The sequence below is a fragment of the Mastigoproctus giganteus genome, chromosome 3 (genome assembly GCF_048544385.1).
Source record: "Mastigoproctus giganteus isolate SK-2022 chromosome 3, ASM4854438v1, whole genome shotgun sequence".
Classification (NCBI taxonomy): Eukaryota; Metazoa; Arthropoda; class Arachnida; order Uropygi; family Thelyphonidae; genus Mastigoproctus; species Mastigoproctus giganteus.
Genome location: NC_143577.1, coordinates 11922164 through 11994252, shown reverse-complemented (window position 1 = coordinate 11994252; position 72089 = coordinate 11922164). Strand labels below are relative to the sequence as shown.

General features: G+C 36.8%; 1 protein-coding gene across 2 annotated transcripts; it reads right to left on the bottom strand.

Annotated features, from left to right (window-relative positions):
• Positions 1-24496: 24496 nt before the first annotated feature.
• RpL7A (ribosomal protein L7A) lies at positions 24497-66564 on the bottom strand. Of its 2 annotated transcripts, none has more exons than XM_090369915.1 (7): positions 66417-66564; positions 51100-51220; positions 43811-43960; positions 35297-35517; positions 31850-31980; positions 24861-24930; positions 24497-24643 (listed from the first exon to the last, which is right to left on the bottom strand). In XM_090369915.1, the coding sequence occupies exons 1-7, from the start codon at positions 66429-66431 to the stop codon at positions 24539-24541; spliced, it is 813 nt and encodes a 270-aa protein (XP_090226041.1). In that variant the 5' UTR covers positions 66432-66564; the 3' UTR covers positions 24497-24538. The 2 variants fall into 2 exon arrangements, with proteins under 2 accessions (XP_090226041.1, XP_090226042.1); XM_090369916.1 differs by lacking the exon at positions 66417-66564 and adding an exon at positions 52187-52201.
• Positions 66565-72089: the final 5525 nt, after the last annotated feature.

Here is a 72089-nt window from a genome sequence, read left to right as displayed (position 1 = left end):
CCGCAAATGCCAGAGCATAACATCCGGCAATCTGGTTTACCCCTATGAACAAGTATTTCAAGCTGGCAGTACAGTCAGTATGTTAAATGTGAGTGATTTGAGTAATACATGTAAGACTTCAAGCATACGCCGTGTCCAGCACAATCATTAGATCTCAGTCCCACTGAAATCTGTGGGATGAACTGGAAAGGGGTTTTTCACTACAGTCCTTTGCCCACTTCATTTCAGTAAATGAGGACAGTTTTTCGACATGAATGTTAATGCCACTTTTCATCGCCTTGTAAACGCCATGCTGCTTGGAGTCTGGGCACTGATTCGGGTTTGGATCAGAGTAAAATGCAAAAACCTTGGCAGGTGCAATATGGACACAGAAGCCGATGCGCCAACAACTAACAGAAAAAAAAAAAAAAAAAAGACCAATGATAGTCCAACAGGCAGTTAGCTCATAGATGTACTTAAGTGACGGGGCAGAGTAGCTTGTAATTTCGAGACCTGGGAGTAATTGGGCAGTTATGAAGTTCTCTGAACAGTGGAGACAGGCTGCCAGGACAGTTCATGGAGTTTTGTCAATGATATACAGGAATTTTGCTAGCAGTGATAAAGGGGGTGGTTGTCCCCCTGTAAGAGTCAGTGGTTAGGCCGCATCTTGCGTATTGCATACAGGTCTGGAGACCTCATTTTAGAAAGGATGTAGGTCTGCTGGAACGAATACAGAGAAGGTTAACAAGATTAGTGAGGGAATAAAAGGTTGCCCTTTCTGAGAAAGGTTTCAGTTCTGCAAATTGCAGTCTGTAGATTAGGCCCCTGCGAAGTGATGTGATGTGATTGTTTAAGGCTTTGAATGGATTCAGCAAGCTCAGCGCTGATGAAATCCTACCACTTGCTCAGACTGCACATACACGAATAAATTCAAATTGAGTAAATTCAACGAATAAATTCAAATTGAGTAAATTCAACAAATAAATTCAAATTGAGAGACGATATTTCAGGATAGATATGTGGAAGTTTTCTTTCAGCCAGCGGGTGGTTGATGGGTGGATAAAACTTCCATCTGTTGTTGCGGAAGTAGGTAGTTTCAATAAATTCAAAGAACTAGACAAACTACTGGAGGGGATGGACAAGTGGTGTGGAAAGATTTTTTTTATGGCTGATACTCTATAAGCTTGCTTTCTTGCATCTTTTGCTATTACTAATACTAATATTTACATAAGATCACGAGCCCCTCCTGGTAACTGCTACGTGTATTTCTTATGGAGTTTGTTAGTTCCATATTCACTGTTTATTCAATACGTGTTTGTTGGTTCATCATTTAATGATTCATTTCGTAAAACGTAATGTTATGTTGCCTCATTATTCGAAAGACATAATGGGGTACAATGGTTCGTGTCTTCAAGATGAGAATCGTCTGTCTCCTTCTCTAATTATAACAGCAGATTTTCCACCCCAGTATTTTAAGACTAATCAGAAATTGTGGAAATATTGCCAGTAAATACGGTAATTCGATTACTATACTAATAAAATGGTAATCGAATTCAGTTATGATCTTTATTACTTTTCTGTTTTTGTTTGTATATATGTTACGATCATCATACTAACCTTCCTAGTTCTGCTGCTATTTATTTTTTGTGGTAATTATCAAAACATTAAGCGAGAGCCTTTTTATTCCGAGGTAATATATATGTTTAAGAGCTTTTAGTATACATATTACATGCAAGGATATTTTCAATATATCAGATGAATAATATTTGATAAATATATGCCTTAATGATTCTCGGTCCTTGCTTTATTATGTCTTGAATGAATAATAATAAAAAAATAATTGCACACAGATAATGAGCTTAGATTACTGAATAATGGCCACTGAAATTTGGAAACTCCACTTAATTTGATCGAAGACAATTTATCTCTTCATAAACTAGTCTAAACCGTTCAAGATGTGAGGAAAAACTCTATTTCCATCTGGAAAACACCCTTGGAATTATCAACCAACAGTCTGTGTGCAAAAATTACTTCACATACAGTCATCACATCACGAAAGGACAGTTTTTCCAATAGTATCTTTCACTACAGTATACAAATCATATGACTTATTTTGATAGAATTTATAGAAAGAGTTTCAGGTTTTTCTAGCAGTCTCTCCTCACCCACACACCCGACGATCCAGTTCATCCCAGAGTTCTCTATAGGATTGAGGTCAGGATTCTGGGCTGGCCAGTCCAGCTTTTCGAAGCTTATGACCTAAATCTAGTTGATTTGAACGCGAGCAGTATGACATGGACCACTGTCCTACTGACAGATCTTCCCCGACGTTCTGCCACAACTTAGATAGCGCATTATTGTCCAGGACGTCTAGATTGACCTCAGCATTCGTGGTTTAAATAAAACTAATGGTCACAGACCAAACCAAACCAAACCATGGTAAACAACCACAGACCATCATGCTTCCTCCGCCAAACTTTATAATCGGGACGATGTAGTCCTGCAGAAAGCGTTCTCTAGTCATCTGCTACACCCAGGCACAATTGTCAGACTGGTAAACCACGTACTGTGGATTGTCCCATTTCCCATTGATTTACGTTCCAAGAACGGCTGGTCTTACACCAAGTTTGATGGATTCTGTCATTAATCAGGTGATTGGTGGCTTGTGGATGGCTGCACGACTGTGATAACTCATATCATGCAGCATCCTGCGCACTGTACTGTGCTGACACATCTCAATCGTCTGACTGAGGGCTTGTGTGTGCTGCGACAATGTCAACTTGCGTTCCGAGGAGACGATTTTTTACTGTGCTATCTTGTCATGTTCCATCAACTTCCAAGGTTTTCCGGGTTGTATCGTTATTATTTCAGCACCAGTCTGCTCCATTTGAGATCACATCACCGATCGCAACCTAGGGTCTTCAGTGCGATTGGAGTATCACATACAGACCGATTGCTAATGTGATACCCTATTATCACTCCACTCTGGAAGTTTGTCAACTCCGTCGATCGCAGCACCTTGGATTCACAGTCATATTACTGTTTCGTGGAATGCCTACGAGCATATTTATAGTCTGACATGATGTTTGGTAGGACTCGACTAACTATCGTGCCCTCGTAGGTAGCACAGTTGGTTGAATCGCTGTCCTCTCCACACCTGATGGAAAAGACCTGAGTTCGAGTCCCGTCGATAACGTGAGGAATTTTTATGGACATTTTTTCACAACTTGGCTGAGTTATTCGGTCTCAGACGGGGTAGCATAGTTTTTTCTCCCGGAAACTCGGGTTTCTTCTCCGGCAAACAGAAAATGGACCACAGAACACACGCAATTTACAAAAAGTATACACAGAGCAATACGGACTTGGTCACTGATGCCTAAAACCCTAATAGGATTTTAGGGGCATCAGCATTTTAGGAGCTATAGTATTAGCATTAGTATTAGCAACATGGTGCGAAATAGTAAAACTTACACAATGCCAGCCAAAAAAAAATAAAAAATACCCATTTGCTCAATCCTTCATTTGCTCGATCCTTCTAATGATTTGTCCAAACCTTTAAATTTGTTCAAAACTACCTACTTCCACAACACCAAATGGAAATTTGTTTGCAGGCCGCACTTCAAGAAGGACATGGAACTTCTAGAAAATTTTCAAACAAGGGAAACCAGAATGGTGAGGGGTGCTAATCGATGTACACATGGCCGACTGCGAAGTTTATCAAAAGGCCAGCAAAAACACAAAAAATTGGGAAGTAACAAAAGACTGGATCTTATGAAGTTTATTTTCGGGTAGCGCGTTGCACGGCATTGGAATGAATTACCTCCCCCAGTGGTCAAGGCAGAGAGTTTGGCAAATTTCAGGGCAGAATTGTACAGTAATTTTTTGGCAGATGCGGAAAAAGTCCTCTTCCTTTTAGCCATTATAAAACTAATACTAATGCTTTCTGCCTGAATGTAAAGTTCAAGCAAATCTATTCTGAAATCATCCTTTTCAATTTAAATTTATATCCCCTTGTGTGCGTCATCTGAGAAAGAGTAAAGATGCTATCAGTGTTGAATTTTTTTAATTCTTTTAATCCTTATACACTTCCGTTAGTTCACCACGCCGATGCCTAACTTCCATAGACTGCAATTTACCTAATTCCAATGCCTTTCTTGGTAAGAAAATCAAGAATATCCTCCTGTCTCCAAATTGTTTTTTTGCTGTTCTCTCTACCTGTCCCAATAGATCCACATCCTTCTTACAATGAGACTTTCATTCCAGATGCAGTACCGAAGATGTAGCCTAACTATTCACTTATACAACGAGATAATCATCCCTTGTTCTCTGATTGTGAAATTCCTTTGAAAGTACTGATGCTGCTGCGAACGAAAACACATGTCAGCGTGTCCCTACATGATTTCTCCACAAGATATCCAATCTCATTACTTTACAGTCCCACTTTGTAAACACTGTTCTTTTCTATAGGGTGATTATACACTGTTGTTCAAAATTTAAGGACCAGTCAGGTTTGCACCTGTAGCTTCTCATAGGAGTGGCCAGGATATGGGAAAAGCATACCAAAGGAACCTCGTGAGGTACAGAAATGATGAAGGAAACAACAACGGAAACAAAACGGTACAGAGGGACTTTATTAAAAAATGGCAACGTAGCACTGGCTGCCATGATACAGATGCATCACTGTCTAAAATGGAACAAAGGGAAGAGGTGGTCCTCAGTAGGAGATATGACCACCCCTAATGTCGATGCAGGCTTTGCACTGCCTGTCCATACTTAGAACAATGTTGTTGATAAGTTCTTGCGGTAACATCGTCCATTCTTCTGTCAGCGCCATCTTCAGCTGGTGAACATTTTTTGATGGGTGTGCCGCTAGGCGTCTCCCCAGAGCGTCCCATATGCGTTCGATGGGATTTAGATTGGTCATTTAAAATGGCAACGTAGCACTGGCTGCCATGATACAGATGCATCACTGTCTAAAATGGAACAAAGGGAAGAGGTGGTCCTCAGTAGGAGATATGACCACCCCTAATGTCGATGCAGGCTTTGCACTGCCTGTCCATACTTAGAACAATGTTGTTGATAAGTTCTTGCGGTAACATCGTCCATTCTTCTGTCAGCGCCATCTTCAGCTGGTGAACATTTTTTGATGGGTGTGCCGCTAGGCGTCTCCCCAGAGCGTCCCATATGCGTTCGATGGGATTTAGATTGGTCGGAGAAACGGGCAGGCCAATCCATACGAACAATGTCCTCACTTTCCAAAAGCATATCAACAGCTACATTGCGATGGGATGTGGCATTATCATCCATAAACACGAACTCGGGGCCAATGGCACCTCGGAACAGATGCACGTCGGGAAGAATTACCTCAGTACAGCATCGGTTACAGTACCGCTTTCCAGTATCTGGACTTGTATACGTCCATACAAGGTAACGCCTCCCCAGACGAGAAAACCTCGACTGCCATATCGCATCCTTTCAGTGATGTTTGTCTGGTGATACCGTGTGCCAACCTCTCGCCAGATTAGCATTAGTAGAGGCATATGATGCAAGAAAGCAAGCTTATGTATCATCAGCCAAAAAAAAAAAAAAAAAAAAAAAAAACACCCACTTCCACTTCACCGTTCGTTCGAAATACCTGTCCAGCTGAGCCTTAAATTTATTTAGGCTATCAACTTCCACGACAAGGGATGGAAGTCTGTTCCACCAACTACCCGCTGGCTAAAGGCAGATTTCCGCACATCTATCCTACATCTGTCTTTCCTCAATTTGAATTTATACCCTCGCAGGTGATTATTCTGAGCAAGAGGAAGAATCCCATCAGCAGTGAGCATTAGCTGATGTCCGGAATCGCTGTTGAATCTACTCTCATTAGTAAAGAGTGCCTTAAGTAAAGATTTTGTGGTTGTAACCTTTAGAAATAGTGTTGGTCCTGTTTTATACTGTTGGTCACCAGTATAAAATCCTCTCCCACTTTTAAAAATTAATTCGAAAACTATTGGTCGCATCAAAATCATTTTTGATGCGACCGCATCAAAAATTGGTCGCATCAAAATCAAAATCATCAAAATTTACGATGAAGAGTGCACCCCTAAACAGATTTCGCCCTCCAAATATGAAAGAGTTGTTGTTGTTACGCCTCGTTAACTATTTCAGTTACTTCTTGTGTTGCTGAAAGATAACCCCCTTTTTTATCTTGAGGAATAAGATCACGACGAGCAAATACTCGAATTCTCCAATCCCAAAATAATTCCAATTCATAACGAAAGTAAATGCCGATTATTGGAATAAATAAAATGCTTAACCCCTGGTGATCAAATTTCGAACTAATTTTGTTGTTTAAAAAAAAAAAATCACACCTACTGATTACAGTATAAAGGGCAGTTAATGTACGCAGTGTGTTACATTTTAGGCGCGTTAGCATAACAAATAGGAATAATTCATTTGTGGCAAAAAGCGACGACTCAGCGCGAAACCGAGAAAAGTTCGTTTCTTACTCATTCGCCACATTGCCTATTCATTCCTCCAACCGACGCATTGCAACAAATCTAGTACTTCAGCTACAATATATAGATAGCCTATGTAATATCTACTAAAAAATAAAAATAATAATAACGGATTTCTATTGGTCCGATTTTAATGAAATTTTGAAAAGTTTGACAAATCTTTCCAACAGAGCGAAATATAAAATTCATTGAAATCCATTCACTGGAAGTTGAGTTATTACGTGCGGACAGACAGAGAAATAATAATTGTCGGATTTCTGTTGGTCCGTTTTTAATGAAATTTGGGAAGCTCCACAAATAATTCTGAAAGGCCCAAATCAAAAATTTTATGAAAATCCACCCACCAGAAGAGTAATGAGCACAAAAAAAAAAAAAAAAAAAAAAAAGATAAGAATTAAATAAATAAATATATATATATTATAATAATTGCCGAATTTCTTTTGGTCTGATTTTAATGAAATTTGGAAAGGTCCTGTCAGGCCATTCATTCCAAATGTAAAAGGCCAAAATGTAAATTTTCATGAAAATCTGCCCACTGGAATTTGTTACATGCAGACGGACAGATTGAAAGAACGTGGTGAACACAATAGGCTCATTAGGCATCTAGAAACTGTTTTTCCGTAGGACCTATGGTTTTAGAGTTATTGGTTTTTAAAACTGAGAAAAATGAATTTATGACCATCCTGTATATAACTCCATTTTCAAGAATGCTAGAAAACAAACTAATTTGAAAAATTATTCCTTAATTTTTCGCATTATTAATTTAACATTTCGTATTAATTTAACGTTATTCCTTAAATAACATTGTACTGTAATTGGGAGGAGAAAAAACCAACCATTTTTTTCGTAATGACTGTATTTCTTTGGAATTTCTTCTGGAAAAAAAAAAAAACATAGGCTCTTCTGAAATATTTTTCATTATGGCAAGTGTGGAATGCTACAGGATGTTGCTACGGAATTTGAGAGTACTAAAACATAATACAAACAGAATAAACAAATGCAGATCAAGAAAAATGGCAAGAATTAATTTCATTACATCCAATAGAATCTTAAGTCAAATACCGAATGGCTTCCTCCTATATGTTTCCTTCTATTTTTCATGCATTTTTAATAAAGGACTTAGCATAGAGCATAAACTTTCTTCACAAAGCGAAAGAAAAGGAAAGTTCATTTTTATTTGATAGCTTATTTATTAAAATGAAGTAATGATCGGGAGAAACAAAAAATTGAACAGTTTTCTGCTATATTTCCCTTCATTTAATTCTCATTAATAGTTAACTGCGTATTGTAAATATATAATGTCAGAAAAATTCTGTATTGAAAATTTATGACTTTTAGTTGGATATGAGTGAAAGTTATTTTCATTATTATAAAGATTAATTCGACAAGTATTTTCCTTTTTGTTTTAATCTTACCATATTGCATGAAGGATTGATAGACGACCCCAAATTTAGATACAAACCAAAATGGTAACTGTGCACGGGAAAATAGGATTTTTTGTGGTTTTTGTTGCTGTTGAATTTTAGGAGCATCAGTGATTAAGGCCATATTGCTCAGTATATACTGTCTGTAACTTGCATCTGGTCTGTGGTCGATTTGACTATTCATTGGACAAAAAACCCGAGTTCTTGAGGGAAAAAGCCATACTACTCTCGCCTGAGATAGACTAATTCAGCCACGTTGTGAAAAAGGCCCATAAAAATTCCTCTCGTCATCGAACTCAGGTCTTTTCCACCCTGTGTGGGAAGGACGGCGATTCTACCAACTCTGCTACCCACGAGGATGTGTTTTGTGGTTTACTCCTACAAGCGCAGCGATTTTCTCAGGGCATTCATAGTAATAAGTTAATGTGGGGGTAATTCCTGAAACATTCTGGCGAAGCCCAGACAAGTCAGTTCGACTCATTTCACTCAGGAACTACCTAAATCAACTACGCTCGCCTCTTCCACGATAAGCTTTGGTTATTCTTCTATAAAATACACTATACTGCCAAACGTAGCGGTGTATCAGCATGTGTCACAGAAAATTTTATTGAATACACTGTTTTATAAGGTGTAGCACCCTTATAAAATTCTATCCCATTCTATCCTCATCGGTAAATTTTGAACCAGTTTTTGATAACCGGAAGGAGGTGTAGGACCATTCCTCCTTCAACATAGCGGTAAATTCAGCTGCTAATTGCGACTGTGTTGGCTAAGCCCAAAGCTGAAGTTCCAGTTCATCCCAATGGTATTCAATGAAATTAAGGTCGGGCCTATGGACAAATGAGTAAAGCTTTTACACGCCCATGTCCAGAAATGAAGTCATTGCCAACTGTGCAGTATGACATAGCGTATTGTCATGTCGGAAGAGAAAAAGGACTTCCCCACACTGCTGTCACAACGTAAGAAGAATGAAACTGTATTTTACCGAGGTGCAGCAGCATGGACAGGTCTGATGACAACCCATCGTAATTGTTCCCTAGAACGCTGGAAAGCATGTTAGGGATTGAGGAACTACGGCACATGGTTTCCTAATGTGATGGTGTGGTTGATGCCCGGAGAATTGTTTATCAGAGTGTGCCTTCCAAACTACTTTGCGGAGGTTCTCTTGCCATCTGGGTTCTTTCTCGAGGTTTGGAATTAGACCATTTGTTTATCTTTCCTGGAACAACGAATACCATCAGGTATCTTGACATTTAAGGCAGTCCCACTTCTTACACTGCCCTCGTGGGTAGTACAATTGGTAGGATTGCCGCCCTCCCCACACCGAGTGGAAAAGACCTGAGTTCGAATCACGTGGATGACGTGAGGAAATTTTATGGACCTTTTTCAAACGTGGCTAAGTTAGTCGGTGTCAAGCGAGGATAGCATGGTTTTTTATTCCAGAAATTCGGGTTTTTCTTTAAGCAAAGAGGCAGATCGACCACAGAATACACGCAATTTACAGACACAATATACTGACGCCTCATAGAATTAATTGCTTTGGCACCTAACATACTCTCAGTTATTTGTCTTAAACAATGAGTACGAACTCTTCGATAGTACACACTGATTAATTTCATTATGGACACACCTAACATTTTTATAAACACAGATTAGGCTAAGCAGTTTTGGACATATATATTTTTTTTATGAAATACTCCAAGCACGAAAGATATTAGAATTATTCGATTAAGAAAATGAAAGAAGATAGTTGTTGATATTAGACTTGGAATTCCGTAGATTGAAATTTTCAGGGAATATGTGTGAAGGGAGGTTGTTCCAGAAAACGGAAGTTGGAGGAATAAATAAAAGGAAGAACAAAAATTGGTTCTGTGAGTTGGAAGTTGAACAGTAAAAGGATGCTGACTGGTTGCGGCACGTGTTCAGAATGGTTTAGAAGAAAGAGGTGGGAATTATAGCAGTCAATTCGGAAGAATAGCGGCCATGGAAGTATCTATAGAAAATGCGTGCAGGAAACAGAACGTCTATGAGACAGAGAATGGAGAGACTTCGTGAGTTTCTGACAAGGGAGTACAAATATTACAGCATTTGTATTACAGCACACATATGACAAGTACCGCCTTTGAAGCGAAAGGAATCATAGAGTGAATAATTAGGGTAATTTAGATGAGCACTGATTGAATAATTGGGTTTCTGTCAGAAAAGGTACGTACGTGGAATTTGGCAGATTGTAAGTGGGAATGAACGTCATTGAGTTTGGAACCTAGACCACGTATGTTTGTGAAATGAACGAGGAAGTGTTTGGAAGGTTTAGTTATTTTCGTGAATAACGTTTTCCTATTAGTTGAGACTATTCATGATGTATTCAGTAGTAAGAAAAGTTGAGGTGCACATGATATATGAAGTAATGAAATTATTGAATATAGACATGGCAATAATATGCCCACCTCGTTGACATAACGTGGCCTCAACAATGTCCTCCGTAGGCACACTACTCTGACTCCCTCCAGTCACTACCTGGCAGAGTAGAAGCAGCGAGATTATACACTAGCTGATCCGGAAACCTAGAAAGTTACCAGTAGATTCGGTCTGGTGGACTAGCACCCAGCCTGCGAACACCGTTTTAGAGCTGTACCCTCGAAATGGAGAGAAGATTGGATTCGCCTTGATACCCATCATAACTTCAAAACACGTCAATCATATTGCATGATAGAAGAGATGATGGGGGGGGGGGCTGCTGGAGCTTTGCTATGGAGACTAAACATGGGTTTCACCACTTCAAGTCTCCAGTAAGAAAAGTGGTGGTACTGCACCTGTTGATGAGAGTCATCTACCACGCAGTATCGCCTGGTAACAGAGGAGCAGCATTGCTCTGTATGGTGTGGACGCCACACCCTCGACCCATGCTTACGTTGGATGGGTAGTCACCTCCAGAATACTAGTTGCTGTATTTCAGGACTTGCACACGTGGGTTATACCAAGGGTTAATAACAGTCCCACCATCGTGAAGGTGCAAATGATTTGGTGGTCGCAGAACGACCGGACTTCGCCAAATTTGGTCCACTTGATTGAAGTGTCACCTTAATATCAGTTCCATCACCGTTTAGACTCCCAGTTAGCAGCTTATCATGCCTGGAAGAATGTCTGTGACAGCCTCAAGGACCTGATAATCTCGAGGATTGTTTACTACCTTAACGTTAAAGTTTTATCCCTTAAAGTTTATTATTTGTACGTTTTTTGCTAATTTTAGTTTCTCCTTCATTTGAAACGTCATTATCTCCGCACATCCTTAATATCCGAAAACTCATTCGATTATGCATTTATTAGATATAGAACACGTGAGTAACCATATCACCACTAAAGCTCTCGTGGGTTCATATCACCAATACAGCTCACCTTCCTACCCACACTGGGTGGAAAAGACCTGAGTTCGAGTCCTATCAATGACGTGAGGATGGGCTTTTTTCACAACGTAACTGAGTTAGTCGGTCTCAGGCGAAGGCAGTATGGTTTTTTTTTTCTCCCGGAAACTCTGGTTTTACTTCCAGCAAACAGAAAAATTTTGGTTACTTGAAGTTGTATCTTTTACTCAGTAATTAATACTTATTATAAATTAGTCGTTCAGTTCCACTTACTTCTTTCTCACAATACTGAAGTTTTATTTATTTTTTTATTTCTCCATCCTGGTACAAAATGATATCTTTCTGTATTAAAATTACAGAGTAGTGTGCATGTGCAGTATGTTTCTTTAAATAAAACAAAAGTAATAATTCACCCAAAATAGAATTTAAACAAAATATACGCAAAAAAATCTCTAAAGGATACGATATCTGAAGAAAATTGGCAATGCCTAGCAAACGTGAAGACAAAAAAATATTTGAAGCGCCGAAAGTATTATGTAAAACATAATAAAAAGCAAAATCCATTTAATCCGTGATGAGCAATATCGTCTGAACTGATGGAAACGAAAGAAAATTATGCAAACTTCATACATGAACAGATGTTAACCTCTCCGATAAGATGTAGTGACATAAGCAGAAAAACAATAAAAGAATACCATACATAGTACCATACATACTTAACAGAACTCAACATATATCCACAACCTGATAGTAGCAACGGGTGGAGATCCTGTTCTTCTCAAAAGCAATCAGCATCTTGATCCCTCAAAACAGATGCGAATGACAACAGCTACAGGCCTATTTCCCTAATAGCATCTTCTTGAAAATGCTGGAAAGACTGATCCAATTTTGGGAGAGCCATATTTATTTGCACGAAAATAAAAATTAAAAAAAGAAAAAAAAGTATAGTGGTTTTTGGAAGGGTGAAGCGCAGAACACCATTAGATATCTATCCGTCACTGCATTATGCTAGTTGTACTCCAATTCACATTTGACATTTCCTAGCAAAGTCATACAATAAAACCATCTGCTGCAGCCAGCATTATGGAATTAGAATCAATATATGCAGAATAAATAAACAGAAAAATGTAAAATGCCCAGAAAAATGTAGTTATCCCTCTTGGGATTTTAGGCACAAATGACTCTGCAAGAAAGTTAAGTTCGAGTGGCTGTTTCAGTAATGAAAATTTAGATACGTAAAATTTTAGATACGTAAAAAGAAATTGAAACAAATACGTTTTGGAAATTATTTAGTAAAACTCATTTGGGCTTGTGAACCACACCATCTGTTTAAACTTTGACCGTTGTGCTGCCATCTGGTATCAAACATTGAAATAACAGAGTAAATGTAATGACAAAAAAAGCCATCGCGACTTTTCCATCTAGTGCTCTTACACAAAAAAGTCGCGTGTTCAAATCCCCTAATGACACGAGAAATATTTTCGAGACTTTTTTTTTTTTTATATTTTTGCGGGGCTGAAGTGGCAGGTCTTGAGGGCTGTATTTTTCTCTCCCATAAACGGGGTTTTCGTCCAGCAAACCGAATGAAGAATGCACGCAGTCGCCAACACAAATACTGACGCCTCATAGCCTTAAGTGCTTTGCCGCTTAACACGCACCTGTTTAGTGCATTTTTCGAATTTCTGCATTTCTAAATAATCTTCATTGATTTATTATTGTTATAGCCATGACAGTTAATCTTTATACTTTACAATAATTAAAATTTAAGCAGAGTAATTACTTACATTCTTTATCAGCTACTATAAGTTAACTTTTTTCTAGGTTTGGAAGTGTGTGCAAAGAGGAGTGGAGTCCCCATCCATTTATGTATTTTTGGATTATACGGTGATCCACGATTTATCGTATTTTTGGACTATAAGATGGCCTATGATTTACCGTATTTTTGAAATATAAGATGCCCTACGATTTTTAAAAGAAATATTTAGCTCTGGATTGTCTAACAGACAAGATCCGCCAATGTACGGTGGTTTTGATATGACTGTTAAAGGCTTATAGGCCCATTCAGGAACCTCGCTTTCTGTAGTAGGACTTTAGGAGCATCAGCTACTAAGGCCATATTGCTACGTGTTTACAGTCTGTAAATTGCGTGGGTTTTATGGTCGGTTTTCTGGACGAAAAGCCAGAGTTTCTCGTAGGGAAAACCATGCTGCACTCTCCTGAGACCGACTAACTCAGCCACGTTGTGAAAAAGGCCAATAAAAATTCCTCCTGTCATCGACGGGACTCGAACTCAGGTCTTTTCCACCCCGGTGTGGGGAGGATGGCGATTCTGTACTACCACTTCGCGGGAAGGCCAAGATTTGTAGTTTTTTTACTGGGGTTTGTCTGGTCACTGTTTCCAGAAATGTTTGCCCTTGGCAACTGTAACCATCTTATTAAAGAAAGTAAACGGAGTCACTCGCAATGAAAACCAGAGCAAATAAACTTTCTTGGAGTATAGACAAGCCTTATGGATCTCTTGGGATTGTCCATATTCGACAATTCTGAGAACTAATGTGTCTATCCAGGTGTTTAATCTATTTAGAATCAATCAGAAGTTCCTCACTATGAGAAGCTACGTGTTCTATAAACCACCTGCAATAATTGAGAAACGGATTGAAATAGCAATCCGTTTACAGCCTTCAATTTTTAAAGTGAAAATAGCGAGCATAATTATTGTCGTTTCCCATCAGGACTTGCAGACAAGGCACTGTGAGAAAGTTTCCCTAATGATTGAACCGCAATTTCTCTTCCGTTTTTGTACGTAACTGTGACATTCATTTCTTTAAACTGTCAGACATGTGTCTGATTTTAGACTTTTGGAGTACATTCACTTCTGTATTTCTCTATGAATTGCTTTCTGTGGGCCCTCATGGGTAGCACAGTTTGTAGGATTGTTGTCTTCCCCACACTGGGTGGAAAAGACTTGAGTTCGAGTCCGTAGATGACGTGAGCAATTTTTATGAGCATTTTTCACAACGTAGCTGAGTTAGTCGGTCTCAGGCGAGGTATCATGGTTTTTCATCCAACAAACAGAACATCGACCTTAGAACACACGCAATTTACAGACAATAAACACGGAGCAATATGGCCTTAGTCGCTGATGCTCCTAAAACCCAACTACAATAACAACCTCTCTGTGTTTTCCTAGCTTTGGTTTATAATGTAACTTTCGAAAATGAATGTTCTTTCGACACTCTTGTATTTAATAATCTAAAATAGAAATAAATAAATAAAAAAAAGTTACGTCTTTGGATTCATTTTCTTTTTGACACCTCATAGATCAAACCACTTCTATTTTGTCTCCAAGCGCTTGAAACAGCACACTTTAGCTAAATAAACCACTACAACGAAGTAACCTAAAAAGTTATAAAACTTGTGCCATTAACTAGAAGATACCACTGGTGTGCATCAATTCGATCCAACTTCTTCAGTCCCTTCGATTGCCTACAGCATTGTAATTGGCTTCTTGTCTTGTCTACTTAAGGTATGAACGTGTCATCACGAGCTCTTCAGAACAGTACTTTTGAGTTCACGGAGTGAGTTTTTTAATAAATTTTAATTATTGCGTAATTATATATTCGCAATTTTAGCATAAGATATTTTTAAAGTATATCATCGTATTGTAATTAGTTAAGAATTGTTATATTTTTTTTAAATTTTATGATATCAGAATTAGTACTGATGTAGACATTTTCTAGGGACTGCATTTATGTCTACATCATTAGGACTGATGTAGGCATTAATACAGTCCCAAGAGAATGAGTTTTGGTTTCAATTTTGGTTGTTGTTCTAGTGCTTTAAGAGCATCAGCAAATAAGGCCATCTTGCTCCGTGTATACTGCTGTAAATTGCGTGGGTTCTGAGGTCGATTTTCTGTTTTCTGGACGAAAAACCAGAGTTTCCTGGAGAAAAAAAAAACCATGCTACCATCGCCTGAGACCAATTAACTCAGCCACTTTGTTAAAAAGGCCCATAAAAATTCCTCAAGTTATCGCGGGACTCGAACTCAGCTTCTTTCCGTCCAGTGTGGGGAGAAGGGCAATCCTACTGACTGTGTGCTACCACGAGAGTTGAAAATTAATAATGTTTACTGGAATTGAAATGCATTGCCAATAATGAAAATATGTCTTGCAGTGGTAACGTTTGAGAAAAATGCATGAGATACATAAATTAATGGGTGACATGGAAGCCTATGATAGATATAAGCAGGTCTGTAACCAAGTCACAAAGGAGATTAGGCAAGCAAAGGCAGATTATGAGAAATCTTTGGCAAAGGATGCAAAGAAAAACAGAAAATAATTCTTTGCCTATGTAAATTCTAGAAGGAAAGGGATGAATCAGATTGGTCCACTGGATATTGATGGTTCAACCGTTGATGATCCTGCTCAGGTGGCTAACAAACTAAATGAGTATTTTGCATCTACATTCACACATGAGGAGTTATTCAGGGAGGGAATGCCAGAGGTGAGTTAAACTCTGGCAGTAAGCTAGATGATTTTGTATTAACTGAGGAAAGTGGAGGAGAAATTCTTGAAGATAAACATAAACAAGGCACCCGCGGTGGATAGGATCTATAGTTATATTAAAGGAGGCAGCAAAGGAAGTAAGCAAACCCTTAGCCCTGATTATGAGAGCTTTTTTGGACTCAGGGGAGGTACCCGTGGACTGGAGATGTGCAAATGTGATCCCAATTCACAAAGGAGGATTAAAGGGCAATACAAGTAATTATAGACCTGTTAGTTTAACTTCTGTTCCAGGAAAATTAATGGAGACACTGGTTAAAGAAGCATTGCAGAATCATCTAGACACGACTTCAGTTATAGCTCGGACACAGCATGGTTTTGTTAAGGGAGTCTTTCCTGACCAATTTGATTGGATACAATGATGTGGTCACAAAGGAACTAGATGCAGGAATAACTTTGATATGATATATTTGGATCTTAGAAAGGCTTTTGATATTGTTGCACATGGAAGACTGCTGAACAAATTTGAGCAGTGTGGCATTGGAGGCAAATTGCTGCTATGGGTAAAGGGATGGTTGAGTGGGAGAAGACAGTGTGGTAATCAATGGACACTGCTCATCGTGCAGTAATGTTATTAGTGGAGTCCCTCAGGGTTCAGTGTTGTTTTCTGTATTAAAAAAGATATTGATGATGGTATATCAAGCTTAATGTCCAAGTTTGAAGACGATACGAAGGTTGGCAGGGTACGCTGCGGCAACAGGATCTAGAAAAGTTGAGCAGATAGGCTGATAGAAGTGGCAAATGAAGTTTAACATTGACAAATGTAAAGTACTACATATGGGAAGCAGTAACCTCAGAGTAACGTATCAACTCTGCAGTACTACACTGACAGTGGTAGTGAACGAAAAGGACCTGGGGGTAATTGTGCAGGCAGATATGAAGTTTTCTGAGCAGTGCAGACAGGCTGCAAGAGACACCCACTGGTATTTCACTACCTCCAGTGGGTGCGGGATTTCGTGCACTTTGGCATGTAAAAGGTTTAAAAAAAAAAAAAACCAGGCCTGGCTACTCGCGCCTGGGGACAGGCACCAGACAGCAGCTGCACAGGTATTGGCTGCTCCTTTGCAGAGGACCTCTACATTCAATACAGATCCACTAGGTGGAGATGGGCTATGCCTAGGGGCCACCCTTGATACCAGGACACACACACACGTGTTTTGTACTGTGTTTCCTCAACTGTATTGTGAACAAAAAAAAATATATATATATGCTAGGGTAATTATATATATGATAATGAAAATGTACATAAAATTGTATATAGATTATTGTTTATGTTTCTTGAAATTGTACATAATATTTGGGTGTGTAAATAAATGAAAAAAAAATGAATGAGGCTGCAAGAGTAGCTCATGGTGTCTTTCTTGTCATTGATATACAGGAATTTTTCTAGCAGGGATAAGGTGGTGATTATTCCCTTGTATAAGGCAATGGTCAGGCCACACCTTGAGTACTGTATACAGGTCTGGAGGCCTCATTTCAAGAAGGATGTAGAGCTGCTGGAACGAGTACAGAGAAGGGCAACAAGATTAGTGAATGGAACAAAGGGTTGCTCTTACGAAGAAAGGCTTAAGTTTTGCAAATTAGTGTCTGGAGACTACACACCGGCGAGGTGATCTGATAGAGGTGTATAAAGCCTTAAATGGTTTGAGCATGCTCAATGCCGATGGGATTCTTCCTCTTGCTCAGAATAATCACCTGAGAAGGCATAGATTCAGATTGAGTCAAGATAGATGTGCAGAAATTTGCCTTTAGCCAGCAGGTAGTTGGTTGGTGGAACAGACTTTCATCCCTTGTTGTGGAAGTTGATAGCCTAAATAAATTTAAGGCTGAGCTGGACAGGCATTTGGAACGGAGGGGTGAAATGAGAGCGTTTTTTTTTTTTTTTTTGGCTGATGCTGCATTAAGCTTGCTTTCTTGCATCATATGCCTCTACTAATGCGTGTGGGATAATACAACATCAATTGTTTTCTTTCCAATCACTGTAGAATTCAGCACCAATTGGCTTCGGTATGGTAGGATTGACCTAGAAGTCTCAGGAAGTATGAGGTGTTAACCAGGTTAGGGAAATGCCATTGACCACTTTCCATCAATTTAATGACTTTGAGATCTAGTTTTCAAACACTCCTGTTTAACGGTTTCTGCCTATAACACAGCCTCCCGCTGAGCTAATTAACAGTTTGGCATGACTGGTAATTTACCTCAGTAGGACTAAATAACATTTTGCACAGAAGAGAAATAATGGCCGCAGACAGGTCTTTGAGAAAGTTTTGGAAATGGATCATATGTTTAAAAACCCTCTTGGGTAGCAGTTCATAGGATCGTCATCCACCCCACACTGGGTGGAAAAGACCACCTAAGTTTGAGTCCCGTTGATGAGGGAACTTTTATGGGTCTTTTTCACATGGCTGAGTTAGTCTGAAACAAAATCGCCTCAGAATCTGCAATTTTTACAGGCAGTATTGCCTTAGTCGTAATATTCCTAAACGATGGCTAGTGGGTAGCACAGTTGGTGGCATCACCATCCTCACCACACCGGTGCACAAAGCCTTAGTCCCGTCGATGACGTAATTTTTGAGGTTTCTCACGTGGCTGAGTTAGTCAGTGTTTTTTTTTTTTTTTTTTTTTTCCTGGAAACTAGTGTATTTTGTACAGCAAACAGAAAATCGACCACACGCAATTTAGAGTATATACGGAGCAATATGGCTTTAGTCGCTGATGCTCCTAAAACCTACTACAGTAGACTGTAAATTGTACGTGTTCTCTGGTCGATTTGCCTGACAAAATACCCGAGTTTCCAGCAAAAAAAAACCCTTGCTATCTATGCCCGAGACTCGTCCACAGAATGAAAAAGCCCATTAAAGTTCCTCGATGGATTCGAAACCGGGCCTTTTCCACCCAGTATGGGGATGGTGACAATACCGTTGTACTACCTGTGCAGCCTTAAACTTGATATAATAATAATAAAAAAAAAGAACTGGGCACAAGCCGATATCTATTAATGGCAAAATGACAACATACAACATAAAGGCCAATGGCCTAGTGGTCAGGTGTGTAAGTACACGTGCCTTGAGTGACCGGGGTTCAAGCCTGTGATGCAGAATACGGTGCTGTTTCTTGTATTCTGTGTTATCTTGTAAACTCCCCTGACCGTATGGTCGTCCCAGAGTATAAACAGAAAATTTATTTATTTACATTGGATCGTCAACATGTTTACGTGGTTAATAAAATTGTATTTTTAATCTGTTTCTCATTTTGCCTCATTTCTGCATTAAATATATTAAAAATTACTTTCTAGATAACGGAAAAATTGAAATAACACCTTGAATCCAATGTATGCACAGAGAACAACCACTATTATTCTGAGTACTAGTTTGTTATTTAGGAGCATTGGCAACTAAGGCCATATTGCTCCGGGGATATGCGGTGGTCATTCCCTGACCTTTCCGCACCCTCCGTATTTGGTGGTGACAGGCTCGAACCCCGGTCTAATCAAGACACGTGTGCTATGCTACGCACTGCTACTCCTTCCCACCTGGTAACGGAGGTGCCTCTATTTTTTTTTTGGCTGGTGCAGCATAAGCCATAGGCTTTCTTGCACCATGCGGCCGTTATTAATACTATATTCTGAGTACTGGCTCCATTCAATGTCTGAAGGAAGACGTCTGTAGATCTGCAACCATGCTGCATGCAAGGCTTGCTATCGTAGAAATAGATGGTTGTGTCCATGCACCTCACTTCCCATTCCAAAATATATCACAGGTGTTCAATTGGCTTGATGTCAGGCGAATACGGAAGCCAATCAAGATTGGTGACATCTTGTATTCCTCTAATCACTTGTGCATAGTGAAGGTCTTATGACACTCATATCATCATAGATCCCGTTTCTGTCCAAGCAAAAAGGAACATGGCAGATGCAGTCTCAATTGTTTTGGGTGGCCCTTAAACATACACCACCTTGTATCCTTTGGTTACAGAATCTCTGCAAATTAGGCGTATGTAATATTGTTACTACTATGTTTGGGAGTGCTGTTTCAGGTCACATAACTGCCAATTGACTTCACCAGTGAAACGTTGGCCCATATGCATTGGAGCTTCTGGTTCTTGCCAGCAAAACATGCTCCATATTAAGCAACCAACACCAAATGACGGAATAATAATAATGCAAGATGGGTCCTTAAACTCATTGTTTGCGCCACACACACACAGGCATTCTGTCGGTGCACTGCACCAGGTATTTGGACTCATCTGACCAGCACACTCATTTCCAGTCCTCTAGTGTTGACACCACAGCATTTGCCATCGATCAGCGGTGGAGTCTCTTGGGTTGTCTGCTGTGAAAACCCTTGTGTAGTCATTGGGATACTGTTCTTGTTTTGTATTGAGAAGTAAACTGTCACACATTGACTCCACAACACACTCATGAACATCCAGCCTAATCCTTTGTCAGCATATGGTTTGACCTGTTCAACACAATTCTTTGTACACCTTAACCAGCAGGTGTGAGCAACAAAAACCAACATGCCATTTCCAATATGAAAGCACCCAATGCAAGAGCTCCTACAATCACACCATTTAAATCCCGTTACTTTTTAACACTGACTTGCAAGACCAGATGCAAATTACCACTGGTCTAGCACATGCTGTTCGGCTTTTTATATTGCAAGCCATGCAAAGTCCATTATGGAGTGGTCAATTCAATTATCAATAATTCCTGGCCTCTCCAACCTCCTGTGACAATAATTTTTGTGGGCTTTTTACACATGGCTGAGTTAGTTGGTGTCAGAAAAGGTAGCATGGCTTTTCACCCAGAAAAAAATTGATGTCTGGCAGTTATGCAGTACACTAGTGCTTCATGGTGTTTTCCTTGGCACATACCTGCTTATTCATTCTATCTACTGCCCTACCATGTTTCTCCACCTGTCACCCCAATAACATTTTTGCATTGGCTGCTTTGAAACTGATAGTTAAGTGCTTAAGCAACTAAGGCATCACTGTAAATTGTGTATCAGTTTCCTGGAAGAAAACTATGCTGCCCTCAACCTGAGACAACTGAATCACATTGTGAAAAAGACTAAAATTCTCCAATGATGAAAAACAAGTTTCCAAAAATTTAGTTGTTAACCAGATTGGCACAGTTTTAACCCATACATGATTGTTTATGGGTAATTTTTTTGTAAATAAAATATTGGGTATTTGTATTTAAAAAATGTATTTGTAAATTTATTTCCTTTACCTTGAATGCCACTGTAGTTATCAGCTAGGTGTGGTGTCAAGCTATTTCAACAACTTAACATTCTAGAACTAAAAAAAGTAGTTTGTGGCCTTCTCTTACTGAGGCCAGTTTGCTTAACAAATAAATTTTCAGGAGATAATCCCCCCCTCCCCTGCAACTAAATGCTGCTTATTGTTCAAATTGAATTTTTGGGAATATATAGGATAAAGACATTCAGTTTGGGTACCAATTTTAGTCAAGTTGACATATTTCAGATCTCTAAAAAACTGTCATTATCATACTTTGATATTAAACAAGAAATTTCTGTTTAAATTCTCTTCAATTTAAGATTCCTAGTTTTTGTAAAATTATATTTTATAAATAAATTTTATAAATAAATGCAACTACTTTAGTGGGTAGAAATTAATCTTTTTGGAGCCTGGATCAGTTTTCAGTATAGTCCCCCCACCCACCCCATTGCTAAATAGTACCCTAGTGACATTAACAAGTCTACAAAGATACTTTATGAAGTTTCAGTTGAGAACAATTCTGTTCTTGCCTCCTCAGTATAAACAGGGATAGAGTCAAGAATTGGGTGTCAAGGATAGTCAAGAAGATTAAGAAATGATACCCCAGAAATGTTTTGAATTGCAGTGCATTTTCCCACTGGTTTTTAAAAAATATCACATTTTTGTGCATATCAACTTCTCAAAAGAGGCTAGCAGTTTATAATTAGTGTAGTGGCTATTCTGAAACCAGATACTAATTACATCAATTACAAATTTCATTTACAATGTTTAATTTCAATCCAAAGATGTCACATGTTGAACTTCTAAATTGTTGGTCCCAACTTTCTTATATGCAATCCATATTCACAACCCTATCTGATGTCCTGTAGCATCCTTGTCATAAAACTCGTTTTTCACTGCCTATCCCTCGTACTCAACACTTGGTAATCCCATTTCGTTTCCTTCAGGTATTAAGTTGATTTTATACTTAATCCATCTATGTATAAGAATTTGTTCCTTACTCTGTTTTCGTAATCTAAATTTTCTATTTATTTTAATTCTAGTTTTGTGCTGATTCTGTAACTCAGTATTCTCACCTACTTAGGGTCTGTTTGCCCTGTGGGTGAGAAGTCTGTATATAAATAACTGACCCTACAGTACTGTTTCTATGACTTGCAACAACTGCTTTATTAGGAGGTACACCTACCCTTTTTTTATGAAATTGAAGTTCAAAGTAACAGCATCACATGTTCATACTACATAATACAAAGCATCTGGGACAGATAGAGGGATGCTATATGCATGTGTATTTCAGTGCAAGAAAGTTAAGTCACTCTGAATATGGCATGGTAGTTTGCACCAGATGCATTATTAGTACCTCAGAAATTGGAATCCTGCTTTTTCAAATACAGCCATGTTTCAGGTATATTGAAATTATCTTTGATGACTGATTCTAGGCACTCTTGGGGATTATGGCCAACAACAATCCTGTGGCACCAAACAGCTTGCTGATTTAAGGATAATGGAGGCTGACAAGGCTTGTACAGAGTAAACAAAAAGGATAATCAGTCAAATAATAACCCAGTACAAGTGGTAACCAAAGAGGTATTTCAAAATGCACAACTTAGTGTACCTTGTAATGGAGAAATCACAGCTGACAACCAAAGAAATTTCAGTGTTGTCAGCTAAAAATAGGAAGGTACAGTTAGAGTGGGCACATGAAACATGACTGTGGAGGATTGGAGACATTTCCAAGTTTGCTGAATCCCACTTTTTGCTGTTTCACACTGAAAGAATATGGCAAAATCAAAATGTTATCTTTAATGTCACTGATTCTAGGCACTCTCTTGGGGATTATCCTGACTTGTAATCTCTTGGCATAAGCACTTTACAAATATTGCTTCCTCTGCATATAAAAAATTGGGGTTTCTCTTTTGCTCTTAGTGTTACTTTTCTTCTAAGCAGCTGTTCAACTCTATACAAATCGCAAATACCCCCTGCCATTGAATATTGTTCCCATATCTCAGGCAGTGGCCTCAAAACCTCTCTCAGGCTTCTAGATTCAATTCAAACAGAGCAGTCAAGTTAATGACTTATCACTAACAGTCTCTCCACTGTCCCATAGACAGTGTCTGCTGCATACCTTTTCTATTGGCTTCTATCTTGTTCTCTCTTCTAAAGCAGTCCAAACATGCCACAACCAGTCAACACCATTTTACTGTCCAACTTCAAAGTCAGAGAACCAAACTTTTCTTTCTCATTTATTCATTCAATTTCCATTTTCTGGAACAAACGTCCTTCATATGTATTTTCTGAAAATTGCAATCTACAGAAGTTCAAGTCGGATGTCAACAGGTATCTTCTTTCATCTTTTCCACCTTTCAACACATGCACAGTAGTACAATAGGTTCTAATACCTCGTGTTTGGGATTTTCATTAATAGTAAAATACCAGTTAAAGGAACATACATGAATTCATCTTACTGCAGTGGTCTTTCATTAACAGATCAATTCAACTGAGCACCTGTGGAATGAGCTCTTCAGCGCAGATACAAAAATACTCTAATTTGCAACCATGGGAAGCAGGTTGGTTGAACAAACATGGAACATCTTCATGGCACAGTGACATTGAGTCTATACTGAAATAAAGGCAGGCTATTCTGACATTTCAAGGGAGACCTATTTGCTATTAGTTAAGGGTACCTAATAAAGTCACTGCCACTGTAGAATTCCATGCAGTTTCCCAAAGGTTGGGAAACATTCTAGTGGATGATCACCCTTTTGTACAAGAAAACTCAGCCAATACTATCCCTTATTTTAAATGTTAAATAACTTTTACACTACTAACAATTACACAAAATGTGCTGTCAATCCAACAATATCAGTTAGTAATACAATACCAGATTTTTTTTATTTCATTTATAACAATTATTGATCCTGCCCTTGCTTCCATCTTGATTGTTTCCATTTATCGCAAAAATTTTTTTTATCCAGTTCAAGTTCCACAGGCTAAAATAGTTTACAAAAGTTTACAAAACTGTTTTAAAACAGCTAATTTCTGTTTTTCTCAAAATGAATAACTTCCTGCTTTACTTATGCTGTTGCTTATTTCCATTTCTAATCTTCTGCAGTTCCCAGAAATAGTGGAGAAATTATTGAACTAACTTGCTACAAAATTTGGCCATTTAATCTGAATGTTACCCCCAACTGTCATAACTTTCAGTTCTGCACAACTGATTTTAGGATATAATCCAATTTTTTCAAATAAAAGCTAAAATGTTAAACTTTGTCAGTAACTTCCATTTTTATTATATGATCCAGGAAAACTATTTAAAAGGGAGGTTAATAAGATGTCCCTCCCCAACCCATTCCAAGTTTAATCTTAACTGATTGCCAGTGATTTGGAAGGTGTTCAAATAATGCATGTCAGAAATTAACTCATCATTCAACAACTGTCATCAAGTTTATTTCCTAATCACAATTTATTTAGCCAACTTTCTGGGCTAATTCTTTAGCCCTTGCCTTCTCTAACTTGGCAATACGAGCTGCAGATTTTGAACCCAGAAGACCTCCACCCCAATGACGACGAATCTGAAAGAAAAAAATATGAATTAGGTAAGGCATGCATAAAAAATTATGCTTGCATGTATATTTATATATGCAAATTTTTTTTTTCAAAACATTTAAAAATAGTTCTAGTAAAACAAAACTATCAACTAAGTTTTATGAAACAAGTGCTAAGACAATAGAATATCATGATTTGTAAGCATTAAACTATTCTACAAAATTCTACAAAACTAAAACATACCTCATCATAACGTTCATTGAAATTAGTCCTTATAGTTTCCACCAATTTGTTGAGATTAGTTCTATCCTCTCTGCAATCAATTAACACACATACTTAAATGTAAATTTGAAGCTAATTGTCTTAGTAATATCTTTTGTAATCAAGCATGCTATACTAAGGTTAAAAATAGGGAGAAAATGGCACATTTAAAAAACTGATTTAGTAAAATTCAGAAAAGTACTTCACATGCATCCTTTTTCATATATGAAATGAATCAGAATACAAGAAATACATTCTTTAAGAGCTCTCTCTCTCTCTCCAACTTAAATATGTCAGTATACAGGTGACCCCCGCTTAATGCTGATAATTCATTCCGTAAAAACAGAGCGCTAAGTGAATCCGTGCTAAGCGAGCGCCGCATTCCCATACGGTAACATGTATTTGTGAGTTGCGGTCGGGGTGCCATAGGATATTTCCTAATCAATAATAAACAGTAGTGAAAAGATACACAAATGTCGGTCAAAATATTTAATATTCAAATATTTGTACATATAAAATATTCTGCATTACATACGTATATAATTATGTGGTAACTACTTACGTATCAAAATTAAACTTAAAATTCCAATTAAAATCATGAATTTAATTGACCTAAATTGATTTAATTTAATTGATGAATTTAATCATGAAAAATGTGTTGATTTTGGGTTGAACTTTGGCCCTCTTCCAAATAAACTAAAAGGGGTGTTAATTTTAAATCCCCTGCAGCGTTACCACCCAACAATAAAGTCAACCGATTCTTCACCGCTTTGAAACCTGGCATGTTTTTTTTTTTTTTTTTTTTTCCTTCTTTCAATTTGAAACTTTTTTTAGGCATTCATTTCCACAAAAGTCCTGCTTCATCTATGTTAAAAACTTGTTGAGAAGTATAACACATAATATCCCTCTTCAATAATTTTAACAAGTTCTTTTTTGAAAGTTTCGGCTCCTTCTGCACTTGCGGCTTCACCCTGGATTTTAAATCTATTCAACCAGCCCTTACTAGTTTTAAATAGTTCCACTTTTTTTTTTTTTAGGTGAGTTTTCTTCAGATTATCATATTGGCTAATCTCTCTCTTTTTTTTTTTTTTTTTTTAAATAATATTTAACTTAACTGAATTCTGCATTGGATATTATCTTCGATAAAATTAGTTAAAGTCTTTCCATTTCAATCCTAATAGTTGGCCTAGCCCTAGCTGCTTGCAGTGGAACAGCTATCTTTCCTGCTGCTAAAATTATTATTATTATTTTTTTTATATAATTGTTCTTACAGTTAAACTTGCAAATCCTAAATTATGGCACACATCCGCTTGTCTTTGACCGGAATCAAAACGTCTAATTTAATTTACAAATTGTCTTTTTCTTACATTTATAGTCTTCGTACTGCACTCAGACGTTGCTTTTTCATTCTTATCGGCCATTATTAACTCTTCGAAAATGTAACTGCGTTGGTTGCATTAATTATGATACAATATTCAAGTAAACTGTCGTTTCGCATGATGTCTAACACGGTACTGAGTGATGACTAGACTTCAGATAAATGCATATAACGCAAATATTACAAGCAATATACTTGATCATTTTTTAAAATGTTGATCTCGTAACAAGTCACTGTACTGCAATTAAATTAGCATGCGAGAAAATTTCACTGAGCATGGGAAAATTTCTCAAGTCGGCGTGGGAAACGTTTTAATGCTGTTTTGCTATTCATTTTCATGTTATCAACTCCATCAAATGATCAAATCATCAAATGATTCCCATCAAATGGGAAACGTTTTAATGCTGTTTTGCTATTAATTTTCATATTGTCGACTCCATCAAATGATTTCGTTAAATATGCCAAAAATGCAAAAGTGTTATAGTGATCTGTGACAGCGTTATAGTCAGATACGGGTTATAATATAAGAACAGCATTATAGCGAATCAGCATAAAGCGAACGGCGTTATAACGGGGGCCTGCTGTATTCATAATTCCTCAGCTGAGCAAAGCAACACAATGAAACAAAACTGGCATTTTCCTTTAAATAGATCATTCCAACACTAAAGATTATCAAAACCTATGGCTAGAGGAAACAGTATACAAGATACTTGTTAGAACTGAACCTCAACAAGCCTGAAAATGAACTGTTAACAAATTTCACTAGCTGGTGCATGGCTGAATAGTTTAAAGGTAAGGTAAGATCCAAAATGCTAATTCAGAAGAACAAAGTACCAATGCAAAATATCTACATATAAGGCAAAGCAGCACAGATTGAATGTGATAGGGGATAGAACTTTGTAAGTAAAGGATCATCACTGTACATTCTGTTAGAGACGCTAAGAGTATGTTCTGTGGCACTACCATTTCAGAACAATATTGCATGGTACGGCAGATTTGTGATTTGTACAGAGTTAGCAGCTGCTTAAGATCAAGGTTTAGTATGCAGTTGTGGCAGATATTTAAGTTGAACTGTGAGCAGAACAGGGTTTGTTGAAATGGAAAGCAGAAAGTATACATTTTATCAGCAAAAATTGCAGAGAGGACTTCCAATGAAATGTCATTAACAGACAGGAAAAAAATAAGTGAGCAAAAGAACAGAACCTTGGGAGCACTAGCATTAGCTGTGAAGTTAAAGACACCTATCTATTATCACAGACAGTAAGTTCTACACTCAATTTCATACTATGACATTTGAGATTACTCGTTCATCTTTTAAGTAATTTTTAATTTTGTGAATTAAATTTCTGTAATATATTAGCATTAGTTGAGGCATATAATGCAAGAAAGCAAGCTTTACAGCATCAGCCAAAAAAAACCCTCCCATTTCACCCCTCCATTCATTCCAAATTGCCTGTCCACAGTTCAGCCTTAAATTTATTTGGGCTATAAGCTTCCACAACAAAAGATGGAAGCCTGTTCCACCAATCAACTAGCCGCTGGCTAAAGGCAAATTTCCACACATCTATTCTTCAACTATCTTTCCTCAATTTGAAACTGTGCCCTCTCAGGTTCCTAGTCTGAGCAAGAGGAAGAATCCTGACAGCATTCAGCTTGCTCAACCCATTAAAGGCCTTCATCATCATCATCAGCCATTTTCAATCCACTGCAGGATGAAGGCCTCTCCAGCAACTTTCCAGTTCCTTCTGTTTTGGGCACTGGCCATCCATTTACTACCCACAAACTCATGAATTTCATCTATCCATCTCCGCCTTTGTCTTCCAGGTTTTCTTCTAGCTCCTCTTGGGTACCATTCTGTTATTTTCTTAGTCCATCTGTCATCATGCCTCCAAGCTATGGGTCCTGCCCAAGACCATTTTAGTTCTTTAGTTTTGATAAGAATGTCCTTTACTTGAGTTTGCTGCCTAATCCATGTGTTTCTCTTCTTATCTAACAGTCTTATTCCCAATATAATTCGTTCCATTCTTCGCTGTGTAGTTCTCAGCTTCTCTTCCATTCTTTTGGTGAGTGCCCAAGTTTCACTTCCATAAGTCATGGTGGGGAGTATACATTGGTTCATTATTTTACGTTTCAGACAAACTGGGATATTGCTCTTCAGTATGTGACTATTTCCTGAATGCTATCCATCCAAAATTTATTCTTCTCTTGACTTCCAGCCATTTATCATTATTACAGCTAATAACTTGTCCCAGATAAGTATATGACTCCACCTTTTCAATTACTGCTGCTTCAATCATTATTTCCCTTTCTGTGGTATACTTGTTCATCATTACTTTTGTTTTAGCCATATTTATCTTTAGTCCAAAATCCTTACTAACTGTGCATAACTGATTAAGATTTTCCTCTAATCCTTTTGGATCGTGGCTTATCACCACAATGTCATCTGCAAATTGTAAATGGTTTAGGTACTCTCTGTTCACATTGACTCCTTTCTGCGACCAGTCTAATCTTCTGAAAGCTTCCTCAAGGGCAGCTTTGGAGATATTGTGTCTCCCTGTTGAACTCCTTTCTCGATTTTAAATTTCTAGTCTAATAAAGGAGGTAGTACTCTCATATATTTTGTTCAAAATCATAATATATGGGGTATCTATGCCTTGTCTTTCCAGTGCCTTAAACATTGCCTTATGCTGTATGGAGTCAAATGCCTTTTCATAATCCACAAATGCCAGGCATAATGGTGTTTTATATTCATTTGCTTTCTCCATTAGCTGTGATATTACGTGAAGGTGATCCATAGTTGAGAATCCTGTCCTAAAGCCAGCTTGCTCTTTCGGTTGATTCTCATCAAGTATTCTATCTAATCTGTTAGTAATGACCCTTGTGAACAACTTGTAGATGTGGGATAACAAGCTAATTGGTCTATAATTTCCAATTTCTGATTTATCTCCTTTCTTATGCAGCAAAACTATGATTGCATTATTCCACTGCTTAGGCATCACACCTTTTCTAATGCACTTTGTGAAGAGCCTTGCCAGTTTTTGTGTTATGTCTCTTCCTCCCAATTTTAACAACTCTACAGTAACTTCATCTTCCCCTGGGGCTTTCTGATTCTTCATTTTCTTCAATGCATGTTCTACCTCATCAGGAAGAATATCGGGTATGTCGTATGTGTTGCTACTTTGCAATCCATCTTCCCCACTGCTGGCATCATTCCCCTGCTCCTTGTATAATTCTCTATAGTAGTCTTCTGCTATTTGAATTATGCCTTCTCTGCTGTTTATAAGTACACCATCGCTATTCTTCAGTTTCAGTATCATTTGTCTTTCTGTATTACTGCTCATGGCTGCTAATTTAAATCCTTTGTTTTCTCTTAATGCTTGTTCTACTTTTCTTGTGTTAAATCTTCTTATGTCCTCTCTCAGTCTCTTTCTAATGCTTTGCATAACTCAGTATACTCAATTTTCTCCCTGACAGTGTTTTTCTTGCTTTTCATTTGTCGTCTTCGGTTCATCATGACAAGTGTTTCTTAAAGGCCTTATACACCTCAATCAGATCACCTTGCAGGTGCCTACTCTCCAGATGCTGCAACTTGCAGAATTTAAGCCTTTCTTTGTAAGCACACCCCTTTGTTCCTCTCATCAATCTTGTTGCCCTTCTCTGCTTGTTTTAGCAATTCTACATCCTTCCTAAAATGAGGCCTCCACACCTTGAGTACACAGTACTCAAGGTGTGGCCTGACCATTGCTTTATACAAAGGGATAATCATTATCTTGTCTCTGCTAGCAAAATTACTATATATCATTGACAAAACTCTATGATCTGCTCTGGCAGCCCATTTACACTGCTCAGAGAACTTCATATCTGGCTATATAAATATTTCATATTTATATCTTGAATATTTGTAAGTTATCAATGAATCATATGACACTTCCAAGAAAAGCATGGCACACGGCCTAGAAATGATACAAGCAATCCCATTGTTTTTTCTTGTTCTAGGAATTTTCAAATTTGAAAATTATTTATGAAGGCTTAAGTTCTGCAAATTGCAGTGCCTGGAGAGTAGGCACCTGCGAGGTGATCTGATTGAGGTGTATAAGGCTTTGAATGGGTTGAGCAAGCTGAATGCTGATGGGATTCTTCCTCTTACTCAGACTAGGAACCTGAGGGCGCACAGTTTCAAATTGAGGAAAGATAATTGAAGAATAGATGTGTGCAAATTTGCCTTTAGCCAGAGGATAGTTGATTGGTGGAACAGGCTTCCATCTTTTATTGTTGTTGTTATTTGGTTTTTAGAAGCATTAGCAACTAAGGCCATATTGCTCTGGGGATATGTGGTGGTCATTCCCTGACCTTTCCGAATCCTTCGAATTTGGTGGTCATGGCTCGAAACCCGGTCTAATCAAGAAGCGTGTGCTACGCACTGCTGCTTCTGCCCACCCCTGGCTACAGAGGCGCCCCATCTTTTGTTGTTGAAGCTAATAGCCTAAATAAATTTAAGGCTGAGCTGGACAGGCATTTGAAAAGAATGGAGGGGTTTTTCTTGTTTTTTTTTTTTTTTTTGGGGGGGCTGATGCTGCATAAGCTTGCTTTCTTGCCTCATATGCCTCTACTAATGCTAATATTCCAGGGAATGACCTCCTCATTCAGGCCTCAGATAAGAATGGTCAATATCAGACTTTTGGTACAGTGGTAAATAATTTTATTACGGTATGAAATTACATTTTCCAACAAAGGCAAGTCAGACCAAACTGGAATATCTGCCTTGTGCAATACTCAACAATTAAAACAACCAGTTATCAAAGGAACTAATAATAAGGAATTTCATTGATAGACCATCCCTTGAAGGGATGGTCTATCAATGAAATCTAGCCATGAGGGACTGCAAAGTGTTCAGGGGCATCCTAGTTGGTAGTAGAAATTTTATTTTGCACGGATGGCGTACATTTGAACATTTCTTCTAAATTTTGATGAAAATGTGAAAAGACCTTCATGATGGAGATTTATGGATTTGAAGAAGTGCTATACAGTATGGTGAATAGTTAGGCAATTTTTAACAACATTAAGGAAGCAATTGTATTTTAAGTTTTGTCCCATAATTGATGAAAATAAGCAATTCCTAAAATTTAAAACTTGAAAATCAGTCCCTGAAAATTAGAGGCTGAGCAAAGCAACAGAATGAAATTGGTAGATTTTCCTTTAAATACATCATTCCAACACTAAACAATATCAAAACCTACTCACTTTAGTAAGTGATGTAGAACCTCACTTCTGCCATAGAGGGCATATCCAAAATTTCAATGCAAGTGCATTGAAATTTTGGATATGCCTATTTAGATAAAAAAGGCAAGCACCATTAAATTTGTCTGTACTATCAAAATTTAAAAGAAATGATACTGTAATGGAAACAGATACACTCACACAGAAATATTTTTCTGAAATGAATACAGCCTCTAACAAGTCACTCAATAATTTTTTCTACATGATTAGTTACATGGTATGAATTTCATATTTCATACCCATAGTAGTATGGTCAAGAAAAATACAGCATAGATAAATATTTTTAATGCAAAATAAATTAGATTATGATACTTACGAATTGACATTAGTAATAGCCAAGCAGGAACAGGTTTTCCTTCTAGCAACATGGCCAAGACGAGACTTGTTTTTCACAATGCAGTAAGGGACTCCCATCTTACGGCACAAGGATGGCATAAACAGCACCAACTAAAGAACAAAAAAATGCTATCAAATATCCGAAAGAATGAACAAACATTTTTCAAAAATGTCTGATCAAAGTTTAAAAAACTCATTAATGTGATTATTATTGAAGTGATTTATAGATTTCCTCAGATTGAGGAAACCTATAAATCACTACAAAGAAGTAATCTTTGATTAATTTATCTTAACTTTTTCCACATATATACATTTAATATTACAGGAGATCCTGCTATATATATATATATATATATATGTGTGTGTGTGTGTGTGTGTGTGTGTGTGTGTGTGTACCAAAAAAACATGGTGCATAAAAATACACATTTTCATATAACAGTTAGGGATAGGTTCCACAAAAGCTATAAATTGTCAATACTTACTCTACTTTCAAACTTATTTTATCAGTACATACTGCACTAAGACTAAGTTTCAAATAACACTGAAATTCAAACAGGTATTACATTAAATAATTTATGGAAATTAAACATGCATGAGCACTATTGTTTCATTTTTATTTTTGATGACTAATTTTTCAACTGAAAAGGAGCAAGAGCTCTCCACCCCCAGTGGTTGCAGATTTAAATTAAATCTATAACCACTCATCAGATCATCCAATTTTCTTCTGAATGCACATACTCTTTCAATGTCCAAATCCATGTTGGAAACCATTTATGCCAAAACTTTAAAACTCCTATTTTCCAATATTTCAATATTTATTTTAATGCTTTTTGATATTTTTCTTTTTAAACAGTATCTTTTTTGGTAGTCATTATTTACAGAATGGGGCAGTAAAATATGTATGTATAGGAATTGTATACAAATACACAATTTTTTTTATTTTTATATGCAAAATAAATAACATCGAAAATGTGCAAAGTTTTTACAGCACGTTTTATGGTTGTATGCACCATAAAAACGTTGCACATCAAAAATGTGCAACATATTTATGGTGCATACAACCATAAAATGAAATGGCATTACTGAAGAAAGGGAGTAATGTGGTAGTACAGGTGTTTTATGTATGTAATTGTGGAAAGGTGCCAAATATGTGCATAGGATGGCATATATAGCAGGATAAGCTGTATAACTTTATCTATGGATAATAAAGAGAATTTAACATCAAGGGGTACTAAAAAATGGGTTTAGGGCTGAAAGCCTCAGACTGTGAAATTTACTAGACAAACAAGTTAGTGCACGGTATCATTTTAGTTCATAGTAAATCACCGAAGTAGGTGAAATGGCATTTTTTTGTTACATCTCATTGTGAATGCCTCAACAAAAGGTTGCCATAATACTGCACTATCTCGAATAAGCAACCTTCTCCAGTGGGGAAGGATTTTACTTATTCTCAACACATATCACCATCTGGGCATAAGGCTTTTCAAAATGAGAAAGTTGCATACAGCAACCGGCTTGTATCCAAATCTCCAGGTTCATTTTCTGCCTACAACAAACGCATAACAATTGTAAAGCAGCAATTATTAATCAGCCCAAACTAGACTTCAAACAGACTAAAAGTAGAAAGCTTGCTTCTTTTCCAAATGGTAAGGGAGCATTCCAGTTTCTTTCCAAAGCTACTGGCCGCAACTTTTGCCCATCTCTATTCTAACCTGCCTAAACCAGATGGTTCCCATGAAGATAAAACTGACCTGCTAGCATCCTACTTTTCTTCTAAGTTGAGTATTGATGATCTTGGTAAACCACCTCCCACCATTCCAGTACAACCCATTCAATGCCTCCTGTGGTCTTCCATCAAAAGGATGTCAGAAGGATTTTTAACAATCTTAATGCTAAGAAAACTGCAAGTTCTAATGGTATTTCATCACTTGTTCTCAAAGCCTGTATCCTGAGCTTACTCATGTTCTTTGTCACCTTTTTTCACTTTCTTATTCCAAAGTTGTTTTTCCTTCTGCTTGGAAACTTGCTCATATCCAACCACTTTCTAAAAAGTGTGACAATTCCTTCTCATCCAATTATCATCCCATATTTCTATTCTTATTTCTACTCTCTAAAGTAATGGGGAAATCAATTAACTATCAACTCAAACTACCAAGAAACAGTCTATCTGATCAACAATCACCAGTATAGACTCTGTCAGTGTCAATCCACTGGTGAGATTCTGGCTTATGTTACCCATCTAAGGACAAAGTCAATGGAAAAGCTTGGTGAAACTAAAGCTGTTGCATCGCTCTTGACATTGCACTGCTGACTGTGTTTGACATAAAGTTCTTCTAAATAACTGCCTTATTATAGTTTGCTAACTGTATTTTGTAATTGGGTATCCAGTTTTCTCTCTGACTGCTCATTGCTGGTGATGGTAGATGGCTGTGTCTTCTAACTTCTCCAACAATGCAGGTGTTCCACAAGGTTGAGTTGTTTCTCCCACTATTTTCCTCTTGTATATTAATGAACTTCTTCCATTGAGTGGAAATTCTACCCATAGTTTTGCTGATGATAGCACATTGTCTTCCAGTTTGAGAAAACTTGCCCTGGCACAAACAGCTTCAACTTCTTGAATATCCACAAGTTCCTTAACTTGTTGACCTCCAGGTAAATTCTCCAGTGGGGCAGAGATAACTTAGTTCATTTCAATCCTTCTAAAACTCAGTCGTGTCTTTATCTCGCAAAAAGAAAATTAAGGAAATTGGAGCAGAAGAATCCTATGCCTATCTTCCAGGACACTGATTTATAGGCAAGATAATATATCTCCATTGGGGATAGAAGAGAATACATCTATTCTCTCTCTTGATGTTACTTTTCTTCCAAACAGCTGTTCACTCTGTACAAATCACTCCTGCCATGGAATATTTTTCCCACATCTGGAGCGATGCCCCCAAAACCTCTCTGAGGCTTTGATTCCATTCAAAAGAAAAACAGGTTAATTAATGACTTATCTCTAACAAAATCTCTCTACTGTCTCAGACGTTCTGTTACTGCTGAGTGCCTTTTCTATAGATACTTCCATGGGCACTGTTCTTCTGAACTAGCTTCTATAATTCCTGCTCTCTCTTCTAAACTAGTCAGAACATGTGCTGCAGTCAGTCAACATCCATTTGCTGTCCAACTTCAAATTCACAGAATCAACATTTCTTCTTACTCTTTTAGTCATTCAACTTCCGTTTTCTGGATCAACCTTCCTTTATATGCATTTCCTGAAAATTACGATCTACAGAAGTTCAAGTCTAATGTCAACAAGTATCTTCTTTCAGCTTCTCAACCATCAACCCATCCAAGGTACTGAATATTATAGGTTCTAATATCTCTCATGTTTGGGGGTTTCATAAAAAATAAAAAAATAAAAGTTAAATACTTATAAATAATTTACCTCAACAGGATCAACATCATTAGCAATAACAACAAGTTGAGCTTTCTTCTGTTCAATGAGAGTGGTAACACTGTTGCAACCTTGCCTCACAACATTCATACGCTTTGTAGGAACATCCTCCTTCCCTTTGGCTCTTTCTTCTGCTCTCAGGCGTAGCCTTTCTTTTTTAGCCTGTTTAGATTCTGGACGATACTTGTCTAGCAATCGGAAAAGCTGAGTAGCTAGAATAAGAAAAATACATTGTTTATTACAAAAAACAGGGGGGGGGGGAGATAATCATCACAAGACAGCTAAACATTCAAATTAGCTTCTGTAAAATTCTATAGGAAGTTTTGCTCATTCTAAAAACATGCAAATCTTTATCTAAAGCTTCAAACATGCAATCGCCAAACTGTTAATTAGAACACAAATGGAAAAGGTACTCTGACCCACACAAACACAACTGTGGGATGGGAGAGCTAAGTGATCTGAATTAGTGATAAAGCTAGTTTGAGGTTTTTGAACCTTTTTTATATAATTTTTTTATAAACTATCCAAGAGATGTAATTTTGGTGAGCAGGTAAAATCTGCTTTGGCTACAATGTTCCTTTTGCATCCCTTACACTGATCAGTAATATAAAGCACTCATCCTGTTTATTTAAAAGACTGAATAAAAAAGTTTCCAAACCAGTACGTAAATTAGAATCTGTTTTTAAATCAAATCTTTCAAGTTTTGTTTTAAAACCAAGTTAAACAGAATAGAATGATTAATGCATTCCAAAAACATGATTTTATGTACAGTATTTCCTGTAAAGGATTCAGTTCTTAGCATCAAGGTTCCACTAGATGCACACTGGAGAGAAGCTACAACATGTAAATTGTCATCTAATCAGTCCACAGCTTCCAAACTAGCATATCTTACTTTGAATTAAGCATATTTTAACACAGAATATTAAATTCACCTTTGATAAAATCTGCATAATGGATATCCCACATAATTATGCTAAATTACTAATTTCCAAAACTTATTTGAGTCCAAATTTCAACACTGTAAATGTGAGGCAGCCATGCTTAATTTGTGATTACTGGCTGTCTGAATGTGTGCACAAAGATGGCCCTCACTTGCACCCACAAAGATGACTCAATCTTTGTCAAAGATCTTTTGATGGCTCAATAAAAAACGAGTTCTAATATTACATGTCTCTTACTTTAATATTTACTGTAAACTTTTAACATATTGCAAAATTTATTCATTTCAATTTGGTTCAAAAAACTTCTCTGAATTATATTTAAGTTTTATTTTTATTATATTTATTCTATTAAATTAGTTAAATAATATTTAACTTAATGCTACTAAAAAGTCAGTTGGTAACTTGCTATCTAAGAATTTTGTTGAAGTCAGCAGAGTTTTGACTTCCCTAAGGAAACATTTTGGTTTTAAAGAATTCATGATAGAAATTCAGCTGGCTGATTAAGTCCATAATTTACCAAATTTATTCACAAATCATACAGCTTCTGTTATGAATGTATTAATATTTAAGTTGTAACTGTTGGACCATATCAGCACCACTTCAACAACACAATGTTTGTAGGACTGTACTAATTTTTTTTTTTTTTTAACTCTACATATACAAGTGCCCAGTTCTATCACAAATTGTTGTGGCATACTAGTGTTTGTCATCAACCTACTTTGATGTTCACAATGTACTTAACTCTCATTGGTCTTTTTATAACTGTAGGTGACAAGGAAGGAAGGTAGACTAAATTATTAAAGGGGGATGCAGTGTTTTGGCTGATATTTCTAGACTACTGGAATATTCTGAAATATTCATATTAACAATGTGGAATTAGGAGTATTAACACTGTATCTACAGACATCCGAAAAAGAAAGGAAATTCATTTTTGCGGATGGTATTCCTTTCCTAAAAAGAAACAAATAAGGATAGAATTTGATTACAGAGGATGAACAGAGAAGCTGTGAAGGTCACAATAGAATAAAGTGTCAGAGAATAAGAAAATATTGCACCTTGGAAGTGAAAGCATCTAGCTCAGATATCCCCAGGATCACTTACCCAATGTTAACCTGATGCAACCCTGACTTTTCCTAACTTTCTGGAATATGAACACCCTGATAGGAACTGGACCCAAGAAAAAACATAATATACACTCAGATATTAGAAAAGCATTTGCTGTTGTTTCACAGTGAGGTTGCTATGCAAACTAGAGCATATTGGAATTATGAGCAAGATCCTGAAGTGGACTGAGAGATGATAGAATTTATGGAATTTTTATAAATGATCATTCTTCAGAGTAGACTAGAGTTAAGGAATCCCCCAAGCAAGCTTGGTGTGTGGCAACTTTTTTCTGATTTTCTTGAATGGTATCAAGACGGGGAACATAGTATATATTTAAATTTGCAAATGATATAAAAAAGTTGAAAAAAGGTTGAAAGAATGGTTAAAAATGAGTCAGGCCTCAAAATGACTTGGTTTGGCTGCCAAATGCAAGGGTCTGCATATGTGTGTGTGTGTGTGTGTGTGTGCGCGCGCACATGTGGGAAGGGGGTACACTAGTCTGGGTAGAGCTGAAGGGAGGGAGGGGGAAGCAATGGCAGATAAATGTTATACCATACTTCTGCATTTAGGAGGGAGCATATTACAGTACTGTCATACAATTCAGTAATGAGACTGCACTTTCAATATTGTGTTTACGTCTGGAGAGTGCATCTAAAAAAAAAAAAGGAAAAAGGACTAGTCCTTGAAAGGATTCAAAGATGGCTGACTCAGAGAATGCTGGTGAGAACATCAAGGGGACATCCACATGAGAGACTGGAAACTAAGTATTTCAAAAATATACCTGATTTTGAGGTGTATAAGTAGAGTGACCATACATCCTGATTTAGCTGGGACAGTCTCGGATTTTAGACATTTCCTAAACTTGTCCCAGCAAGTTTAGGAAATGTTCCAGTTAAAAATATTTTTATTTCAGTTGTAAATTTTTTTATTGGTCTTTTTCTATTCCATAGGGATTAACACTAACTTCCTAAGGAATTTATGGCTTTAGAGTTACTTAATAATACAATTATGCACAAATGTAGAATCTTACACAAAATTTATGAAATAAATAAATTATCATGCTATACTAATCTCAAACAGCAGTATTATCTATTACACAAATTCAAAATTCGAGATTTATATAATTTTGTGATTTATAATCGTCAATTTATATAAATACTAACAAATAAAAATAAGTACGCTTTATTTAAAATGCTTAGCATTATATTTACTTATATGATTCCAAAATGCTAAAAGTCTTGGAAAGAATGAATTTTGCATTTTAACTAAGTGAACTTGATTTTTTTCTAATGATTACCACTGAGCTAACAAAAATATAAAAAAAATGTAACTTGAATATCCCACCTTTAAAAAATTTCTAAATTTGATTCGTTAGATATTTTCTTGCATGTTTTTAAACAGATTTTTAAAGTTAAATTATTTATTAATACACTAAATAAAATCTTATTAAAGTAAAGAAAATTAGAAAATAATTTACTTTATTTACAAAGGTACATATAATTAAAAAGACACAAACAATAATGCTGTCCTGGATTTTCTTCTTTGGAACGTGTTTTGTCCCAGTTTTACTCCAAAAGTATAGGTCACCCTATGTATAAGGCACTGCAAGGAGGGTGCAGAACGAATGATTGGAATTTTCATAGTGAAACAAATTGATCGCTGGAATAAACTGCCTCTCTGGGTGGTCACAGTTGATAGCCTAGAAAAATTTATGGGGAAGGCTGATAGGTAACTTCTGACTGAGCTGCCCCCTAAATCTGTCTCCACTATAAAAGTAACACAGAAAAAGTATGGCTTCCTGGCATCTTTTAGCTTGCTAATACTAATTAAATTCTTTAATAATTAGGCACAAGTGCTTCTGTTTTCTAGAGGAATTGGCAATCATCATGTTCTCAAAACTCAAATCATGTGATCAAAATCTGTTACCACTGAAAAAATGGACTATGCACAAGATTACTCTCTAGTTTTAATTAGGTATCTTAATCTAAAAGAAAGAAAGAAAAAAAGTCTACTACTAGTGTACCAGATAAAAAAAACTGTGCAGCATGGTTTACATGGAAATAATTCTCTTAAAATAAATAAAATGACATATTTCTTCATTAGTAAAATTCAAATTTTCTATTTTTCTGAAAATATCCAGCTGTCAGAAAATAGTACAGTAGCTCCTAAACTTCATGCAAGCTCCTTGGACTTACCAGTAATCTTTATACTTACCAGTAATCTTTTTTTCTAGGGGCAATGACAATCATCATGTTCTCATGTGATATTTTTAGGAGAATAGGCAAATAAGCAAACCACTCGAGAATCAGCAATTTGTTTGCATTATTAATCTCTTTATATCCACTTGACCAATTTATTTCACCTGTATTTCTAGGGGCAATGGCAATCATCATGTTCTCAAAATGTCCCTCTCATCATGTCCTTAAATATGTTACTTAAAAGAAAATCCATGTGAGCCAAAAGGATCAGCTCCAAACAAACACAAGTTGCAAGTTTTTCCACATCTATTGTGTGTGCCCACAGGAGGTGTGCTCTCTTGTTCTTCATTGATAATAAAGGTACGTGATGTGGCCGTCGGTTGTTGTAGCCCATTCCTGACAAAAAGGCTGCATTTTTAAAGAAAAATGCTTTGATGAAACAATCATGAAATGTGTGTAGAAGTGCTGAGTGAAAAGGCTTAAATTTGCAGACAGTGACACAGAGAGAAATAAATCATATCAATTTCAAAAGGAGTAACAATATTAATAACATCAAACTCTTATACCACAATGTATTAGCCCTTTAGCAAGTGAATTTCTGGACTATTAGATGCCACCTGGAGTGAATTTTTTTTTTTTTTTTTTTTTCAGGGAATTTGAAATTTGAAGACTATGTAGATAAATGCTTTTAAAAATTAATTTTTTCCTATTTTGACTTACAGCCAAACAGAGCAGAATATTATCAAAAATAAAATAAAAATCTCACTACATATATTTTTTTAAATCATCAAAAAGGTAAGAGCTCATTTTTTCTATACAGCAATATCATATACATGCATTATTTGATTCAATTTCATCAGAATTTCTTCAATTTTGCTAGGCTAAGCCCACGTTGTCTTGAATCTTGTTGAAAGGATAGAGCCTGGAAATGTCTTTTTTAATATCCCACTGATTTTATGCATATTTCGTATAGTTTGCTCATTAAGCCCTTCTACATCAATTTTTGAAACTTCTAAATATAAAAACCACTATTATTTGAAAATACAGTTAACAGCAGTATATCTCTGTAGTTTCAAGGCAATTTCAACAAATTTCAGGTAATTTGTTGATACCACATTGGACACACACACACACACACACACCTGGTCCCTTACATGCCACCCTAAGAGAACACCTCCAATACACACTCATTATCATTAAAAGGCTGCATTTTTATTTTACACAATACTGTTTTGTCACCTAATCACCTGTCACCTATTACAAATTCAGGCTGCTGGAGAATAGTTATCAGCTGAGAGACTGGAGTCTCGTTTTATTGGCTGCAGTATCAGTAATAGCATGATGGTATATTGTGTTAAAATGTAGCCTTTTAGTCATTAAGAACAGGACTAAAGCATTCTCACTAAAATTATTAATATACTATCATGTGGTATGATTACTTCAATATTATTAATCTTTAAGATGGTTAACCATGTAACACCCTCATTCCAAATTATTAGATACCAATATCACTTTTCTCTTAATGCATATACGAGGGGGTTTGCCCCTGCTTGCTTTGCTCGCCAACCCCCCCACACACTTTTCTAAGTAAAATGTAGAGGTATCGCAGTGTAAGTTAAATCTTCTCTACGTAAAAGGCACACCTGTTGAAATGCACTGATGTTCTTCCTCCCCTTTTTACTCCCATCCTTCAGCTATCTCCCTCATTCATGCTTTTTTTTCCCTTTTGTTCTCCGTTAGGAAACTCAGGCAACCCCTGAAGAGAGCAGCCAGAGTACTGTGGACAGCCTGGCCCACCTCCTAGTGGTAGTTGCAGGCAACATGAAGTCCCACTAGGGGGCCCCTGCAACCAAGAAGCCAGCACAAACAACACAACCCTAAACTATCGTTAACCATTTAACACCCTCATTCCACAACCCAACACTAAACTACACATGTAACACAACACTTTTCTGGCTTTTACACAGGTTTCTGTATTCATCACAAGAGAAGAGTACTGATGGCACAGATGTGGGAAACCACAAGTGGTGCCTTACCACTATGATCGATATCTAATCAGGAAATGACCTATGTAATTATTTACCTGTGCATTTGTAGTGACGTAATTGCCCCGCCTATTTTTTTTTTTTTTTTTGGTAGTTGTTGGCGCATCGGCTTCTGTGGCCATAATGCACCTCCCAAGATTTTTGCAGTACTTTGATCCAAGCCCAAGGCGGGATTCAAACCCGCGACCTTCAGGTTGCCAGGCAGGCACTTTACCCACCCAGCTAGCCCGGTCGGCTTGCCCCGGCTACTTATACCACATGACCCACATCCCTCTTCTCCCATTTGCTATCCCACCACACACCATTCTCAAGGTCAAATAAATATCACTATGTAATTATTTACCTCTGTTTACATAGGTCACTTAGGAAAAGGCCTGTGCTTCAGGTTCCATAATGCATGAGGAATATTGTTGCATCCGAAAGAGGACTAAAATATTTAACTAAAATATTTACAAACTATACAAATATTTAAAATTTTTACAAAATACTAAACTATTTACATATATACAAACTACATCAGGTCTCTTCATCAGCTGACATTACAATGGAACATCAAATGATGCCATGCGTGGTCATGTATTACAGAGTGAACCGCGTGCACGAGGTTGGTGAACGTTATGGAGGCAATTATCTTTCAATGGAAGATAACAATGTACAGTAATACCCCGACTTACGCTACCCCGACTTACGCGAACTCGGAGTTACGCGGTTCTTGATTTTTTTCGTTTGGCAACGCTGCCGCCCACTATCTTCAAGGTCGTTTTTCATATGTTATCGATATACGGTGCGACGGCGGAGAATGAGAGCGAAAGATGAACAAAATTCAACTTTGCTGCTTTTATGTTTTTTATATCAGTGAAGGGGAAACACATTTCACCATAATAACGTAAAAACCAACACAATTCCAGCTATCGGTATAATCGCAAATGCAATTAGATCGAGTTTACTACCAGTTTATAACAGATTTCACTAGCAGAAACGCAACTGGATTTTTATTGTTTTATGGTAGTAACCCCTAGAAATGTGAGGTGTTAATAGTGTATCTCTGCCTTTATGGTGTTGTTGATTCAGTTGCTACATGCGCGCAGCTTTGTTTATGCGTATCAAGCGTGCCTCCTCGTTTTGTAATTGCGCTTTATTCCCTAAAAATGAGTAAAATACTTAATTAAAAGGTGTGAAAAGGAAGCGTCCTGGTGAAGACACTGCAGATTCAGAGAGAAAAAGAAAAGCAATTATCGATAAACAGAGGCGGACTGGGTCAAAAATTCTTACCCGGGAAAATTTATAGTGGCGTCATACTATGGTTTATGGCCAAAATCACACTGGCCCACCGGGATTTCCCCGGTAAGGCTTATGGCCAGTCCACCTCTGTCGATAGAGAAAAAATATGAAATTGTGAAACGCTTTGAGCGAAATGAAAGACCATGTGATATTGCACGTGCTACAGGCCTAAATGAAGCAACGGCGAAAAGCACACGACAATTGAAAACTTGACAGGTTGAAAATTGAAAAGGGCTCAATTGTAAAGGGCTTAAAAATTTTAGAAAACATAGACTCCAATGAAGAACGCGTTATAGCTACAAAGCAAGGAATAAAAAAATTATTAGCTTGCTACGAAGAAATTCTGCGTGAAAAAAAGAACGCGCTGTGTCGTCAGACGAATTTGTTAGATTTTATGAAGCCATCGACATCGAAATAACTTTTTTACGTAAGTCATTTATTTTTTTAATACATATTTTGTATTAATATGTATAAAGAACTGCAATTTTATTAATATTTTTCTTCTAAACTAGTGTTTTTGTTAGTCCTTGGTCCCAATTAAGCAAAATTTATATGTATTTATATGCAAAGTTGTACCCCGACTTACGCGAATTCGACTTACGCGATTTTCGTCGGACCCACCTATCGCGTAACTTCGGGGTATTACTGTAATTATTTACCTGCACATTTGTAGTGACGTAATTGTTCCGCCCTCTTTTCCTATTGACTCAAATAAATATCACTAGGAGGAAAACTTTTTTAATGTATAACAGATTACTATATGAAAATGCAATTTTATTTATGACTTGGGTCTAGCAAGGCTTGAGTTCCAAGAGACTGCTAGATTACAGGAGGTTCAATTATAGTATGTGCCAAAGTTGATTAAAATACATCCATGAAATGTCTGGGATTTAATTTTAAACTTTGATATCCTAAACAAGAATAAAATAAACTTACCTGTTTGCCTGTCTAATGCTTGTGTAAACTGATAAATAGGAGGAGGAACCTTGAGTCTCTGATAGAGAACAGCTCTCTGACGTTGTAATCTTATGTATTTAGGCCAGCGAACGAAGCGACTAAGATCACGCTTTGGTTGTATGTCCTGTCCTAAAAATTGATAAGTGATTTAGTAATAAAATCATAATATGTATATAATGTTACTATCTAACAGCTGGAATAGGGCATGATTATGCACAAATATATAATCAATTGAAGAGCAACAAATTTGCTCACCGAGTCTGTGAGATACCATGCTTTATTTTAATTATATAAAAAAAATCTGTTTTTTACTGAATGAAAAACAGTTCTATCAATTATGATTTGTTAAACTCAATTACAAAATACTGAACAATAAGAGAAATCAATAATAATGTTTTTAATATATTTTTCAGAACTAAGTTTACTTATTCCCCCCCCCCCACCAAAGCATCTGGTACTTCTGTGGCATCTAGCAGTGCAACATGAACAGCTGTTCACATTTAGCTGGTGAAGTCTATGTAATGGCAAGATTAAACAGTTCTTGCCCACATCTCACATGGGAATGCAAGTTGCCTATAAGAAAGATGATTTTGCTTGCCTGGTGTCTGTTAAATGTTAAGCAAAAAAATTATTTAATTCAGAGTATATCAAAATGAAAACGGAAAATATCATAAAAACAGCTAAAGACTAGAGCAGAGGTACATGGAAGGATCTCAGTATTTCCAAATTTAAAAATTTTAAAAAGTGGTGTCTGTCAGATTCCATGTTAGAAGTTAACTGCATGAATTATGGCATACATTTAATAAAGAATTCAACTAATATAGCTATGTAACTATTACCAAATTTTCATGAATAGTTTATATACACAAGTTTGCTTTTTAGTATTTCCTTTAGTGGCTCCATATTTATGTATGATATGTAAGTGGATATTTATCATTTTACTATAACTCAGCACCAATTTTGATTTATAATGCTCAGTCTAATGTGACCTAATGCAATGTAGCCTATGCTCTGTTGTGAGTATAGAGTATATGTTGCAGATAACTAAATTAGAAAAAATAACTAAAGTTGCCAACTGCTTATAGCTCTTTACATTATTTTATTTAAAACCTGCCTTATTGAGTTTCAGTTTATATTGCCAGCCACACAACATTTTAATCACATATAATTAGAACTTAGGATTCTTTGTAAGAAAAATGTGACAGAAGAGGTAAGCAAAAATCATGCATTTTTTTGAAGAGGAAGTTGTGTGCTTTACATTATTTTTAGTCAGTCAGACTACTATTCTATCAAAATGCAGTGTGTCGGAAATAAAATCCCTATGCTGACTAATCAGTTATCCACCAACACCCATGGCTTCTTGGCTACTATACAAACTTGGCTTACATCTGATAATGAGCTTGCTACTTTACAAATAATTTTAATGTCTCTTCAAGGAAATAAAATTATTCTTTTACTAAACTGGAGCCGCTGCTCATGTCTAGTTATTTTGCATCTATAGAATGTGCATTCACAGACCAATTTGCATGTTATGAAGACTCACAGGGTATGGGACTATATTCCAACTGAAATCAGCTGGAATATAACTACAGCCAATTATAATTCTATAACTATAACTACAGCCAATTATAATTCAATCAAACTCAACTGAAGAGGCCTTCAAAAATTCCTCCAGTCACATCAAACCAGACTTCTCCAAACTGAGTGGCAGATGCTGGAGCATCATGCCAACTAAGCTGCTACAGAGAATGCAATACAAGGAATGAGGAAATGCTTTCTTCTTTATTACAAAGGACTTTCAAGTGAGAGAAATTTATTTTATCTTCCACCCTTCTCTGGAGATATGTTAAGAGGGCTTCAGCACATGGATGATGTCCATCACTAGGGCCTTGAGACATTATAACCTGCAGTCTTCAATTTAGCAATACATCTCCTCTGATGCCACTCTGCATTCATTTTATATATCAAATGGAGATCCCACAATGTGCTGACCTTTCTTCCCCTCAGTCTGCTATACATCGATATATAGATAGTATTTACTAATGCTGCAGCCTCAGGCTCTTTCAACAATAGGGAGTCAACTCTCCCTATTGCTGAAATTATATTCTCCCTTCGGTGGCATTGTACTTATATAGCAATTGCACTATAAACTTACAAAAATTGATGTCAAAATATAAATTTATCTTGTCAACAAAAAAAAAGTGCTATTCAGAAAGAACTGAATAGCACTTTTTCTTCCCTCATTTGAAAGTCCTTTGTAATAAAAAAGAAATTTGTATGGTTACAAAATCTTTCTATTATATATACAGTAGAACAGTCGATTATCCAGAAGTCATTTATCCGAAATAATTTGAAAGGCTGATCTTTCTTCTTTTTTTAGTAACAGTAGTACAGTAAGCTCAGTATAGTGATCACGTTTGCAAACTGACTTTTGATTATAATAAGCGAAAGATCGAGTTTACCACCTGTTTATAACAGACTGTACAAACAAAAAGTGCAATAAACCGAAAACTGCAAATTGTTTTTATTGTTTTATGGTTGTGACCTATAGAATTCTATGTGACCTTCAGAAATCTGCTTTAGAAAAATATCAGACTATACTGGGTTTTCTTGGAAACCATGAGTAAATTTCAAGATTAGTTGAGCTCCAGATTTGGTAAGAATAATATTGACCTGAAGCTGTGAGATTTATTATTTTTCTCAATTTTTTACAGTAAAATGTGAACAAAAAGAAAATGCATAGTTTTAACATTGCAACAAAAAACAGATTATTAATAGAATTAGAAAAGGTGAAAATTTAGGAAAACTCTTCCAAAGAGAGTAACGTGGACTTCAAAAATTTACGACGTCAGAAAAATTCCAATGCTATAACAGAATTTGTTCGATTATGGATAGTAAAGGAGGATCTAGCAGGAAAAAGATGTCGAAAGCTGAAAATGCTATTTTAGAGTGCACTATTTTTTTGTTTTTTTCAGAGCGAAGTTCAGGTGAACAGGTGTCTGGCCCAATGTCATGTGAAAAAGCATTGGATTTTAATCGAAAATTAAGAGGTAACGAAGATTTTAAGGCAAGCATGGGTTGGCTGAAAAACTGTATAAGTGAACTAGATATTCAAGGCAAGAAACCTTCTGCAGACGAATCGGCAGCAGTGTCCTTTGAAAATTAAGTTTGCTTCAGTTATAGCAAATTATGAGAAAGAAAAGGTTTATAATGTTGAGACAGGCTTGTTATGGAAAGCATTACTGAGAAAACCCCTAGCCACTAAAAGAGAAATGCCTGCACCAAGTTTTAAGATGGGAAAAGAGTGAGTTACAATTGCTATATATGCAAATGCCATTGGGACACACAGATTGTCCATGCTCATTATCGGTAAGTCAAAAAAACTGAGAGCATTTAATCTTTTTAATTTTCCTGTTTTGTATAAAAATCATAAAATTGCCTGGATGGATATTTCTGTTTTCCGATATTGGTTTATAATTTTTTTTTTATTTAATTTAATCTTACAAGAAAAAATTATCCGGTTCTATTATCTGGAAAATTTGGCTATCCGGAAGAGGTCTGACATCAATTATTCCAGATAATTGACGCTCTACTGTATTTGACTTATTAACAAATCTGAGGTAAACTTTACTGGAAGCTGTGTTATAAACTTCTGAAAGCTGGCATCAAACTGAAAAAAGAAAAGAGGGAAACTGAATAAATGATTTTTTCAAAAAATAACTACTGGAACTATTAATCCAAAAATTTGGTTTTGAGAACTAGACAGTATTAGTAACCACAAAAAAAAAAAAAATTGTTCAGAAGTTTTCATAAATGTCAGCAGGCTATCAAGTTTCCTTTTTTTTGGATCATTTCAACTCACAACTACTTGAGTAACGATCATAGAGGCAAGTACCAAAGGGTTATTGAATTTTAATGAAAAGTTCCCCGCATCTATTCTTGTAAGCACTGGATTAAAGGCCTCCCCATCTTCTGTAACAAGCTAGTTTAAAGCAATGATCTGCAACATAACACCACATAAAAAATCACCACTTAGACAGAATATTTCTAGCTATTTAGTAGGGTGAACGATGTCATCAATCTTTACAAGGAAATAGTAAGACCACATTTGGAACTGTATTCAGGTCTAAAGACACCTTAAAAATTGCCTGTAATCAAGTTACAAAGGAAGTTAGACAAGCTAAGGCAGATTATGAGACGTCTCTGGCAAAGAATGTGAAGGGCGGCAGCAAAGAGGAAGAGATTGAATCACATTGGGCCACTTAACATCAATGGGTTAACTGTTGATTACCTTGCTCAGATTGCTGACAAACTGAATAGGTATTTTACATCTACATTCACCCATGAGGAATTCTTTAGAGAACGGGATGCTAATGGTATCAAACTAATAGGAAGCTGAATAATTTTGTGATAACTGAAAGTGGAACAGAAATTGTTGAATTTAAACAAAAAAAAAAAAAAAAGCACCTGGGGTAGACCAGATCTATAAAATTATATTAAGGCAGGCAGCAAATGAGGTAAGCAAACCCTTAGCCATAATTATGAATGCAGCATGCATTTGTTAAGGAGAGGTCTTGTCTGACCAATTTGAATGGATACCCTGATTCAATGACAAAGGAACTGGAAGCAAAAAATTATTTTTATGCTTATACTTGGATTTCAGAAACACTTTTGATACTGTTGCACATAAAAGCCTGCTGCTGTACACAGTTAAAGGTCCCTGTGAACTGGAGATGCAAATATATCCCCAATTCACAATTGTGGATCAAAGAGTGACATGAGTAATTGAAAACTTGTTGAATTAACTTATGTTAAAGGGGAAAATAATGGAGTCACTGGTTAAAGAAGCAATGTAGGATCATCTAGACAGGAGTGCAGTTATATTTCAATCAGAGCATGGGTTTGTTAAGGGGAGATCTTGTCTGACCAATGTGACCACTATCACAGTGACAAAGAAACTGGAATAAAAGATAATTTTGATATCTTATACAGCTGTGCTCCCCCCGTATCCGCTGATTCAGTTACCAGCTGATTCAGGTTACCCACAGAAAAAAAATTAAAAACTTAACCCGTACTACTCGCATGTCCAATACGATGCTTCCCTTTATTTTTTACGACATTGCATATGGTTTGGTTTAGAGATTTAATGGATGCACTGTTTTCAAACTTGAATAATTTCAAGTTTGTTTAATTTGAAAATACAACTCTTGTGTTTGCCCATCATTTTTGAGATATCTAAACAAAAAAAAAAAAAAAAAAAATCTGACATCCCTGACATAAATAACGAAACAAAATCTGTCCTTTTGTGGTGCGACGGAACACAAAAATCGACGCGACACACTAAACCAAACTAAACACTTGGTCTCTTTTTTTTTTTTTTTTTTTTTTTTTAAGCAGTGAGTGTGAAGACAAGGGAGGGGGGGTGTTAAAATTAATAGTTACACTAATCTCCCAATGACGACTTATAACGCCAGTTCTTGTTGCATATTTATGACTTGCAAAATATCTGTTTATACCTATTCTAGTTATTATTTGAATTTTATGATTTCTGGTTGTGGTTTTTTTTTTTTTTTTTAAATTTGGAGTCTTGAAGTGTCCTGGTTAATCCAATCCCAGTAAATCAAGAGTCTGCTGTACTTTATTATTACAGCATTTAATGTTGGTAATGTCTTACTGTGTGTTTAATTTATCAGTTAAACTTTATTATACGTATGTATGTACAAGAAAATCACACATTATATATTGGGTCGGCAGGTGTTCGCTTATATCTGTGATTTCAGCCATCCATGGCAGGTCTTGGAACGTATCCCCAGTGGATACAGGGGTCTTACTGTACTTGGATTTCAGGAAAGCTTTTGAAATTGCTGCACATAAAAGACTACTGCACAAATTGGAGTAGTGAGAGAAAGTGGAACAGAAATTGTTGAATTTAAACATAAAGCAACTGGGGTAGACTGGGGTTGATCTCCACTTTCTTTCCCTTAATGCCCAAATTGGCATTAAAGGAAATTACTGCTATGGATAAAGGGATATGGAGTGGGAGAAGGCAGTGGTTATCAACAGCTCTGTCAACTAATGGTATTAGTGGAGTCTAACAGGGTTCAGTGCTGGTCCCATGATACAAAGATTGATAGGGTGGTTAAAGACAGTAATTAAAGGTTAGCTACTTCAATAAGATCTAGAAAAACTAGGCAGATGGCCTGAGAAATGGCAGATGAAGCTTAACGCTGTCAAATGCATATGGATAGCAGTAATCCCATTGTAGTACTTCTCAACATAGTGGAAAAATAAAAAAGGCCCTGGAGTAATTATACGGCCAGATATGAAGTTCTCTGAACAGTGCAGACAGGTTGCCAGAATACTCTACTAGGTTGTTGTTGTTTGGTTTTTAGGAGCATTAGCAACTAAGGCCATATTGCTCCAGGGATATGCAGTGGTCATTCCCCTGACCTTTCCGCATCCTCCATATTTGGTGGTCATGGGCTCGAACCCCAGTCTAATCAAGAAGCGTGTGCTACACACTACTGCTCCTGCCCACCTGGCTACGGAGGCACCATCTACTAGGAGAGAAGGATTATCCCTTTGTAAAAGGCAATGGTTAGGCTGCATCTTGAGTACCGCATGCAGGTCTGGTGACCATTTCAGGAAGGATTTAGATCTGAAATGGTGCAGAGAAGGGTAACAAGATTAATGAGGGGAACACAAGGGTGGTCTTACTAAGAAGGGCTTCAATTCCACAAATTGCAGCATTTGGAACTAGGCTAGGACCCGATAGGTGATCGGAGGTGTTTACGTTCTTGGTTTGTTGTTTAATGGCACAAGGGCTACTAAGGCCATATTGTGCCTGCTGAGGTGTTTAAGGCATTAAATGGATTGAGCAAGCTGGTGACATCCTCTTGCTCCGACTACACACAATGGGCATAAATTCAAATTGATGGCATTCTTCCTCTTGCTTAGGTTACACATGAGGGGCATAAATTCAAATTGAGGTAGGATGGTTTCAGGATAGATGTGTGGATATATAAATTTGTACTTAAAAATTAACTCAAATTCTGGTTAGTATTGAACTGTTCCTTCTTGAGGCTTTTCAAATGATATGATTTATTTTTGAAGCCGTAAAGTGGGACCAATACCACAAAGATATATTCAAGAAGATTTGATTATGTATAATAGATTCACTGCCTACCTGGCAATGTTAGCTAGGGCCTAGCTTTAAATTGGAATAAAGCATCATAGGCCATCTGCCACAGGCATGCTAGCTTACTCACCAATTCCAAAATTCCTCGGTCGCTTTTCAAACAAAGGATTCACAACTTTCTTGTGTTCAACTTTCTTAGCAGCCAATGGTGGAGGTGGTGCAATCTTCTTCTTTCCCTTCTTACCTTTAATCTACAGAAAGAAAGCAATTTCTATATTAAATTATTTTTAAAAATCAATGATTTTATTGTATTTCTAACTAATTATAATTGTAACCAATTATAAGCATTTTTACTGCTATGGAAACCCTCTGTACTTAGAGATTGTATATTACATTATAACTTAAATATTTAAGTTATAATGTAATTATAACTTAAATATTTAAGTTAAGTATTACCATTAAAATAATGGTAATTAAATTTTATAAAGACAATCAAGTTACTCCAATTTTATTTTTGGCTATTGCTGTGAATCTACACAGTAATGCCTTTTATAAAAAAAAGTAAAATTATAAGATTTCCTCACAATTAGCAATGGTTATGACAGCCACTCTTCACACCTACAGTGACCTTCTTTCCAACATAGAATCCTTGAAAACTGCAGGTGCTTGGTCTGCAGGATGAAAAACCCGAGTTTCCAGCTACGCCATAGATTTAGTCATAAAAAACCTAAAATTTCCATTCTGAGAGGATTATTTTCTGTCTTAGTGACAGTAATCAACCACAAACCTTTTATTTTATTTTCATAATGTGTTTCCAGAAGAGTGGCTGCCATAACTGAGGACCTCTTATTTTACCTTTTAAAGGCAAAATCCCCCTTTCCCTATAAACTAATCTGTTGATTTTTTTTTTTTTTATGAAAACCCCAAACACGAAAGGTATCAAAAACCTATAGTACTAAGTACCGTGCATGGGTTGAAGGAGAAGTATGGGGGGGGGGATGCCGGAAACTTTGCTCTAGAGACTAAACATGGGTTTCACCACTTCAAGCCTCCAATAAGCAAAGTGGTCGTATTTCACCGGTTGATGAAAGTCGTCTACTATTCATACACAGATAATACCATGTAGTGGAAAAACCAAACACTCTCCCAACCTCAAGGTATTATTTGCAGATTTGGAATTGTAGCCCACAAAATAGAGGTTTACTATACATTCACACTTTTGCTTTCACCATCTTGTTCCCTTATGAACACAAGAAATGTGCACTTCTGTTGTTTAGTCTGATTGTTATCAGCCGTGTGCTGAATTTAAGAGATAGCAAAGATCGGGCTGTTGTGAGTTACTGAGTTAGTACTGCATAGGCAAAGGAATTAGAACAGGAAAGACTATGCCACTGGAAGTCCCTGCACACGAAGGGAACAGAATTGATGCTGGCCTGTTTTCATCCAACTATGCAATGCAGTCTGGTTGCAGCTGTTCAGCTGCATGCCATCAAATACACACTCATTCATTAGCATGAAGGAGCTAGAACCTTGATTCATTACACCAGGTGACTTTTCCAGTTGTTTAATGTCCAATGACATTGATGTCCAGGACATCAATCAACATGCACACACAACAAACAGGCTGTCTACTCCACAGGCCTATCCACTGAATGATGTGCTCTGATATATTCCTTATACCCTGGTTTGCAGGGTCAGGTCTGCCATTAGCTGAGGGATCATGAGGCATCTGTTGTCCTGGACAGCATGTGCCAACTGCCATTCACCTCAATGAGCAACCAGTGGTGGTCTCCCATCCCAGCATGTTGGATGGTTATATATCCCCTCTTCAGACCATTCCCACACCTTCACTATGGCAGCTCCTGAACAGCTGACGATGCCTGTGGTTGCGGAGATGCTAGCCCCATCTTCCTTTTGACACAAATTATTCCCAATTCACACTGTCAGGTACTTCCCTTTCCCCACTGCACAGGCTTCATACTGACAAACCAACAGGTGCTACCAGTGCCATCACTTTTGGATGCTGTGGGATGCATACACTCATGGAGACAGTTTTCATAATGTTTTGGTTCTTGAGTGTATATATATATATATATATATACTGCTGAATAATAAATACCTTTTTGATGGTGGAAAGCAGCATTTCCCAAACTTTTTTTTAGTCACGGAACACATTTAGCGAGAGCCGAAGAACTGTTGCTAATATTTTATTACATATGCCGCACTATGCGTCAGGAGCATCTTTATTTCCAACACATATAAAGCTAAAATGCAAATAACTGTCATCATACTTGTTCGTTTGGTCTTTTATTAGTTGGTTCCTGTTTTTTCCTGTTTCTTCAGATTTTTGGGGAACAAAAGGTTGCGATTGTTCATCCACACTTTGAAGTGTGGCAATATTGTGTTTGTTTTCATCAAGCACAGCTGCACTACTAGAAGTACTTTGGTTCTCGTTTTAAAGGTCCTTTTTTCAACCACACATCCATGGTCATTTATTTTAATAATAATATTTCAAAATACTAATTATCAAAAAAAATTTATACAAGAAAGTGAGTTTAGTTATGATATCGGTTCGCTTCCTCCTCCCCTTCAACCTGTGTACTCCAGGCTAAATTGCATACTTTTTCATAGATGTTATTATAGCGCCTCCGTAGGTGGGCGGGCAGGAGCAGCAGTGCATAGCACACACGCTTCTTGATTAGACCGGGGTTTGAGCCCATGACCACCAAATACAGAGAATGCGGAAAGGTCGGGGAATGACCACCGCATATCCCGGAGCAATATGGCCTTAGTTGCTAATGCTCCTAAAAACCAAATAACAAACAACAGATGTTATTACTTCTACACATACTTCTCTATGCAAAGCCTGCCAAAAGTGTTCCTCAGTCTATGCCAGTATATTTAATAACCGAAAAAAAAAAAAGAGTTAAATATTATAATGATACAAAAGTGGTGTACGCTACAAATATGCAAAATTTATTTTATTTTTTTTTAATTATTAATTATTATTTTTCGCAGAACACTTGTTCACATCACATGGAAATAGTTTGAGAAAAGCTGGTGTAAAGAGTGCAAATAAATTATTTATCTTTATGGATTCCCATGAAGAAAACAATTCATTCAAAGTTTGGATTAGTGTAGTTAGTTCTATCTCAACTGAAAAAAAAAAAAAAAAAAAAGGTAACTTTAAAAACAGAAGCTTAACTTTTTTGTTTAGTAAGTTTTTACTGTAAAAGAAACATTTTACTGTAAAGAAATATTTGTATTCACAAACAGTACTATTACTACTAGACTATTTTAAACGGTAATCTGAGCTGAAATTAATAGTATTTATTTACTTTTAAGTCATAAATAAACCCTCTGCAGTGCTTTTCTAAGTTAAGGAGCTGCATTTTATTAATATTTGTCAAGAAAAAAAAAAATGCTGCTAAGTTTTTGAGATAAAAAAAAAAACATGTTAACTTCAAAAAATATAACACTATTTTTAGTTCTGGAGTTTGAAAGAAGACTACTGCTTTTCTCTTTATATTATTAGCTTACCTTTTAATGCTTTTCCCAACGTGGCTAGCAAAGTATTAGAGTTCTGTTCCCAACACACAATAAGGGCTATGTAAGAATACCAAGCTCTGTTTAAATTGGGATTTACTTTTACCTCGTTGATTAAAAAGTAATCTTTGCAACCAAGCATCTGGAAGCTCCACTTTTTCAGTATTACGAGGTTCTATTGAGTAGGCAAAAGCTTCATGTTTATATTTAGTCATTAGCAAACTAGATTTCCTTATAAGTGCATAACATCAATCTCAATGCAGTGGCACCTGTGCATTGAATTGCTCTGGTATTACACTACATACTTTTAATAAAAAGTACTGCTCCAGCAGAAAAGTACATTGTTATTTTTTTAAAATACATGCCATTACTGACACTGGTTTCGGCCTTGGTCGGGATCTCCTCAAGTAAGGAGACTAGACAATCCAGTGGAGAGAGATCTTGCATTTTTTTTTTTTTAAATGAAAACTCCAAACACAAATGAACTCTCAGTACGTAGTACTTTTTTTTTTTTTTTTTTTGATTTGGTAGTTGTTGGCGCATCGGCTTCTGTGGCCATATTGCACCTCCAAAGGTTTTTGCAGTACAGTGATCCAAGCCCGAGGTGGGAATCGAACCCGCGACCTTTGGGTTGCCGGGCAGGTACTTTACCCACTCGGCTAGCCCGGTCGGCTACGTAGTACTGTGCATTGGTTAAATGATAAGAATACTGAAGATCCTTATTGACATAGACTTGAATTCCATACATTGTAATTTTCAGGAAATAGACAAAGGTTGTTCCAGAAAACATAAGTTGAAGAGATAAATGAGGAAGAGTAAAATTTACTCCTGCCAGTTTGGAGTTGAACAATAAATAGATACTGACTAGTTGCAGCATGTGTTTGGACTAGTTTAGAAATCAGAGAGAAAATTAGACGCCAGTTTAGAAAGAAAAAACAGTGCCCATGGAAGTATCTATAGAAAAGCATGTAACTGAAACAATGTCTATGAGATAAATTAGGGAGACTAGAGATAAGTCATTAATTAACACAACTGTCCCCTCATCTGAATAGGGTACCCGTGTTTTAATTCAACAGATATTTCAAATATCCTTTATCCAATAGTGTTACAGCTGCCAGATCAACAACTGTATTGGACAAGTGACAAGCATACCAAAATATCCAATATTTGCCTGATTGCAATTATACCCGACTGCAATTCACAGTAGAAATTTTAAAGATTCAAATATGCAGATTCACACCAACCACATAGAAAACTACAGGAAAAAGAGACAAGTGTCTTTAAAAGAGTGAATGGGGCATCTTTCCTCAATCTGAAGAAGCATTTCCAAACCTCATTAGCATTAGTAGAGGCATATGATGCAAGAAAGCAAGCTTATGCAGCATCAGCCCAAAAAAAAAAAAAAAAAAAAAAAACCACTCCCATTTCGCCCCTCCGTTCTTTCGGAATACCTGTCCAGCTGAGCCTTAAATTTATTTAGACTATCAACTTCCACAAAAAGTGATGGAAGTCTGTTCCACCAACCAACTACCCGCTGGCTAAAGGCAAAATTTTCGCACATCTATCCTACATCTGTCTTTCCTCGATTTGAATTTATGCCCTCTCAGGTTATTCTGAGCAAGAAGAATCCCATCGGCATTAAACATACTCAAACCATTCAAGGCTTTATACACCTCTATCAGATCACCTTGCCGGTGCCTAGTCTCCAGACACTAATTTGCAAAACTTAAGCCTTTCTTCATAAGAGCAACCTTTTGTTCCATTCACTAATCTTGTTGTCCTTCTCTGTACTTGTTCCAGCAGCTCTACATCCTTCTTGAAATGAGGCCTCCAGACCTGTATACAGTACTCAAGGTGTGGCCTGACCATTGCCTTATACAAGGGAATAATCACCTCCTTATCCCTGCTAGAAAAATTCCTGTATATCATTGACAAGACACCATGAGCTACTCTTGCAGCCCATCTGCACTGCTCAGAAAACTTCATATCTGCCTGCACAATTACCCCCATGTCCTTTTCATTCTCTACCACTGTCAGTGTAGTACCACAGAGTTGATACGTTGCTCTGGGGTTACTGTTTCCCATATGTAGTACTTTACATTTGTCAATGTTAAACTTCATTTGCCACCTCTCAGCCCATATGCTCAACCTTTTCAGATCCTGTTGCAGCAGCATAGCATCAAGTGTCCTTACAACCCTGCCAACCTTTGTATCGTCTGCAAACTTGGACATTAAGCTTGATATACCATCATCAATATCATTTATAAATACAGAAAACAACAATGGACCCAACACTGGGCCCGGAGGGACTCCACTAATAACATTAGTCCACGATGAGCAGTGTCCATTGATTACCACTGCTCATTGTGGACTAATGATAAGCAGTGTCCACTGATTACCATTCTGTCTTCTCCCCCTCAACCATCCCTTTATCCATAGCAGTAATTTGCCTCCAATGCCACACTGCTCCAATTTGTGCAGCAGTCTTCCATGTGCAACAGTATCTAAAGCCTTTCTAAGATCCAAATATATAATATCAAAAGTTATTCCCTGCATTCAGTTCTTTTGTGACTGCATCATAGTATCCAATCAAATTGGTCATGCAAGACTTCCCCTTAACAAAACCATCTGTGTCCGAGCTATAACTGAAGTTTTGTCTAGATGATTCTGCAGTGCTTTAACCAGTGCCTCCATTAATTTTCCTGGAACAGAAGTTGAACTCACAGGTCTATAATTACTTGTGTCAGGCTTTGATCCTCCTTTGTGAATTAGGGTCACATTTGCACATCTCCATTCTATGGGTACCTCCACTGAGTCCAAAGAAGCTCTCATAATTATGGCTAAGGGTTTGCTTACTTCTTTTGCTGCCTCCTTTAATATAACTGGATAGATCCCATCCACCCCACATGCCTATTTTATGTTAACCTCAACAATTTCTCCTCCACTTTCCTCTCAGTTATTACAAATTCATCTAGCTCACTGCCAGAGCTTACTTCACCTCTGGCATTCCCTCTTCCTGAATAACTCCTCATGTGTGAATGCAGATGCAAAATACTCGTTTAGTATGTGTTAGCCACCTGAGCAGGATCCTCAACTGTTGAACCATCAATATCCAGTGGACCAATCTGATTCATCCCTTTCCTTCTAGAGTTTACATAGGTAAAGAACTCTTTTGTGATTTTCTTTGCATACTTTGCCAAGTATTTCTCATAATCTGCCTTTGCCTGCCTAATCTCCTTTGTGACTTGGTTGCAGACCAGCTTATATCTATCATAGGCTTCCATGTAACCCATTAATTTATATATATCCCATGCATTTTTCTTCTCTGCCATCCATTTAGGCCTAAACCTTGAACAATATATCTTTTGGTATGTAAAGCCTAGTAGCTTCCAAGGTAAGTTCTTTGAATGCTTCCCATTTTGAATTTGCTGTTGGTAACATCATCAGTTGGTCCCACTGTATAGAATTTAAATACTGTCTCAGACCATCATAGTCGCCTCTACGAAAGCAAAAACCCTTCCCTTTACCCCTGATGGTAGTTACCTCTGAGTAAATCCCACTCCAGCACACTGTGATCACTGCCACCTAGTGGTTCCTTTATCTGCAGCTTCTTAATGCATGAAGAATCACCACTGATAATCAGATCAAGAGTATCACTCCCTCTAGTTGCCTCCCGAACATGCTGAAGAATTGGCATGTTCGGGAGGCAACTCATATTTCAGATAAGCAAAAAAAAAAAAAAAAAAATCTTTATTAATATCTTTGTTTTTATCACTATGTTAAATCCTTCAAATCAATTTTTGTCATCGTTGTGTTTTTTTTTTTTTTTAATTTTTTCTGCCATGTATTCATTAAAAGGTACAAAGTTTTATATTCAGTTTCTGAATGTGTCTGTCAGTTTTGTTTTTAATTTACGATTATATTTTGCGAACCAGAACTTTTATTGGCTAATGATATTCATGCGAATAATTATAGTAATCAGTATTGCATTCAAATCTTTAATTTTACCGTATCAAAATCACAGACTGATATCTTTAATTCTCATTGACAGGACAGTTTTCTTCCTATCACTACCACAAGCCATGGTAGAAATAATCTTCTATGTTTTCCATAAGAGCTGAATGTAGAAGACCATTGTGGCAAACACTAACACCATGGTTTGTGGTAGCAGTGTTGATCCAGCAGCTATAACTTAATTTTCAGTGAATTTCCAATCAGAAAATGGTAAAGCACATAACACAACAACTATGGCATCTATCATAGTTGTTGTGTTAGCAGCCAGTTAAGAACAAGTAGAGGATTGTGACATCTTTCAACAGAAGAGGGCTGCTGAAACAAGTCTAAAAAATTTGGGCTGCACAACCCCACAGATGAGCAAAAGCAGTGACGATTGTCATCATATGAAGACTTCATCCAGATGATCCTAACTTCCTTGACTGTACTGACTAGAGATGAGTGTTGAGTGTTTCACTACAAACCAGAAATGAAAGGTCAGAGACCACAAGACAATCCTAATTTCCTTGTCTGGAGATGAGTGTTGGGTGTTTTAGCATGACCCAGAGACAAAGGGTCATAGCATGCAATGGACTTCAAAATCATCACCAAGGCCCAAGAAGTTTTGTTTTATAGACGTCCAGGATCAAGACAATGCTGATCATGTTTTTCGACAAACAGGGTGTGTGATTCAGAAGAAATATGTACCTGGAAGGGAGAAAGTCAATGCTGCATTCTATGTACGAATGCTTCAAAGACAGCACATTTTCCAGAGAGTCACAATTTCAAGAAAAAGTATGCTGGTTCCTGTTACATGACAACGCTCCCACCCATTCTGCACTTCTTGTGAAGAACATGGCATTGTACAAATTAATCATCTACTCTCCTGATCTAGCACCAGCAGAATTAATCTTTCCCAAGGTGAAAACTACCCTCAAAGGTAAGAGATTTAGGAATGTTGAGGATAGACAGAAAAATGTAACTACCAAATTGGACATCTCTTTGGATGCCTTCACTGACTTTTCAGAAACTTTTAGAATGGCATAATAGCGCATTCAATCAGATGGTGATTACTTTGAATAAAAATAAAACTATTTTGAGCTCCTCCACCGTGTTCTTTTTGTTGCACCAGTCCAGGAACTTGATTGCCATACCTTGTATTCAATGTGTCATTAATACAGTTACAAGAGGCACTAATTGAGCTAACCCAGTGGTTTTCAACTGGGATGCCACAACAACATTCCAGGGGTGGCACGTAATTTGGGTTTCTCTTAAACTTTTTTTTTTTTTAATTTATATATTTGTTTCATTATAAAAGGGTGTACGATGCGCATCTTCTTAATTTTGTGGTGATCTATAATTGATGTTTATTTAATTCCTCTATACAAAGAATAAAATTATTATATATATATATATATGATAATTAAAATAAATATGATATTTAAAATAAAAAACATCAGCCAGTAGTACGGCAAAAATGCAGAGCGAAACGAAACGCAAAATAACATAAAATAAACAAACAGGGAAGGGAAAGTAGAGATAAGACAAAAAGGTAGTCGATCATCCCCTGTATAATTTAGTAATTAAACCCAATTAATAAAAACGATGTAAATTTAAAATAATGCCAATTATATATAATTTAGCGGTACCCCCCTCGAAGGTACCAGTTCCAAAAGACATGAAATATCACCAAAAAGGGGTTAAAGAAACTACAAAAACTAAAATATCAAAATATAGACTGACCATTATGCCCCATATCGACAGAGGACCACGAGGCCAATAATGGTCATGGAATCGCTGCATTTCAATCGTCATACAAATCATCGCAAAGGTGGAAATATCAAAGAACCGAACCACCCTTCCATTCTCCGATAGATCAACCAATGCAGAGGATTTGCATGGCGGTGGTCCTTATGCAGCGAGAAATAATCTATAGAACAGACAGCACTCTTGATCAGATCAAATTTGATGTTTTTTATTTTAAATATCATATTTATTTTAATTATCAGATATAATTAGGCTTCATGTGGAGGATGTGCATTTGCTGCCTCTAATGATAGCTTCATATTCATATTTATTTATTTTTATTACTTTTGCCTAACTTGAATCGGATCTAACAGGTAGAAAATTGAGTAGGGGTGCCACAAAATAAAATAAATTACTTAGGGGTGCCAGTTATTAAAAAAAGGTTGAAAACACTGGGCTAACCTGTATATTGGGAAATACTGATATGTACAGCTAAAAGATTCATTAATTTTACTGAGTATCATTTATAAACATAATTATGTCAATCATAAGTTAAGTATTTATATATTGGGTATAACAACAAATGAAATTGTTTTTAAAAAAAATCTCATAAAATTACAAATGACAATTTGTAAACTTTATGAAAATATGAGATTTGAAAAAAAATTATCAGCCACTTTTGTTTCTTTTAGGACCAATCTATTAAAGCCACTGTCACCCATATATTTCAACAACAGGAAATGTAATCACTGCATGAGATATTATATTACCAGTAAATAAACAGCCATCAAAATGCCTTGTGATGATGGTTTTTAGGTAACTACTAGAATACTTGTCACTAGCTAGTAAACTAGTTAAAAACTTGCAATGTCTCCAAGCCATGAAAGGGTAAAGTACTCATGTAAATAACCCTGATTAAACTAGGATATTTACTGTCACCTTGGATGATTAAAAAAAGTCATCTTGGCCACCAAAAACAGGAAGCTAAACCTTTTGCCCATCCAAGGATCATAAGAAAGTGATTACCTCAACAATACAGAATATTACACAATTTTTTAAGCTCCTATCTACAATAAAGCCATTGTTTCATCTATATAATCCACTTATGTTTAAAATATAATTACTGTGTGAGAAAATACAGTACTATTAGTTAATAATAAACAGCTATCAAAAAGACTTGCCTTCATGCTTTTTAACTACTTTCTACTAATATTGATTAGCAAACAGTCAAATAAAAATCTGCAATGTATCCAAGCCATGAAAGGGTAGAGTAGTCATGTACTAACCCTGATTAAACTAGGATATTCACTGTCACCTTGGATGATTAAAGTCATCAGGGCCACCAAAAACAGGAAGCTGAACCTTTTGCCCATCCAAGGATCATTAAAAAAATTCGGTTTTTAAATATGGTTACCTGTACCTCAACAATACAGAACATACACCCCATTTTTTTAGCTCTTGTCTACGTTAAAGTCATTGTTTCATCCATAATCTAGTAATGGGAAAATTTAATTGCTGATATGGTACTATCAGTCGATAAGAAACTATCAAAAAAAAAAATCTTATGTTCATGCATTTTTTTAGGCAGCTACCAGAATAGTAATATTGGTTTAGTAAACAGTCATTAAAAATTTGCAATGTTTCCAAGTCATGAAAGGGTAAAGCAGTCATATACTAACCCTGATTAAACTAGGATAGTCACTGTCACCTTGGATGATTAAAAAGTCATCGGGGCCACCAAAAACAGGAAGCTAAACCTTTTGCCCATCCAAGGATCGTAAAAAAAAATTCTGCTTTCAAATATATGGTTACCTGTACCTAAATAATACAGAATATTCACTCCATTTTTTTTTAGCTTTTGTCTATGTTAGTCAGTGTTTCATTCATATAACCTAGTAATGGGAAAATTTAATTGCTGATATGGTACTATTAGCAATGGATATGGTACTATCAGTCAATAAGAAACTATCAAAAAAATGTTAATGCATTTTTTTAGGCAGCTACTAGAATAGTAATATAGGTTTAGTAAACAGTCATTAGAAATGCAATGTCTCCAAGTCATGAAAGGGTAAAGCAGTTATATACCAACCCTGATTAAACTAGGACAGTCATTGTCACCTTGGATGATTAAAAAAGTTATCTTGGCTGCCAAAAAATAGGAAGCTAAACCATTTGCCCATCAAAGGATCAAAAGAAAATTCAGACAGTTTTCCGTATGGGTGGGCTCTGTGGAGTGAGTTTCTTCATAACATTTAAGTTTTGTAAAAATAAAAATTTTACACATAAATGCCTTTAAAGATTAATTTCTCTCATTCTGGCTTAATTTTCCCCAAGTGGAATAAAACTGTCAAAAATCAAACCAGAATTTAAAAATAGTAAAATATGGTCAAAAAGGGTTTTTTTTTGTCACTTAATTCAACTTCATCAACATCCGGATTTGAATTCCAGAATTTTTTTCAACATTGGTAACCCAAAAATGTTTTTCCATATTTTGTAAGCCAAAATCAAACAATGGTCGATAGGTATGACGTACTACTTCAATTTTAAAAGATATGGGCAACCTCGATAAAGGAACCACTAGGTGGCAGGGATCACAGTGTACTGATGTGGGATTTACTTAAAGATTTAATTACCATCAGGGGTAAAGGAAAGGGTTTTTGCTTCCGTAAAGGGGAGTACAGTGGTCTCAGACAGTTTTTAAATTCTGTACAGTGGGATCAACTGACGATATTACCAACAGTAAATTCTAAGTGGGAAGCTTTCAAGGAATTCATCATGGATGCTATTAAAAGTTTCATACCTATTAAGAAATATTGTTCAAGGTTTAGGCCTAAATGGTTATCAAATGAACTAATGAGACTTGTAACAGAAGAAAAATGCATGAGATGCATATAAATTATCAAGTGACTCAGAAGCCTATGGCAGATATAGGCTAGTCTGTAATCAGGTCACAAAAGAGGTTAGGCAGGCGAAGACAGATTAGGAGAAATCCTTGGCAAAAGATGCTAAGAAAAACAGCAAGGATTTCTTTACTTATATAAACTAAAAGTAATGGGATGAATCTGATTGGTCCACTTGATATCGACGGATCAACTGTTGATGATCCTGCCCAGATAGCAAACAAACTGAATGAGTATTTTGCATCTACATTCACACACGAGGAGTTATTAAGGTTTGGAAATAGCAGAAGGTTATCAAATTGTAGCAGGATACTTAATGATTTTGTAATAACTGAGAGCAAAGTGGAGGAGAAATTGTTGAAGTTAAACATAAGAAAAGCACCTGGGGTGGATGGGATCTATCCAGTTATATTAAAGGAGGCAGCAAAGCAACTAAGCAAACCCTTGGCCATAATTATGAGAGCATCCTTGGACTCAGGGGGGGTTCCCACGTACTGGAGATGTGCAAATGTATCCCCAATTCACAAAGGGTGACACGACTAATTACAGACCAGTTAGTTTAACTTCTGTTCCAGGAAAAATAATGGGGTCACTGGTTAAAGATGCATTGCAGGATCATCTAGACAAGACTGCAGCAATAATTCAAACAAAGCATGGGTTTAAGGGAAAGTCTTGTCTGACAAATTTGATAGGATATTATGATGTGGTTACAAAGGAACTGGATGCAAAAAATAATTTTGATATCATCTATTTGGATTTCAGGAAAGCTTTTGACACTATTGCGCATGAAAGACTATTGTACAAATTGGAGCAGAATGGTATTAAGGGTAAGTTGCTACAATGGATAAAAGGATGGTTAAGTGGGAGAAGACAGAAGGTGGTAATCAATGGGTGCTGCTCTTCGTGGACTAATGTTATTAGTGAAGTCCTACAGGATTCGGTGTTGGGTCCACTGTTGTTTTGTATATTTATCAATGATATTGATGAAGGTATATCAGGCTTAATGTTGAAGTTTGCAGATGATACAAAGGTTGGCAGGGTTGTTAATGACAGTAATGGCAGTGTGCTACTGCAACAAGATCTAGATAATTTGGGCAGATGGGCTAAGAAGTGGCAACTGAAGTTTAACCTTGACAAATGCAAAGTACTGCATATGGGTAGAAGTAACACCAGAGAAACGTACCAACTGTGTGCTACTACGCTTAAGGTGGTAGAAAACGAAAAAGACCTGGGAGTAATTGTACAGGCAGATATGAAGTTTTCTGAACAATGCAGACAGGCTGCCAGGGCAGGTCATGGGGTTTTGTCAATGATATATAGGAATTTTCCTAGCAGGAAAAGGAGGTGATTATCCCTCTGTCAGGCCATGCCTTGAGTACTGCATACAGGTCTGGAGGCCTCATTTTAGGAAGGATGTAGATTTACTTGAGCATGTACAGAGAAGGGCAACAAGATTGGTGAGGGGGATGAAGGGATCCTCTTACCAAGAGAGGCTTAAGTTCTGCAAATTGCAGTGGCTGGAGACTAGGCACCTGCGCGGTGATCTGATTGAGGTATATAAGGCATTGAATGGGTTTAGCATGCTGAATTCTGATGGGATCCTTCCACTTGTTCAGATTACGAACCTAAGGGGGCATAAATTCAAATTAAGAAAAGACAGATGTAGAATAGATGTGCGGAAATTTGCCTTTAGCCAGCGGGTGGTTAATTGCTGGAACAAACTTCCATCTATCATTGTGGAAGTTGATAGGTTGAATAAATTTAAGGAGGAATTGGACAGGCATTTGGAGGAAATGGTGTTTTTTTTTTGGCTGATGCTGCATAAGCTCATACACATGCTTTCTTGCATTACATGCCACTACTACTACTACTACTATGCTTACTTGTTCATCAAATCATAGTTCAACCACCCTTTTATGCATTGTAGCAACTTACCCTTAATGCCATACTGCTCCAATTTGTACAGCAATCTATGTGCAACAGTGTCGAAAGCTTTCCTGAAACCCAAGTATATGATATCAAAATTATTTTTTTTTAGCATCCATTTCCTTTGTAACCACATCATAGTATCCAATCAAATTTGTCAGACAAGACAAATTTGATTTTTGTATTTGATATTTTTATACATTTATCTCTTTATATTTCTATAGTGATAAAATTGCTTGAACAAAAATTTTTGAATCAATTGTTTAATTTCTTACTCACTCTATATGGGACCTTCAAAAAGAAACAATAAATTTCCTAATAAAATAAAATGAAAAACTTTGGTATGAGTTAAGTTTTTCAAGAATCTATAATGCACAAAAAGAGATGTTTTAACTTCTCTTTTTGGTCTAATAGCTTCTATATGAAATGGATATCATCATTCTCTTTCTTGGTGATTCCTTTCTACTTCTGACTCTTGTTCTCTCTCTCTCTCTCTTGAGGAAATTTAGAAATTTTTTTTTTGGCTGATGCAGCATAAGCCTCAGGCTTCCTTGCACCATATGGCTAATAATAATGTTTTGCTCTTCCCTTCTATACCGAAAAAACAGAAGTCCCACATGCAGTCTGTGGCATACCTATATATAACATTACACATCCTAAAAGCTCAATCATATGCCACAACTTGGGGAGCATTTTTGTCAATTACCACACATTGAATGTATGGTAATTGACAAAAATGCATAGAAAGGCACTAAGAATGCACAGAAGGGCAATCATGATGTATGGAAATTTCCTTATCACAAGTGAATCGTAAACATCTCAACACTGAATTGTTAACTTATGCATATATACCCAAGGGGAGGGGGAGATATGTGCATAAATATGGGCTTGGCACATCCAGGGTCCTGAGCTAGATAGCATTATTCCTTTCTTTCTTGATGATTCCCTTCCACTTCTGACTTTTTTTTTTTTTTTTCCTCTCCCTCTCAGGGTAATTCAGAATTTTTTTTTTTTTTTTTTTGGCTGTTGCGGCAAAAGCCCCAGGTTTCCTTGCGCCACATGGCTAAGAAAATACTTATGGTACTATATGATAAAACGCAATATATAGTGCAGGGTTTCCACTGCTTAGCTAAAGTAAAGCACCAATAGCCCTCAATCTGCTCTTTATTTATTGATTTTTATTTTTTTTTTTTACAACCCGCTTCACTCATTTAGTCAGAAATTGGTCATTCAGAAGCAAAAAAATTTTAACACTTGGCAAGGCTAATGTGGGTGTGATGGAATATAGCGGAATAATTAAAAGCAATAACAAAAATAGAATAAATTAATCCCATACCTTCCTCTGAACCATTTTCAACGAAGTGGCAAAATTTCTTACTTAAAACTTCACAAATAAATCAGATGATTTAAGATAATGACTACGCTAACAACCAAAACTACAATCGGCGCACCAAAGAGAAGCAAGATAATCTAGTTCACCCAAAGTGCCACTCGCTGCTTAAAAAAAATCGCTAGACGGCAGAACAGTACGAGCAAAACGAGATTATTTCTGTAATTAAAGATTTCCTAAATTTTCTGTCAAAATCGATTTAATAATTATTACAGCATTACGCTGCCATACAGAAGAGGTTTTATGCCTTATAGCCGTCATATCTGTCATATCCCTGTGAACTGGAGATGCATGAATAACCAAGCTACCAAATGGAAGAATTAAATACAGTAGTGTCATTACAAATTACAGACCTGTTAGTTTACCATTAGCATTAGTATTGGCATATGAGGCAAGAAAGCAGGCTTATACAGAATCAGCAAAAAAAAAAAAAAAAACCCTTCCCACTTCCCCTATCCATTCCCAACAATAGTTTGTCAAGTGGTTCCTTGAATTTATTTTTAAACCATTAAAATCCAAAATGGGATTGAAGTTTGCCTAGCAATCAACTAAATGCTGGCTGAAGTCAACCTATTTATAAATATAAATTCCGTTTATTAGCTCTCGGTCACTCGTTCCTACAATGCATAGAGGCAACAGCTCCAGAAAAGCCAGTGGTTGCAGGTTTGTCCAAGAGGCATCCTGGACAAAGTGCAAGACCGGCGTGGCCACGTGCCATCAATACAGTAAAATATACATGCTGACAATGCTGAGCTTGCTCCAGGACAACTAATGCGACACCTATAGGGGCTTACAGTAAAGCATAAAAACACATACAATTAGAATAAAGTAAAATTAATAGGAAAGGCAAAATTACATTACACATGTAGTTGACATAAATTGCACACAACTGCGGGACTTGGCTATCACTAAATTCTGGAGATGAGCTGATGCATGGGAACTGCAATTCAAGAAAAACATAAGAAAAACAAAATACCGGAAAAACATAAAATACCGGAGATATCAGATGAGTGGAAGGTGAATGTTCTCCTATGTATCTAGACTGTAAAGTCACGATTAACGGAGAGGAAGGATTCGGTAGTAAGAGTTTAGACAGGAGACAGGAAAGCTCTGCTTTTTGCTAAGGGACCGGGTCTAAATTCAAACGGTTCACAAAGAACAGAGTGTTGATGAGAAGTGCCTTTCGATTAAACACAGTCAATTTACTAAAGGAACTAGTGTTGGTTTCAATCTTGCTGTTTTTCTGGGGATTCTCCAAGCTATAACTTCCCCGAATTGGTACATCTATTCTGCACACCACCCTTCCTCAATTCAAATTCACGTCCCACCTCACGTATATAGTCTAAACAAAAGGAAGAATCCTATTAGAGACCAAGCATTGAGCTTAGTGAATCCATTGAAATCCTTAACCACCACAATCAGATCACCTCACAGGTAGCTAGTCTACAGGAACTGCTATTTGCAAAACTGAAGCCTTTCTTGGTAAGAGCATTCAAGACGTGGGTTGAACATTGTCTTATACAATGGGACAATCATCTTCTCATCGCTACTAGTAAAATTTAGGTCTACCATTGCAAAACCACATAAGCTGTCCTGGAAGCCTGTCTGAACTGCTAAAAGAAATTCATATCTGACTTTAGAAATATGCCAAGCACTTATTCATTTTCCATTAAACTGAGAGCATAAACACACAGTTGGTATGATAATATCCAGTTACAGATAACGGTATGCAGTACTTTTTATTTGTCAACTGTCAATTTCTGTTACCATTTCTTCATCCATCTGTCTAACTTTTGAAGATCCTGTTACAGTAGCATACCGTCATTACTGATAGTAATCACTCTGAAACCATTATCTTTAAAAAAAACTTAGACATTAAGACTCATATCCCTTCGTCGGTATCATTAATATTATTGAGCGGGAGAAGACAGAGGGTAGTAATCAATGAGCGCTGCTATTCGTGGATTAACGTTACTATTGGTGTCCCACATGGTTCGATGTTAGGTCCATTCTTGTTTTGTATATTTATCAATGATATTGATAAAAGTATATCAGGCTTAGTGTCGAAGTTTGCAGATGATACAAAGGTTGGCAGGGTTGTTAATGAGTAAAGACAGTATGCTACTGCAAGAGGATCTATAAAAGTTAGGCAGATGGGCGTGTACAGAGAAGGGCAACAAGATTGGTGAGAGAAATGACGGAATACGCTTAACAAGAGAGGCTTAAGTTCTACAAACTGCAGCAGCTGGAGACTAGGCACCTGCGAGGTGATTGATTGAGGTGTATAAGGCCTTGAATGGGTTGAGCACGCTGAATTCTGATGGGATTCTTCCAATTGTTCAGATTACGAACGTAAGCTTATGAGGAAAGACACCTGTAGAAAAGATGTGCTAAAATTTCCCTTTAGTCATCCAGCGGTTGGTTAATTGCTGGAACAAACTTCCATATGTCATTGTGGAAGTTGATAAGTTAAATAAATTTAAAGAGGAACTGAACAAACATTTAGAGGGAATGGTTGTGTGAATTTTTTTTTTTTTTTTTTTTCGCTGATGCTACATAAGCTCATACGCTTGCTTTCTTGCATCACATGCCACGATTACTATTACAATTTTCTATATTTGTTAATAGTAATAGTAAACGTGGTATGGGACCCAACACTGAATCATGAGAGACTCCAGTCCACAAAGTTAGTCCACTCCAGTCCACTAACATTAGTCCACAAAGAGCAGTTTCCATTGATTACCACTCTCTGTGTTATCCGAACCGCTCCTTTACCAATGGCAGCAACTTGCCCTTAATGCCACAGTGCTCTAATGTATGCAGGACTCTCTTATGTACAATAGTTTCCTGCAACTTCTGTTCACTTCATTTCAGGGAGAAATAAGGGAGCCATTCTTTGGCAAAGAATGCTAAGAAAAACAGTAAGGACTTCTTTATTTATATGAACTTTAGAAGGAAGGGAATGAATCAGATCGGTCAACTTGATATCGATGGGTAGACTGTTGACGATCCTACTCAGATAGCTAATAACCTGAATGAGTATTTCGCAACTAAATTCATACATAAGGAGTTATTAAGGAGGAAAATATCGGAAGTTAATCAAACAGTAAAAAGTTACTTAATGATTTTCTAATAATTAAGAGCAAAGTGGAAGGAGAAATTGTTGAAGTTGAACAAAAGAAAGGTACCTGGAGTGAATGGAATCTATCAAGTTTAGTTAAATTAGGCAGCAAAGGAAGTAAGCAAATCCTTGACCATAATTATGAGAGCATCCTTGGACTCAGGGAAATCCCCAATTCACAAAGAGGATCTAACGGGGATGGGAGTAATTACAGACCTGTTAATTTAACTTCTGTTCCGGAAAAATAATGGAGCCACTGGTTAAAGGGGCATTGGAGGATCATCTAGAAAAGACTGCAGTAATAATTCAGGCACAGCATGGGTTTGTTAAGGAAAAGTCTTGTCTGACAAATCTGATTGGATACTATGATGTGGTTACAAAAGAAATGGATGCAAAAAATAATTTTGATATCATATATTTGGATTTTAAGAAAGCTTTGACACTGTTGCAAATGGAAGACTACTGTACAAATTGGAGTAGTATGGTATTAAGGGTAAGTTACTACAATGGATAAAAGGGTGGTAATCAATGGACGCTGCTCTTCGTGGACTTATTTTATTACTCGAATCCCACAGGGTTCGGTGTTGGGTCCACTGTTGTTTTGTATATTTATCATAGATATTGATGATGGTATATCAGGCTTAATGTCCAGGTTTGCAGATGATACAAAGTTGGCAGGGTTATTAATAACAGTAATGATAGTGAAAATGAAAATGATAGTGTGCTACTGCAGCAAAATCTAGAAATTTTGGGCGGATGGTCTGAGAAGTGGCAACTGAACATTAACATTGACAAATGCAAAGTACAGCATATGGATAGAAGTAATCCCAGAGAAACGTACCAACTGTGTGGTACTAAACTTAGGGTGGTAGAAAGTGAAAAAGATCTGGGAGAAATTGTGCAGTCAGTTATTAAATTTTCTGAGCAATGCAGACAGGCTGCCAGAGCAGCTCATCGGTATAGTCAATGATACTCAGGAATTTTTATAATAGGGAAAAGGAAGTGATTATCCCTTTTTATAACGCAATGATCACGCCACGCCTTCAGTACTGTGTAAAAGTCTCGAGGCCGCATTTTAGAAAGGATGTAGAGTTGCTTGAGCGTGTACAGAGAAGGGCAACAAGATTGGTGAGGGAAACGAAGGTGTGGTCTTACCAACAAAGGCTAAATTTCAGCAAAGTGCAGCAGCAGGAGTCTAGGTACCTGTGAGGTGATCGGATTGAGGTGTAAAAGGCCTTAAATGGGTTGAGCACGCTGAATTCTGGTGGGATTCCCCCGACTGCTCAGATTACGAACCTGAGAGGGCATAAATTCAAATTGAGGAAAGACAGTTGCAGAATAGTTCTGCGGAAATTTGCCTTTAGCGAGCGGGTGGTTAATTGCTGGAACAAACTTCCATCTGTTGTTCTGGAAATTGATAACTTAAATAAATTTAAATCGGAATTGAAGAAATCTTTAGAGGGAATGGATGTGTGAAATTGGTTTTTTTTTTTTTTTTTTTGGCCGAAGGAAACGAAGGGTTCCTCTTACGAAGAACGGCTTAATACGTGCAAATTACAGCGTCTGGAGACTAGACACCACGTGATCTGATTGAGGTGTACAAGGCTTTGAATGGGTTGAGCAGGATCAATGCTGATAGGATTCTTCCTCTTGCTCAGATTACAACGTTTACAACGTGAGGGAGCATAAACTGAAATTGATGAAAGTCAGTTGTTGACATGAAACAAAATGGCTCTATGATCACTATTGACTCCACCAAGCACCACATCACAATGACAAATTCTCCTACTTAATTGGTGATTTGCTATGGTAATATCTATGTTAGAACTACCGTGTGTGTTATCAAACGTGGAGGGTTTCCCCTCCACAAATTGTAATTTAAAATAAATTCCTCCATTTTCATTCCTCTATAATCCACTGTGGAACTATGCCACAATTTAGTTTTGGCATTTGAATCAATAGTGATCAACAAGTTTCCACTGCCAACAATTTCCATAACTGAATCTAAATGTTGTCAAGTAGAGTCAATATCTTGGGAGGGGGGGAACAGTAAACTGAGACTAAATAAAATGATATCTCCAAAGTTGATATGTGCACAAAAGTAACATTTTGTGTGCACATGCCTGAAATAACAGTGACATTAAAACTCTTATTAAAGATAATAATAGATGTTTTAGGTATTTCATAATGTACATGTACTGTCTTAGCTGTATTGGGGAATCCAGTAACTTTGTATAACCCACCAAAACAACCAACGTATGGCTCTTGTAAGCACACAATATCTAAATTCAACTCAAAAGCCATAACTCTTACCTCATCCATTACTGACCTACATCTTTGTGCATTTAATTGCATTAGGCTTATAAAACTATCTTCACAATGATTTCTAATTACTCCATACTGATCATATATAGATCCATTATCCATTATTTACCCTCATACTTGCTATTTCTAAAGCTCTAATGTATTCTGGACAATTATTGTCCTGTACTGAACGA

What these genes read in the sequence shown, in the direction of transcription:
- RpL7A (XM_090369915.1), bottom strand. An exon ending in ACCGAGGAATTTTGGAATTG is followed by an intron (nt 43,961 to 51,099) that starts GTGAGTAAGCTA and finishes ATCAATTTTTAG; the next exon opens with GACAGGACATACAACCAAAG. An exon ending in AGCATTAGACAGGCAAACAG is followed by an intron (nt 35,518 to 43,810) that starts GTAAGTTTATTT and finishes TTCTTATTCTAG; the next exon opens with CTACTCAGCTTTTCCGATTG.